Below are 60,948 nucleotides of genomic sequence, written 5' to 3'. Positions count from 1 at the left end.
GTAGCTTGTGAGGTGGGGAAACACTTTGTTGCTTTTATGAATTTTGTCTCGCTGCTTTTTGTTTTATGTTGCTCTGTCTGTATGCTACTTCTTGCTTGTCCTATGTTGCTATGTCTTGCTTGTTCTATGTTGCTATTGTCTATATTGTAATTGTTTTTAATAACCTGCCCAGGGACTGCGGTTGAAAATTAGCCTGCTGGCTAAAACCGGCACTTTTACTGAAACGTTGATTAATGTGCACTGTCCCTGTAAAAATAAAAATAAACTCAAACTCAATTAATCAGTAACCCGAAAGAACGACAGTTGCCGGCTAAATGGGCCCTCGCAGGCAGCTTCATGTCAGGGGCAAGCCTGGTTGGCCCCCAGCGAGTCTGGCCTCTCAAATGCAGGGCTCGGGGGTAGCATGAGTGGGGCCCAACATGGACCCATGGGCTAGCATAGAGAGTAGGAGAGGGAGTGGGCAGCTAATCTAGTCCAGCTGACCGCCCCCCCATGACTCCCCCTCTGTTCAGGGACATAAGTGCCTCAGCCACGCTGCAGCTGCTGGCCGCTGTGATAAGAGCACCACATAGACACGCGCACACACACACACACACACGGATGTAGTTCACACACATATTAGGCACACACATATGCAGCACACTTGCGCGCACACATGCACATACACACAAACAGAGAGGGGAGAGAACTTGATAAACACAAGTGCACTCACTGCTGGACGTACACACACAAACATGTGCTCACCCTGACCCATTTGCTGAACCCCCACTGAGAAAGTTTGATTATTTCACATACCCTAAATGTGATAGTCTTCCACTGACATGCACTCTACCACAAATGCAATCTCTCAAAATACTGCTGTAGAACATCAACATCACTGAAAGATGCCAGACCTGGCCTAGGTGAAATACTTCAAAGTATTGGAGATGCGCTTGATTTATCTTGGCGTTTGCACTTTGGGGACTATTCCATTGTTTCCATTGTATTGGGCAAACCAAATCAAGCTCAGCACAAATACCCAGGTCTGCTACAGTAGGCTGATGTTAAAAACATTTTTAGTCAAATGTCTTTGTATGTTCCAGACAGTGCAGTGTGGTGACATGTTTGTGGTAGCCTTGCCTCAGTCAGTGTTCAGGACTGGGCTATAGAGCAGTGATAAAGCTCCTGCTTGGGAAACACAGCAATGCCCTTCAGACAGAATATTATTAGCGCTGAGTTGGACTGATTTAAAGCCAAACTGTGCAAACAAGCTCCAGTATGTGGATTATAAAGCTTCAGCCAAATAAAGTTCAAACACAAAGCACAGCACAGCACAGCCTCGCTCTGCTCGCTGCATGTCCTCCTTAGACAACTAGGGAAAGTAGTGCTCAGAATTTACGATGAAAGGCGTACAAAACACATAACTCTCACTCGTCTCAATGAAGTACAATTAGTTGTTTGAGTGTATGATGGAAATAGGAGAAGCTGTGCAAAGCATTAAAAAAACTCACCCATCTCAATGGACAACAATAAAAACAGGGACATGCTTTTGTAATATGCTTTTTATGTACGTACAAGGTCAGTATAGTATTACCTTTCCCCAATTCCCAGATTGAGAGAAAATACACAGTTGATGTGAGCATTTGTCACGGGCTTCAGAGAAGGCATGCAATGGGGTTTATCTTTGTGTTTCATTGTTAGGGGTTGAAATCATGAAATGGCTACAAACAAGTCATTACATAGTAGAGTAGAGCACAGAGAAAATAAAATGTACATGTCTCATGGGCTATACTTTGTTGCAGTGCTTACAACAACGAGCTTGGCCAAATCAATCACACAAGGTCATTGAAAAAGCATGCAACTCCTTAGAATACCAACATTGAAGGAAATACAGACATATTAGATCAAGAGAATGGCAGAGGGGGGAAAAGTCTGGTAAAAATGATGGCTGTTCCTTTTTTCACATATCTGTTTATGATGTTGATCTCCAATTCACAATCGGATTTGTAGTTCAAAAAAAGAGGGTGGCTTGGAACATAAAAGATGGTCACCCCATCAGATTTTTTATTCTTCAAAATCATTTTCATCCTATCATCCTCCTCAACTCCTCAACTCCACCAGCTGCCACTGAGTTTCATCACTGTTAGAGTAAAACAAGTGTAGTTTGGCAATTTTCACTCATCCTGTAGTGTACATAGGTTGTATCTTCTTTGCAGGGGGTAATGTAATCACCTTGCAGTATGTCAATCATGTAATATCAGACCCATCTTAAAGGGAGGCCATCAAAGCAGTGTCCGGTAATAAATAATCGAGGGATTCCATGTGTGGCCATCCATAACTGACGTTATACCATGAAATGTCCATTAACTGTGCATTCCTTTAGATTTCATTTCAATTACCTGTGAAGTTTGGAACCCCCCCCCCGACTGTGACTTTGACTGCGATTTTTCAGCTATCCAATTAATTAAACTCTACTCGTACTGTTGAATTTCAGGTAACTTTTTTGATGTTTGTCAAGTGAGATGTGATATGTCCCAACTGACGGCTAAAAGCACCATCAAATAAATGACAAAAATCAGCATCAAAGTATAGATCAAAGTATAGTATGTGTATCCCAATTAAAATAAATCCAGTTCAATCATGACCCTTTTAATAGAAAATGTCAATTACAATATGAATTTTATAGTACTTTCGACGATGTCCAACCTAGTTTTTATGTTGGTTCTAATGTTCTATTAGTTCTATTCTTTTAGTAAGATCTCTTGATTAAAGGAGTACTCTTATTTCCTCCTCCCCTTTCATTTCCTTGAAATAGCATTTACATTTTTTAAACAAAGTAAGCCAAAAGTAAAAAGGACCAACTCAAATTAATGGGGAACATATACCTAACTTATTTTTAAACTTATTTTGTACATAATGGTGCTGCTGCCATCTCTTAAAACCGATATAACTTCTGGACATCAGGACAGCGATTACAGCGATTACTCACCTCTATCTGGACAAAGATTTTTTATTTATTAACGAATCCAACGCAAAGGATATACTGCTTTCTCTTGAACGGGCCAAAATCCCTGTCATTTGCGTGAAGATAAGACAGAGGAAAAGGGGGCGGAGGTCAGGTTACGTTCTGAGAGTTCGAGTGAGTAAACTTCCACTACCATCCGTTCTATTGGCGTGAAATCATTGGAAAACAAAATGATATATGATCAAGACTATCCTGCCAAAGGGACATTAAAACTGTAATATCTTATGTTTCACCGAGTTGTGGCCGAACAACAACGCGGATAATATAGAGCTGGGGGGATTTTCCATGCATCAGCAGGACAGAGAAGCTATGTCTGGTAAGACGAGGGGCGGGTGTGTGTCTATTTGTTAGTAACAGCTGTTGCGCAATGTCTAATATTTAAAAAACTCTTGAGATATTGCTTGTCTGAGGTGAGTACCTTATGATAAGCTGTTGACCACACTATCTACCAAGAGAGTGCTCATCTATATTATTCGTAGCCGTCTATTTACCACCACATACCAATGCTGGCACTAAGACCGCACTGAACCAGCTGTATAAGGCCATAAGCAAAGGAGAAAATGCTCATCCAGAAGCAACGCTCCTACTGGCCGGGGACTTTAATCCAGGCAAGCTTACATCTGTTTTTATCTCATTTCTGTCACATGTGCAACCAGAGGAGAGAAAAAAATTAACTCTAGACCACCTTTACACCACACACAGAGACAAAGCTCTCCCTCGCCCTCCATTTGGCAAATCTGACCATAATTATATCCTCCTGATTCCTGCTTACAAGCAAAAACTAAAGCTAGTACCAGTGACTCGCTCAATACGGAAGTGGTCAGATGACTCGAATACTATGCTACAGGACTGTTTTGCTAGCACAGACTGGAATATGTTCCGGGATTCATCCAATGGCATTGAGGAGTATACCACCTCAGTCACTGGCTTCATCAATAAGTGCATCAACTACGTCGTCCCCACAGTGACCGTACGTACATATCCCAACCAGATTCCATGGAATACAGGCAACATCCGTATCGAGCTAAAGGCTAGAGCTGCCACTTTCAAGGAGTGTGACTCTAACCCGGACGCTAATAAGAAATCCCGCTATGCCCTAAGACAGTGGTCACCAAACTACGGCCCGCGGGCCGGATACGGCCCGTCAGCACATTTGGCCCGGCCCTCTGAACAATACCAGAGACGCTATCGAATTTTTTTCCTATTTGGCCTCCAGAAAAAAAATCCTAGGCCCGGCCCTGTCAAAGAGAGAACGGAATAATGGCGAAAAGGTTAGGTAAGAGAAAAATTGATTCAGAATGCAGGGTATTTAACCTGCAGTGGACAAACAATTTTTTTTTTTGTTCAATGCAAAGAAAAGGCTGTTTGTCTCATCTGTCAAGAGACGGTGGCGGTATTCAAAGAATACAATCTTCGCCGACACTATGAATCCCGTCACAAAGACAAGTACGATAGCTTGCAAGGCCAAATACGAGCAGACAAACTCTCAAAGCTAAAAAGTGGACTACTATCTCAGCAGAATACATTTGTACGCCAAGCTCAGCTGAACCAGGCATCCGTTCGGGCCAGCTTTCGGGTTGCTAAACTGATAGCAAGAAGCGGTAAGCCTTTCACTGACGGAGAGTTTGTTAAGAAATGTATGGATGCTGTCGCGGAGGAGGTGTGTCCCGAGAAGAAAGATGCATTTAATGCCGTAAGTCTGTCGGCGAGTACAATCACCAGACGCGTTGAAGAAATCGGGAGTAATGTATATGCCCAGCTGCAGCAGAAGACGGAAGAATTTGACATTTTTTCATTAGCACTGGATGAGAGCACGGACGTGCAAGACACAGCGCAACTGCTCATTTTTAATCGTGGAGTTAGCGCAAACTTTGAGATATGCGAGGAGCTGGCAGCCCTCCAAAGTCTCAAAGGGACTACAACGGGAGAGGATATTTTTGACAAAGTGTGCCAAACCATGGAGAAGTTGGACCTGGACTGGTCAAAGCTAGCTAGCAGTTTTTGGCAGCACGTATATCTGTGAGAAAACCTTTTCTCGCATGAAACTGCTGAAAACCCCGATGAGATCAAGATTGACAGATGAACATTTGCATCAGTGCTTGAGACTGGCTGTAACTAGAATGGAACCTGATATTCAACTTCTCACCAGCCAGATGCAGGCCCACAGTTCACACTGATGAACATACATAGGTAAGCTCACTTTTCTGACTTGAATGAGTCATTCTGAGCATAAACAAATATAATCATAATAAAATCTACTGGGATAAAATCCATCTTTACAACCATACTGGTAGTGAAATGTATTGTGCTGTGTAGGTGCTGTATCACTTAGTTCAGTTTCTCAACCTGCTTCTTTTGTGGTTTTCACAGGGAAGTTGATGAGAGAGAGCTGCAAACAGCGGTGTCTACAAGCCTACTGGAACCTACAAAAGGATTATAAGGAAGGAACACAAGAACTTTAAGAGACTGCTCATATGTGTCAGAGAGATTCTGCTCTGACAACTGAGCTGAACTTTTATCTGTTAAGATTGTGCATGGCACGACAGAAAGTTAATGTTCCATGGCTTTTTTTTCTATGAAGAACCCAGAGAGAGTTATTTAGTTATTATTTATTTCCTGTTTTTTCTGTGAAGAACTCAGAGAGGGTTATTTAGTTATTATTTATTTCATTAATAGTGTTATTATTTGTTTCCTGACTTCTTTTCTGTAAAGAACCTGGAAAGGGTTATTTGGTTATGTGTGGCTTTCTGGAAAACAATAAATTTTTTAAGCTCCCCTACGATGGTCACACTTTTTCTGTTACAAACTGACACCGGCCCCCCATCAGAGAAGGGAAAAGTTATGTGGCCCTCACAGGAAAAAGTTTGGGGACCCCTGCCCTAAGACAAACCATCAAACAGGCAAAGTGTCAATATAGGATTAAGATTTAATGCTACTACACCGGCTTTGACGCTTGTCGGATGTGGCAGGGCTTGAAAATGATTATGGACAACAAATGGAAACCCATCCACGTGGCGTGAGCCTACCAGACGAGCTATATGTCTTTTATGCTCAAGCAACACTGAAGCATGCATGAGAGCACCAGCTATTCCGGTTGACTGTGTGAGAACTCTCTCGGTAGCCAATGTGAGCAAGACCTTTTAAACAGGTCAACATTCACAAAGACGCGGGACGGATAACCAGGACGAGTACTCAAAGCATGTGCAGACCAAAATGTTCAACCTTTCCCTTACCGAGTCTGTAATAGCTACATGTTTCAAACAGACAATGAAGCCGTGAAGTGCTTTGAAAGGCTGGTCATGGCTCACATCAACAGCATCATCCCAGATACCCTAGACCCACTCCTAATTCGCCCCAACAGATCCACAGATGACGCAATCTCAATCGCACTCCACACTGCCCTGATCGTGGACTACAGGAATAGGTGGGCCTAAATCAATCTCTCTACTATTATTCTGACATTTCACATTCTTAAAATAAAAGTGGTGATCCTAACTGACCTCATACAGGGAATTTTTACAAGGCTTAAAATGTCAGGAATTATGAAAAGCTGAGTTTAAGGTGCATGTAAACTTCTTCAACTGTATAACTTGGCGGAGTCAGAGGAAGGCCCCCAAAAATTGTCAAAGTCTCCAGTCACCAAAGTCATAGACTGCACAGCAAGCAGTACCAGAGCATCAAGTCTAAGACCAAAGGTCTGCACCTGTTGTATTCGGCGCATGTGACAAATAAAGTTGGATTTGATTGCACTTTTTCCAGAGGACGGCTATTACTTCTGTAGTCTTTAAATGTCAAGATCTATTTTCTTGCTCAGTAAAAACATTTTGAAACCTAGAATTATTAATGTTCCTTTTATACTCCCACTGAATTCTGATGTTGTGGGTTTTCTTTATTCCATATGCATCTTTTCTCTGGCTAATCAAAAGTATTGTCAGTGAGGATAGTGAAAGCAATACCGACGCATACCTGGGAGTGCAACCAAGTGTAGCGGTATTCAACACCCCACTTCCAATATTGCTATCAACCACATCCAGAATCATAGTCACACCATTGTTCTATTTTGTGGTGTGTTATGCATGCATGGCATGATACACCACAATGAAAGGTCAGCGTAATTATATTTGAGAGAGCGAGAGAGAGACTTTTTTCTGTTGTACAAATTCCATTTAATACAATTGTAGCCAGGTACCATTTGAGGTAAGCGATATGGACCGATTTCATGTTTTTCTCACAGAACTTTGTGTGTGAAAATTTAAAGCAGTCAGTCATGCGATGTGATGAGTTGAGTATAGTCGCACTCTGAGTGTTCATACTGATTGCTGCTATCCGTTCCACATCATCAAAGTAGGCCTACGAATACAAACAAGGGTTTTCCCCATAATACTGCCTTTTGAGTGATTTAACCAACCAGTGATTTAACCACCTTGGCAAAATCTCGCATTGACGTAAACATGGTATCCTTGACTTACAGTAGTAATACACACTGCCAACCCACTCCCTCATTGCCAACTCATTTTTCCAGAGAGGAACTAGCCACCATACTGTTATTTTTGGGAAACAGCTTGGATTCACCTGACTAACTTTAACCCACAGCTACTTCACTCTTTTAATTTTCTAATCATAGCCCTCTACCAGGCATCATTCCGTTCCATTATTGAAATGTACAAAATGCTTAGTTGTCATTCGTGTTCTTTGCATATTCTGTGCCCGATAAGACATCAACATTTCTACTTTAATTAATTGCGTCCAGACTAGACTTAACAAATACACACATTACTGTACTCAGTAAAAAGGGATAGAAATCTGCTATGAACATCATAATCAAATTGTATTTGTCACATGCGTCAATAAAACAGGTGTAGACCTTACTGTGAAATGCTTACAAGTCCTTAACCGACAACGCAGTTCAAGAAAGAGTTAAGAAAATATTTACTAAATAAACTAAAGTAAAAAATACTAAAAAGTAACACATAAAATAACATTAACGAGGCTATATACAGGAGGTACCTGTACCGAGACAATGTGCTTACAGGTATAAGGGCAGAAGGCAAGACCCAAATGCGAGAAATAAAATTTGATTTGATTTGAATACAGACACAAGAGGCAGATGGTAGAGCTCTGATGTTTATTATAACAAAGGGAGTAGGCAAAGACAGGTCGGGGACAGGCAAGAGTTCATAAACCAGGTCAGAGTCCAAACATTACCAGGTGATAGGCAGTTTCGAGGTCAGGCCAGGCAGGGGTCAGAAACCAGATCCGAGTCAAAAAACAGTACAAGGGGCTGGCAGAGTGGTCAGGCAGGCGGGTTCAGAGTCAGAACAGGCAGAGTGGTCAGGCAGGCAGATTCAGAGTCAGAACAGGCAGAGTGGTCAGGCAGGCGGGTTCAGAGTCAGAACAGGCAGAGTGGTCAGGCAGGCGGGTTCAGAGTCAGAACAGGCAGAGTGGTCAGGCAGGCGGGTTCAGAGTCAGAACAGGCAGAGTGGTCAGGCAGGCGGGTTCAGAGTCAGAACATGCAGAGTGGTCAGGCAGGCGGGTTCAGAGTCAGAACAGGCAAGAGTCGAAACCAGGGGGACTAGAAACAAACAGAGAAATATAGGAGCAAGGGAAACTGCTGGTTGAATTGGCAAACAAGACGAACTGGCACAGAGAGACAGGAAACACAGGGATATATACACCGGGGATAATAAGCGACACCTGGAGGGGGTGGAGACAATCAAAAGGACAGGTGAAACAGATCAGGGTGTGACAGGTTTGATTAGAGGTATATGTACATGTAGTTATGGGTAAAGTGACTATGCATAGATCATAGACAGCACGTAGCAGCAGTGATAAAACAAATGGAAGGGGGGGTCCGGCTGGCGCCATATGATTAATTGTTCAGCAGTCTTATGGCTTGGGAGTAGAAGCTGTTAAGGAGCCTTTTGGTCCTAGACTTGGTTCTCCGGTACCGCTTGCCGTGCGGTATCGGAGCGCACAGTCTATGACTTGGTTGACTGGAGTCTTTGACAATTTTTTGGGCCTTCCTTTGACACTGCCTATTATATAGGTCCTGGATGGCAGGAAGCTTGGCCCCAGTGATGTACTGGGACGTACGCTCTACCCTCTGTAGCTCCTTACAGCCGAACAGTTGCTATCATAGGTGGTGATGCAACCGGTCAGGATGAACTTTTTGAGGATCTAGGAACCAATACCAAATATTTTCGGTCTCTTAAAGGTGGAAAAGGTGTTGTCGTGCCTTCTTCCCCACAGTCTTGGTGTGTTTGGACCATGATAGTTTGTTGGTGATGTGGACACCAACGACTTGAAACTCTCGACCCGCTCCACTACAGCCAGGTCAATGTTAATGGTGGCCTCCTGTTCGGGTCACCTTTTCCTGTAGTCCACGTTCAGCTCCTTTTTCTTGCTTACATTGAGGGAGATGTTGTTGTCCTGGCACCACACTGCCAGGTCTTTGACCTTCTCCCTATAGGCTGTCTCATCGTTGTCGGTAATCAGGCCCATCACTGTTGTGTCGTCAGCAAACTTAATGATGGTGTTGGAGTCGTGTTTGGCCACACAGTCATGGGTGAACAGGGAGTATAAGAGGGAACTAAGCATGCACCCATGAGGGGCCTCAGTGTTGAGGATGAGCATGGCAGACATGTTGTTGCCTAAGCTTACCACCTGGGGACGGCCCGTCAAAAAGTCCCGGATCCAGTTGCAGAGGGAGGTGTTTAGTCCCAGGGTAATTAGCTTAGTGATGAGATTTGTGGGCACTATGGTGTTGAACGCTGAGCAGTAGTCAATGAACTGCATTCTCACATAGGTGTTCCTTTCGTCCAGGTGGGAATGGGCAGTGTGGAGTGCGATTGAGATCGTGTCGTCTGTGGATCTATTGGGGTGGTATGCAAATTGTTGTGGGTCTAGTGTTTCCAGGATGATGGTGTTGATGTGAGCAATTATCCACCTTTCAAAGTAATTCATGGCTACCGATATGAGTGCTACGGGGAGGGAAATCATTTAAGCAGGTTACCTTCGCTTCCTTTGGCACAGGGCCTATGGTGTTCTGCTTGAAACATGTTATATTACAGACTGGGTCAGGCAGAGGTTGAAAATGTCAGGGAAGACAGTACAGAAGGAGTACACGTCCTGGTAATCCATCCGGCCACGTGGCTTTGTGAACGTTGACCTGTTTAAAGGTCTTGCACACGTCGGCTGAACATATTCCAGTGTGTGCTAGCAAAATAGTCCTGTAGCGTAGTATCCGTGTCATCTGACCACTTCTGTATTGAGCGAGTCACTGGTACTTCCTGATTTCGTTTTTGCTTGTAAGCAGGAATCAAGAGCATAAAATTATAGTCAGATTTGCCAAATGGTTGGCGAGGGAGAGCTTTGTATGTGTCTCTGTGTGTGAAGTAAAGGTTGTCTAGATTTGAGGTAAAACATTATTTAAGTTTGCCTGCATTAAAGTCCCCGGCCACTAGGAGCGTCACTTCTGGATGAGCTTTTTCTTGTTTGCTTATAGCTCGTGGAGTGCAGTCTTAGTGCCAGCATCGGTGTGTGGTGGAAAAATACATGACTACGAATACTATAGATAAGAACTCTCTTGGTAGATAGTGTGGTCTACAGCTTATCATGAGGTACTCCACCTCAAGACTTCTTTAATATTAGACATTGCCCACCAGCTGTTATTGACAAATACACACACCCCCACCCCTCGTCTTACCAGAAGTAGCTTATCTGTCCTGCCAATGCACAGTAAACCCAGCCAACTCTATATTATCCATGTCGTCAGAAACCCATTGTCTTCCCCCATTGAACATCGCATCATTCATGACCATCTTACCATGAACAGGTCACATATACCCTTTCTACTGTATGAACTGTACTGTATTCTGCTATTGTCTCTGATATTTTCTTTTCACATTGTGCATTCCAGCATGGTTTCAGCAACTATGGTTGATGTGTATTTTTTTATTTTTTTATTTTACTAGGCAAGTCAGTTAAGAACAAATTCAAATTTTCAATGACATCCTAGGAACAGTGGGTTAACTGCCTGTTCAGGGGCAGAACGACAGATTTGTACCTTGTCAGCTCGGGGATTTGAAATTGCAACCTTCTGGTTACTAGTCCAACGCTCTAACCACTAGGCTACCCTGCCGCCCGAGGGCAGCGCAGTACATTTCGGCCTGTCTTGGCTAGGCTCGGTAGTGGGAAAAGGGTTCAACATTGCCCAAAATGTTGAGACACAAGCCCTTGTTCGTATATGGCATACTAATTCAGACACCCTTTGAGAAATGTCCATTTACACAATGAGGAAAAGAAGGCAGTCCTTCCACACAAACACAGAACGATGGTACTGTACACAGAGAACATGTTTGCTCATAACTTAATTTTAACAAAGTTCTTGGAGAAGAAAGTGTTTTATAATGAACACTTAGCTAAGCATTAGCGAGAACAAATGAACTGGCGATGACGGCATGACAAAGAGCCCAATCTTCACCGCGTGCATGATAATCATTAGGTCAGAGCTATCCCACATATTCTAAAGTTTCCACATCTCTTGCAGCCGACAGCACTTGGAATGATCAGAGTCAGTGTATTTGTCCAGAATGGATGAATAGTAGCTCCATTGTCCATCTCTACCATTCCAGTATTAATCAGAAACAATGTTCCTCCTTCAGTCAAGTCGAAGAGAGCGGTATTAAAGCCCTTATATCCGCAAGGGTCTTTTCCAATCAGTTTGTGCAGTTGAGTACAAAATAAAGACAGTTCACTAGAGTCCGTTTCTCGTGAGCTTTCCGTTTATATATAGATCTTAAGGAATAACCGTGCAGTTCCCGATGGCATTTTTAGAATTTAGTCCTGTGCTTGGATGTGCTTGGATAGCTGGATGGTAGGTTAGTCCACTAAAAAGTACTTTCATCTTGACTCAAAGCGATAACAATGTACAAGTATACAGATTGAAACCAATCTGTCTCAGTCTCTCCAAGTCGTACACCTAAGGGACTTGCAAGTGCAACTGAACCACTCACACAAAAAATAGGAAAAGGACTATGCTGTATATGTTTAGGAGATGGAGTAGCCTATATGCTAAAGACAAAAATGTATCCAGAATTTGTGAACAAATACTCCTGCTTTATGGGTGGTCCTTGGCAGTGCTTCCTCATTTAGTGACCATATAAGACCAGGGGTAGGACCAAAAGGCCAGTAAAGGAAGTTGGAGGCAGTAGGCCAAGTGCGGGGGCAGAGTTTGGGAGCCCATCTGACGGGAGGGTAGAATCTCTCCACAATCGGTCGTTTCCGCTGGCCTAAGGGTGAGAAAGAGAGATCAATGTGACAAAAAAACGTTGTAGCCCCACATGGTTAGCCTGAAACATAACATAACTAGGTAGGTATTATTCACTGCCGAGGGCCAAAACTAAGCTATGCATTATCATTCAGAAATTTCAAAACGATGTGTCAAAGGTGATCGGGTGGGAGTCCTCTAAATATGCAAATATAACCTCCCTGAACTTAACTGGCAAAGGTATCAACTCCTGGCAACCCTTTCTTTAGATGAAATGCTGTACAAACAACTGAAAAACTATAATATTCAATTTTCTCTGACCCCGATGAAACAATCAACACAACAATCACCACACCTGTGTTGGAATAATTGATTCCGGGATGTTCCGTGTGGTCTCCACAGTAGCAGGCAGAGGGTTGATGGCATGGCTCTCTCTGCCAGTGGCTGGGCTGAGGTGTCTCGATTCGCTGGACGTGGGCATCACGTCTGTCCCGCTCCCAAACGCCAGGAGGGCATTCCCTGTTTCACAAGATGAGAAAAGGCACAGTGTGAGAAGAGGAGACAATTAACCTGAGGCTCCCGAAATGGACCTGATACGTCTTAATGAATTTATAATCACGCCCACATTCAATTACTGCACAGGACTCTGCCTGAGCGGCTCGGACCAATTTGGATTTGCTCGGTGGAGAAAAAAAATACTCAGTATTCTCTTCATGTTTCCCCAACTGCACCTGCCTCTCCACATCCTCTCATTAGCTCACAGACTAGTGGCATCGGCCAAACAAGTCTGAGACCTCGCTCTGTGTCCTTTTTTGTCATGGAGAGGAGAGGCCACAGGACAGGTTGCTATCTGATGGCACTAGATTTACCCAGGAGGAAGATAGCCCCTGTCTGTTTAAACAGGTCAGATGAAAACACTGTAGCAAAGTCAATAATAAGGATGATTAATTATTAGAAAGGGCATGCGCAAGATTGGAATAGAAATGGGTAACAGTCATGGTGAGTGAGTCACCCACAATGATGCATGAAGCTCCTAAAATAAAGCCAAAAATGAACGTCTGGGTCATGTGCTTGAAGGCACTCTTCATCTTCTAGATGGATCATGAACATATCACACATTTGCTTAAACCATCAGAAGGTTAAACTAGCTTGTCTCCCAACATGAGATATTACACAATCATTACATGTAATAACATTACTATGCTATTATGGGTTAAGTCTGTAATCGACACAAATGGTCTCCATAAGGAACTCTATACAAGTTGCATATTATCAGCTAATATTTACATCAACTGTTGAAACGGGAATTTATGCATAAGCCAATAAGATGGGGTGAATTAATAAATATGTTATTACTTTAGGTTAGCCCTGTGATTCTCTTTCCTGAGTGAAAAGGAAATGCACTGAACACCCAGGTGGAATTACCAAGGATACGAGCATGAAGGGGATGATTAATATGAGAGAGAGAGAGTGAGAGGGGTGAAAGAGAGAGGAGCAAGAGAGTGAAAGGAAGAAAGAGAAAGAAAAAGCACGAGATTATACTCTGACTGGTCATTTTCCCACAGAGGGGATAACTATTTAACACAATCGTTCACTGCTATTGAGCCTACAGGTGACTAACTGCTGTGGGACATATCTGCCTCATTGTATCAAATTTTCCCCTCGTCAAATCACTTCTCCTTGTGAGCCCAATTTGCTGTAGTCCTTTGGCACAGGTATTCAATGCAAGTAGGCTAGGATGAACGAGGAGTAACATCCAATAAATAACATTTGGAAATAAGAGAAAAACTACATTTAATCCAACAGATTAGACAAATCAAATTATGCTTGGTTTCAATGGGAGCTCTGTGAAGGTTTTTTGTAGAATAATTGCAAAAGCATTGTTATGTAGACCAATTATTGTAATGGAAAACCAAAGTGTTGCTTTTGAGATGTTGGATAAATCATTCCTCAAAGGGAGACAGCATATGAGAGACATTACAAAAAAACTAAAGGGTAAAATCCCCAGAACTCATGGAGTAAATCGTCCCATATATTTTACCATTGGAATATACAGAACAATATTTTATAGAAATAAGGCATCTTGAGATACAATAAGATGTTGCTCTTGTTCTTCTCCCCTGTACACCTGGGTAGTGTAACATGCTCATTAGGGATACCATAGCAAAAGGTTTCAAAATGTTTCCAATAGTTCAGAAAGTATGTTGGGCCGTTTTCCTCCATCGCGTGCCTAGTGAACACAACCCTACACTAAGGCTATATCCCAAATGCCACCCTATTCCCTAAATAGTGCATTACTCTCCCTTATGGAACCTAGTCAAAACTAGGCCATTTGGGATGCAGGCTAAGTCACTGGAGACTGCTTTTTGTGATGACTTGATGGGAGCCACTCACTGAGACAGACGTTGTTGGTGAAGTATTCCAGGAAGTCGGAGCACTCTACTCTCTGGTTTCCGCTGGCAGAGCAGGAGCACCATGGGGCCACGCTAGATGTGGAGTTATCCATATAGTTGGGAGTTATCGAACTGCCTGCAGAAACAATATGTTCTCAGTTTAGTATCAAATATTCATTCCCTCGAAAGACCCGTTGTTATAGGACTGTTATGCAACGTAAAACATTTATGAACCTTGTTTGCAATTCACTGTTCAATCGCACAATGTGAGTGGGGATGTTATTCAAGAAATTAGCAAAAATGCAGCTATGAGTACAAGTGTGTTGAGGGTCATTCTTGCCAGCTGTCTGTTGCTCGTTTTTATGGAGTCAGACACTTTCATTTGCGCTTTCTTTGAAAATGGTTGGAAGTGTTTGTGTGCCATTTCTCTCCCAAGTTTTGAAATGGAATGGAGAGTTTAAGTGCTTAATAAATACAGACCAGGATTGAAAATGCCAATTGTTTGTTTGCTGAAGGGCACCACAGAATGCTCTTGAAATGTATTAGGTCACTTGTGCTCTTTTTTCGAGAGCATGAAAGAAAAATGGCCAATCTTTGAGCGAGTGCATAAATCAAAGTCTACATTTCATCAAAGACACTTCTCAAAGTGTAATAACAGCCTTTACACTTCAGAGTCTGCCTTCAGAGGTCCTTATGCAGTGGTGGGCCGTCAGGGCCAGCAAGGCCTTCTCTGCTGGCCTAAACATCATCAGAATATATTTTTTTTAAAATATATTTTCCCACAAATATGTATTAAATTATTCCCCAGAGTAAGAGTTACACTCTTCATTTCATAGCATTCCTCTTGGTTGCACTGCTTCCAGCCCCAGGTTGAGATTTGGAGGGCTGGTCTTTATGTTAGATCTTTTATCCAATCATATTCAGCCATCATGTGTTGCCAGGGGTCTAAAATCTGCCCTCAGGCCTTCAGAATCAACAGTGCGGGCGCTTGTAGCTTAAAGTGAATGGAAATTGAAATTTAGTGTCAACCAATCAGCTTTAGAGTTGGCTATTGTACGCCTGCTGGCTGGCTCCAGTGTTACACAGGAGCCAGCTAACAGGTGTAGTGCGTGCACGTCTTTTGATTGGATTACCAATATTGAGAGGCAGGTCCTAAATGGGCAGGTCTCAGAACTAGGAAACTGAAATTGATAAACAAATTAATTTGCGTACTACGAAGCTGTTTTTTCAACCCACAATGGAGGAAGGAGAAGATATCGATTTGGTCGAGGATATAATTATAACGCCATTCTCAAGACAAACTTTTCAAGAAAAGTTAGACATTGTCAGGAGAGGTAGACGCCGACGCTACAAAGCCTGTCACAGGCGGGAAAGGGGTTCGTTCGCCACTTTCAACTATGGGCGCTATCAATGACTCACAGGCTCCGAGAAGCACTGCAAACTGTACTGCTGGGAATGCCTATTATTTGCAAGTGATTTGGTGTTTGGAGCCACACTGGCTTTGCAAACCTGAGTTGTCTAACCAAGGCAGCAACGAGACACCAAAGTACGGCTGGGCACTTACAAGCAATGGTGCTTTTGAAAACTTTTGGGGACACCCGAGTGGATCTACAGCTCAACGAACAAGCGCGCAGGGTAACGAAGCTGCACAATGAAAAGGTATTGTACTCTTCCCCTGCAATTCTCGGAATAAAAATGTCAATTTCAAGGTGACGCAACGCCTGGTTATACTGCATTTCTGTCTAAATGTATAGTGTCTAGAGCCATGGCATCATAATGATGGTAATAAGAGGTGGATTAATTCAGGTGGGACTGTGTAGGACTTCACTGAAGGCCCAGGCCCCAGAACCACCGCACGCTACTGTCCTTATGTGTACGGCATATTAGGACATACATTTGATGTCGGAAGTTTACATGTACTTAAGTTGGAGTCATTAAAACTCGTTTTTCAACTACTCCACAAATTTCTTCTTAACAAACTGTAGTTTCGGCAAGTCGGTTAGGACTTCTACTTTGTGCAGGACAAGTAATTTTTCCAACAATTGTTTACAGACAGATTTCACTGTATCATAATTCCAGTGAGTCAGAAGTTGACATACACTAAGTTGACTGTGCCTTTAAACAGCTTGGAAAATTCCAGAAAATTATGTCATGGCTTTAGAAGCTTTTGTTAGGCTAATTGACATAATTTGAGTCAATTGGAGGTGTACCTGTGAATGTATTTCAAGGCCTACCTATAAACACCATGGGACCACGCAGCCGCCATACCGCTCAGGAAGGAGACGCGTTCTGTCACCTAGAGATGAACGTACTTTGGTGCGAAACGTGCAAATCAATCCCAGAACAACATCAAAGGACCTTGTAAAGATGCTGTCAGAAATAGGTACAAAATGATCTATATCCACAGTAAAACGAGTCCTACATCGACATAAGCTGAAAAGCCACTCAGCAAGGAAGAAGCCACTGCTCCAAAACCGCCATAAAAAAAGCCAGACTATGGTTTTCAACTGCACACGGGGACAAAGATCGTACTTTTTGGATAAATGTCCTCTGGTCTGATGAAGAAAAAATAGAACTGTTTGGCAGTAATGACCATCGTTATGTTTGGAGGAAAAAGGGGAGGCTTGCAAGCTGAAGAATGCCATCCCAACTGTGATGCACGGGTGTGGTAGCATCATGTTGTGGGGGTGCTTTGCTGCAGGAGGGACTGGTGCAATTCACAAAATACATGGCATCATGAGGCAGGAAAATTATGTGGATATATTGAAGCAACATCTCAAGACATCAGTCAGGAATTTAAAGCTTGGTCGCAAATGGGTCTTCTAAATGGACAATTTATTTATTTTATTTTATTTCACCTTTATTTAACCAGGTAGGCTAGTTGAGAACAAGTTCTCATTTGCAACTGCGACCTGGCCAAGATAAAGCATAGCAGTGTGAACAGACAACACAGAGTTACACATGGAGTAAACAATTAACAAGTCAATAACACAGAAAAAATAAATAAAAATAAATAAAAATAAAATAAAAAATTAAATTAAATTTAAAAAATGACCCCAAACATACTTCCATAGTTGTGGCAAAATGGTTTAAGGACAACAAAGTCAAGGTATTGGAGTGGCCATCACAAAGCCCTGACCTCAATCCTATAGACAATTTGTGGGCAGAACTGAAAAAGCGTGTGCGAGCAAGGAAGCCTACAAACCTGACTCAGTTACACCAGCTCTGTCAGGAGGAATGGGTCAAAATTCACCCAACTTATGGTGGGAAGCTTGTGGAAGGCTACCCAAAACATTTGACCCAAGTTAAACAATTTAAAGGCAATGCTACCAAATACTAATTGAGTGTATGTAAACTTCTGACCCACTGGCAATGTGATGAAAGAAATAAAAGCTGAAATAAATGTCACATTCTTATAATAAAAGTGGTGACCCTAACTGACCTAAGACAGAGAATTTTTACTATGATTAAATGTCAAGAGTTGTGAAAAACAAAGTTTAAATGTAATTGGCTAAGGTGTATGTAAACTTCCAAATTCAACTGTATATAGTATATACACTGAACAAACATTAGGAACACCTTCCCAATATAGAGCCCCCCCCTCCCCTTTTTTCCTCGGAACAGCCTCAATTCTTTGGGACATGGACTCTACAAGGATGATGGCCCATATTGACGCCAATGCTTCCCACAGTTGTGTCAAGTTGGCTGGATGTCCTTTGGGTGGTGGACCATTGTTGATATACGCGGGAAACTTGAGAAAAACCCTGCAGCGTTGCAGTTCTTGACACAAACCGGTGTGCCTGTCAAATACTGCAATACCCTGTACAAAGCCACTGCAAACTTTTGTCTTGCCCATTCACCCTCTGAATGGCACACAAGCCATGTCTAAATTGTCTCAAGAATCAATTGTCTAAAAATCCTTTCTTAAACCTGTCTCCTCCCCTTCATCTACACTGATTGAAGTGGCATTAAGTGATCATAGCTTTCACCTGGATTCACCTGGTCAGTCTTGTGGAAAGAGCACGTTCTTAATGTTTTGTATACTCAGGGTACATACTGCTTTAAACCTTCACAAATAGGATATACTCAAATCCTACTCATTTATTTTAGGCCTACACTATTAAAGAACCTAAATGTAGCATGTCCACCTCCAAATGGCAAATACTTTCCTTGTATGTACATACATCAGTATCTTTCAGTGATAGCTAACTTGTTACATGTAGCTCCTTTAAATAGTAACTTTAATTTCCCTCAAATCAAATATTTCCTGACAATCTTTGTTTTTTTATTCATTAATTTACCTTTTCCATCCTTCTCTCGTTGCCCCTCTAACTGCTTTCTCCTTTTTCAGTACACTAGGTTAGTTAAATACTTCCTTTTCTCTCTTGCTCCTGTTCTCCATTCATCGATTTATCCTCTCCTCCACTCATTTTGCTTTCTCCAATCCGTTCTCATTCTTAAGTTGCTCTCTCGGGCTCTGTACCCACCTATCAGGCCTGTGTAGGCAAGTAGACAGGCTCCATAGTTCCCCTGCTTGCAGCTGTTGGCAGACGACTCGGCTGGTTGGCAGTCGTACTGGAACTGAGCCAGACGGGACCTACACAGATCCAATACAACTAGCACGGTTTAGTAGCGAGCAAGGGCCGGACACAAATTACAATAGTAAAAAAGATTAATGTTTTATGAAATGGTTTTCACTGGTGGACGATAGGGTTATGCTATGAATTTGGTACCGCACTAGTAAACTCAGCAAACTTTCAAAGATCATTTGTAAAAATCCAAATAACTTTTCAATGATAAACAATTAATGAACATGCACCTGTGGAACGGTCGTTAAGACATTAACAGCTTACAGACGGTAGGCAATTAATGTCACAGTTATGAAAACTTAGGACACTAAAGAAGCCTTTCTACGGACTCTGAAAAAACACCAAAAGAAAGATGCCCAGGGTCCCTGCTCATCTGCCTGAACGTGCCTTAGGCATGCTGCAAGGAGGCATGACACCTGCACAGGATCAGTACATCTGAACATCACACCTGCGGGACAGGTACAGGATGCAACAACAACTGCCTGAGTTACACCAGGAATGCAATAGGCTGAGAGAAGCTGGATTGAGGGCTTGTAGGCCTGTTGTAAGGCAGGTCCTCACCAGACATCACAGGCAACAACGTCGCCTGGCAAAAAAGTGCTCTTCACTGATGAGTCGCGGTTTTGTCTCACCAGGGGTGATGAGCGGATTCGCGTTTATTGTCGAAGGAACGAGCATTACACTGAGGACTGTACTCTGGAGCGGGATTGATTTGGAGGTGAATGGTCCGTCATGGTCTGGGGCGGTGTGTCACAGCATCATCGGACTGAGCTTGTCGTCATTGCAGGTAATCTCAATGCTATGCGTTACAGGGAAGACATCCTCCTCCCTCATGTGGTATCCTTCCTGCAGGCACATCCTGACATGACCCTGCAGCATTACAATGCCACCAGCCATACTGCTCATTCTGTGTGTGATTTCCTGCAAGACAGGAATGTAAGTGTTCTGCCATGGCAGAAGTCCAGATCTCAATCCCATTGAGCACATCTGGGACCTGTTGGATCGGAGGGTGAGGGCTAGAGCCATTCCCCCCCAGAAATGTCTGGGAACTTGCAGGTGCCTTGGTGGAAGAGTGGGGTAACATCTCACAGCAAGAACTGGGAAATCTGGTGCAGTCCATGAGGAGGAGATGCACTGCAGTACTTAATGCAGCTGGTGGCCACACCAGATACTGACTGTTACTTTTGACACCCCCCCCCCTGTTCAGGGACACATTATTACATTTCTGTTAGTCACATGTCTGTGGAACTTGTTCAGTTTATTTCTCAGTTGTTGAATCTTATGTTCATACAAGTATTTACACATGTTAAGTTTGCTGAAAAGAAACAGTTGACAGTTAGATTCTTTTTTGCTAAGTTTACGTGTAAGGCTATGTGGCATACTGCAGTGAGGGGCATTTATTTATTTATTTCCACAATCCAGAATCATTAGTACAGCCACAGAGCAGGAAAGGGGGAAGGAGAAATAATGGTCATGACAAGAGATCGCAATAACTTTAATCCATCTTACATTTTATCTGTGTAAAATATTTAATGTGTTTATCCAGCAGACTCTCAGGGGTGTTCTAAATGATGTTGGTGGACAGCTTGGGGGTAGAATATTGAACCATTGTTGATTGCTTGTTCGGTTTGTCTGACCTGATACAGATGTGGTTCCCAAATTATCAGTCACGGCCCCACTGGTGGGTCACAGCTGGTACTGTCTGGGTCATGAGACTCCTGACTAAAGACTGGGTTGAAGCATTGGTTTGTTGAGTTGGTGGTTCACAATAAATATGAACAACAGTTTTTTGGTAAAAGCGATGTTATACATCTTACACTGAGTGTACAAGACTGTCAGATGAGTTGGCCGAGATCAACCTCTCTGGGAGCGAGTCACAATATATTGGCTAAAACAGAAAGTGGTAGTAGCTCATTGTGGCCTATGTCCCAAAAGAGAAAAGTAAGTAAATAGGTGCAGTACATTACACATTAACAGTATGTTGTGTTATTAGAGCTTCTAACTCACCTGCACACATAGTCAGCCTTGCACATACTCATCTGTATGAGGCAGCTGGGTTTGTCTGAGCCCTCATAGGAGCAGCCGGGAACAATGGTTTGCCTGCGTCGCTCGGCGCACGCCATGTCCGTGCAAGGGCAGAAAAGCAGCTCATGTGTGTAGGCTGGAGGGACGCGATCAAAGAACCGGCGTAGGGCCTTATTACACTTGGCCTTGTTGCAGAGGCCCGACTTGGCAAAGGGTTTGATGCAGGCAGATACGTACTCTGTGCGGAGCTTCTGGCACAGGTCGTCAACGTTACACGCCTTGGCTGCGTCCAGGCAACGGTTAACCGTCGCCACGTTGGCCTCAGAGTCTGTTGGCGCAAGGAATAGGAGGAACCAGGAATCAGTATCATAGAATAAGAGAATGACCAAGCAAAATATTTTTGGTAAATGCTGTATCACCCATAGGTGATATATTGTTGAAACAATACAGATAGATAATCAGGTTCCTCTCTTCTAAGGTTAGTGGTATTTTTTGTTTGAATGCATTGGATTCTTTCCTCCGAGGAGGCACACCATCATACTGTAGTCCTAACCTCTTATATAAGTTATGGGTAGATATATTTGATGGTTAGAGCATATTTAGAACATTCGATCCTAATTTGAATTTCCAAAGCATGAAACAATAATCTCATTATAAGTGAATCAACACATTCAGACATAGTCTTGAGGGAAATTGCCATTTAAAAGTAGTAAACGTCTTGAGAAACCTAAATAATTATTGACGGGTATTCATTGTTCCTCTGTACTTCTCTTCCTGCAAATGAAAATGTTAAAGCAGATGTAAATGAGATGCTTGGAAGCAAAACCACATTTTTTATAATGCTAATTGTATTAATTTTTAACTATGCCTCCAGGATACAATGTGGGTTATTCTACGCCTAAGGCTGCCCTCCAGGGGGACCTAAAAGATGGTGGTTTATTTTCAACATGAAACCTCTGGCTCATGGTCAAAAGTTTGCGGTAACATCAAAATAAACCGAGGTCCATGTACTTACCAGCCGTGATGGAAGCCAGACGAACGGAGTCGTAGTCTCTCTCCACGGCTTTGTAAGGGTATCTCTCTACCAGGTTGAGTCCTGAGGGGATACGGAATGACACATTATATGACACAGTAATGACACTATCCCTTTGGAGCGAATGAACAGGACTTGCACATTGTTCATTTCCTGTAGTTGTTTATTACGACTCCTGCAGGTTAATACAGCAAATACTCCCCCTCTCCAAGGACCTTCAGTAATTTGTTACACGGTGACGCCAGGTGTGGTGACTGATGACTGACTGTGTGCCAGGCATCATGACTAAGCTGCGTCAGCCAGATTGTGTTGTGGGTAGAGAGTTAAATCTGTAACCTGTGTTACATAAATGGACTTGGCCGCCATTCGATACAAATGACAGAGCTACGTTGCTCACCGTGTATGACAGACTGATGGAGACTCCAGTAGATGCTGAGGCAGTTCTTCTCCTTCTTCATGCCCCGTTTGCACTGGCAGCCATGCAGGGGGCTGGAAATCAGGGCTGAGACGGCATTGGCGCACTGGCTCCGGGCCCCGGGGCCCAGCTTCATGCTGCCGTCGCCCGCCACGCACTGACGCAGGGTCCGCAGACGTGGGCTGCAGGTCTCGTCGCTGGAGCACGAGTCCCCCGCCACCAGACAGTCTCTGCCTGAAGACAGGACCTCATGCAGGGCTACAGGAGAGAAGGGGATGGGGAGGGTGGTGGAGAGAAAAGAAGAGTAGAAGGCAGGGAGTGGAGAACAATTATGATTCCGTACACAGGTTATTTCAGGTCACGGTTTCAATTTTGGAAGCCTAATTTCTCATTATGCAGATCACCCAACCCATCACCTAAACCACTTGTATAATCCAATGAAATGAAAAGCATGAGGCTTGTGAAAACATCTGATGAAATGTTGAAAATATTTGACTACTGGCTATCTGTTGGTTTCTGTTGGTCTATTACACCATTCTCCGTTCTCTGTCCTAAAAGATGTTTGAGACTGAATTGTGTCACTGACCTACTCACTGTCCTACTATCCCATAATGTCAAAGTGGAATGATGTTTTTAGAATTTTTAACTAATTAATTAAAAACCAAAAGCTGAAATGTCTTGAGTCAATAAGTATTCAACCCCTTTGTTATGGCAAGCCTAGATAAGTTCAGGAGTAAAAAATGTACTTAACAAGTCACATAATAAGTGGCATGGACTCACTGTGTGGAGTAATTGCATTTAACATTATTTTTGAATGACTACCTCATCCCTGTACCCTACACATGCAATTATCCGTAAGGTTCCTCAGTTGAGCAGTGAGTTCAAAACACAGATTCAACCAGAAAGACCAGGGAGGTTTTTCAATGCCTCGGGCAACTATTGGTAGATGGGGACCAATGGTGACTTTAAAACAGTTAGAGTTTAATGGAGAAAACTGAGGATGGATCAACAGCATTGTAGTTACCTCACACAATACTAATCAAAGTGAAAAGGTGAAAAGGAGGAAGCCTGTACAAAACTAAAAAATATTCCAAAACTTGCACCTATTTGCAAAAAAAAAAAAAGAGGAAATAAATTAACTTTATGTCCTCAATACAAAGTGTTATGTTTGGGCCAAACACAACACATCACTGAGTACCACTCTTCATATTTTCAAGCATTGGGGTGGCTGCATCATATTATGGGCATGCTTGTCATCGTCAAGGACTAGGATTTTTGGGGGGATAAAAATAAAGGGAATCGAGTTAAGCACAGGCGAAATCCTAGAGGAAAATCTAGTGCAGTCTGCTTTTCAAAAGACTCTGGGAGACAAATTCACCTTTCAGCAGGACAATAACCTAAAACACAACGTCAAATATACACTGGAGTTGCTTACCAAGATGGCATTGAACGTTTGAGTCGCCTAGTTACAGTTTTGACTTCAATCATCTTGAAAATGGCTGTCTATCAATGATTAACAAGCAACATGACAGAGTCTGAAGAATAAATAAAAAGTACTAACAAGTACAATCCAGGTGTGCAAAGCTCTTAGAGACATACCCAGAAAGACTCTCAGCTGTAATCGCTGCCAAAGGTGATTCTACAAATGTATTGACTAGGGGATACTTATGTAAATAGAAGACATTCTATTTGATCCAGTCCTTGACTCTACGACAGGGTCGAGGAAAATTGGTAAATTATATTATTTCAGACTAATAAAATGTTCAGAGAAATAGAATTGGGGATGATCTTAGACCATTCCGCCAAACCTTCATATCAGCTCTTCAATTCAAACCACAGGTTTTCAAAGGTGTTCAAGTCCGGAGACTGAGATGGCTGTTGCAATATGTTGATTTTATGGTCACTTAACCATTTCTTTGTGGATTTTCATGTGTGCTTAGGGTTATTGTCTTGCTGGAAGATCCACTTGCGGACAAATGTCAGCCTCCTGGCAGAAGCAACCAGGTTTTTGGTTCAAATCAGGGCCGCCTGCAGGCATAAGCGGTCACTTAGATCCCCTGGCTGTAAGGGACTCAGTCCAGTGCAACTTTGTTGGTAGAGCATTTCACTTGCAATACCAGTGTTGTGGGTTTGGTTCCCACAGGGGACCAGTATGAAAATGTATGCACTTACTCTCCCCGCCCTGTGCACCTGGGCCCTGGACTTTGACGGGCCGCGCCTAGGTGGTGAGGGTAGGAAACAACATCTCCACCCCGCTGATCCTCAACACTGGGGCCCCACAAGGGTGCGTTCTGAACCCTCTCCTGTACTCCCTGTTCACCCATGACTGGTTGGCCATGCACACCTCCAACTCAATCATCAAGTTTGCAGACGACACTACAGTGGTAGGCTTGATTACCAACAACGACGAGACGGCCTATAGGGCGGAGGTAAGGACCCTCAGGGTGTGGTGTCAAGAAAATAACAGAGGGAGCCCCCCCCATCCACATCAACGGGACAGTAGTTGAGAAGGTGGAAAGTTTTAAGTTCCTTGGCGTACACATCACGGGCAAACTGAAATGGTCCACCCGCACAGACAGAGTGGTGAAGAAGGCACTACAGCGCCACTTCAACCTCATGAGTGGGTCACTTGAGTGGGTTGAGTCACTGATGTGATCTTCCGGTCTGGGTTGGCGCCCCCCCCGTGGATTGTGCCATGGCGGAGATCTTTGTGGGCTATACTCGGCCTTGTCTCAGGATGGTAAGTTGGTGGTTGAAGATATCCCTCTAGTGGTGTGGGGGCTGTGCTTTGGCAAAGTGGGTAGGGTTATATCCTTCCTGTTTGGCCCTGTCCGGGGGATGTCATCGGATGGGGCCACAGTGTCTCCTGACCCCTCCTGTCTCAGCCTCCAGTATTTATGCTGAAGTAGTAGTTTATGTGTCGGGGGGCTAGGGTCAGTTTGTTATATCTGGAGTACTTCTCCTGTCCTAACCGGTGTCCTGTGTGAATTTAAGTATGCTCTCTCTAATTCTCTCTCTCTTTCTTTCTCTCTCTCGGAGGACCTGAGCCCTAGGACCATGCCTCAGGACTACCTGACATGATGACTCCTTGCTGTCCCCAGTCCACCTGGCCGTGCTGCTGCTCCAGTTTCAACTGTTCTGCCTGTGATTATTATTATTTGACCATGCTGGTCATTTATGAACATTTTAACATCTTGCCCATGTTCTGTTATAATCTCCACCCGGCACAGCCAAAAGAGGACTGGCCACCCCACATAGCCTGGTTCCTCTCTAGGTTTCTTCCTAGGTTTTGGCCTTTCTAGGGAGTTTTTCCTAGCCACCGTGCTTCTACACCTGCATTGCTTGCTGTTTGGGGTTTTAGGCTGGGTTTCTGTACAGCACTTTGAGATATCAGCTGATGTACAAAGGGCTACATAAATACATTTGATTTGATTTGATGAGGCTGAAGAAATTTGCCTTGTCATCAAAAACACTCAAACTCTTTCAGATGCACAATTGAGATATCCCGTCGGGCTATATCACCTCCTGGCATGGCAACTGTTCCACCCACAACCGTAAGGCGCTCCAGAGGGTAGTGAGGTCTGCACAACACATCACCGGGGACAAACTACCTGCCCTCCAAGACACCTACACCACCCAAACATCAAGGACAACAATCACCCGAGCCACTGACTGTTCACCCCGCTATCATCCAGAGGGCGAGGTCAGCACAGGTGCATCAAAGCGAAGACCGAGAGACTGAAAAACAGCTTTTCTCTCAAGGCCATCAGACTGTTAAACAGCTATCACTAACATTGAGTGGCTGCTGCCAACATGCTGCCTCAAATCTATAGCCGCTTTAATTTAAATACAATTGGTCACTTTAAAAACTTTAAACAATGCCACTTTATAATGTTTACATCAAATCAAATCAAATCAAATGTATTTATATAGCCCTTCGTACATCAGCTGATATCTCAAAGTGCTGGTATCAAAAGCATACCCTACATTACTCATCTCATATGTATATACTGTACTCTATACCATCTACTGCATCTTGCCTATGCCGTTCAGCCACCGCTCATCCATATATTTTTATGTACATATTCTTATTCATTCCTTTACACTTGTGTGTATAAGGTAGTTGTTGTGAAATTGTTAGATTACTTGTTAGATATTACTGCATGGTCGGAACTAGAAGCACAAGCATTTCGATACACTCGCATTAACATCTGCTAACCATGTGTATGTGACCAATAACATTTGATTTGATGTTGCTCTGGATAAGAGCGTCTGCTAAATTATTAAAATGTAAACAACTCAACTTACTGTTAAGAGTTAGAGTAGTAGAATACAGAAGTTAACATTTGTTTGTGCATCAGCAGTTCTCTTGTTTTGTCAGTCGCTGACAGTCAATTAGCCATGTCAGCTGACAATTTTTAGATTGGTAAGTTAGTCTAGCCAGTTAACTAAACTTGTACTAATCATGGCCGAATAACGACCCAGGGGCCCTTACCTGCAGGGGGCACCCATTGATTTTGTTGGTCACTTTGACTCAGATATCATTACATACATCATGTAAAAATGTGTATAATTGCAGGAAATTAGCTTTAAAACAGAAAAACAAATTGTCCAAAATCCCAAAATAAATGCTTAATTGGCCACAAATCAACATTTTGCAATGGCCATCTCTGCATCAAATCTGTGGTTTGAATTGAAAAGGGCAGTCCATAAACGCAGACTAAGTAAATCAAGCATCTGGAAATATTCTGTATAAGATCCCTCCCAATGTGTTCTCCAATCTCATAAAACATTTTAGAAAAAGGTTCAGAGCCGTTGTCCTTGTCAGGTGAGGTATTGAAAGCTATTGAAAACAGGGGTGTTCATTTTGACCCTTACCTTTTTGAGAGAAACAAAAATTGCTTGTTGAACACAACTGTATTCTTTGAGCAATTGCATTAGTTTAAAATTATAACATTTCCCAGTTTTTTATAGCTCAGTCTGAATTATTTATGATTTTATCATTTTCAATCATTTTTCTCTAGGCTGTCAATAATTTTGGACCCACTGTATGTTTTGTGTGGAGCATTCAGAGGACATAAAGCCTGTAACAGCACTGTAGATATATATCTACCTCGGCTGTGTCCCAAGTCCTTTTAAGGCTCTCTATCTGTCTCAATACGGCGACATGACAGCTGGCAAAATGAGACTTCTATCTTCAAGTTTTTTTCTGAATCTGCTCTTTCTGTAGAAGGATTAAGCAGGGATAACCGCACTTGATACAACCCTGGCCGGTGGTGCACTCATCAAATGAAACGCAATGAGACAATACATGATTTATACCCGACTTCCACATACCCTTTCTTTTCCATGCTGCTTTGAAGCATATTAATGAGGGATTTTCAAATACAATTCATTAAGCTACTCTTCATATCAGAAGCTTCTAAAGCCATGACATAATTTTCTGGAATTTTCCTAGCTGTTTAAAGGCACAGTCGACTTAGTGTATGTAAACTTCTGACCCACTGGAATTGTGATACAACACTACTCCATAAGTGAAATAATCTGTCTGTAAATAATTGTTGGAAAAATAACTTGTGTCATGCACGAAGTAGATTTCCTAACCGACTTGCCAAAACTATAGTTTGTTAACCAGAAATTTGTGGAGTGTTTGAAAAAGTCATAATGACTCCAACCTAAGTGTATGTAAACTTCTGACTTCAACTGTATATGTATGTATGAAGAATTGAAGTCGGAAGTTGTTTACAGACAGATTATTTCACTTATGATTGACTGTATCACAATTCCAGTGGGTTTACATACACTAAGTTGACTGTACCTTCAAACAGCTTGGAAAATTCCAGAAAATGATGACACGGCTTTAGAAGCTTCTGATAGGCTAATTGACATCATTTGAGTCAATAGGAGGTGTACCTGTGGATGTATTTCAAGGCCAACCTTCATTCTCAGTGCCTCTTTGCTTGACATGATGGGAAATCAAAAGAAATCAGCCAAGACCTCAGAAAAACAATTGTAGACCTCCACAAGTCTGGTTCATCCTTGGGAGCAATTTCCAAATGCCTAAAGGTACCACGTTCATCTGTACAAACAATAGTACGCAAGTATAAACACCATGGAACCACGCAGCCGTCATACCACTCAGGAAGGAGACGCGTTCTGTCTCCTAGAGATGAACGTACTTTGGTGCGAAAAGTGCAAATCAATCCCAGAACAACAGTAAAGGACCTTGTGAAGATGCTGTCGGAAGCAGGTACAAAATGATCTATATCCACAGTAAAACGAGTCCTATATCTACATAAGCTGAAAGGCCGCTCAACAAGGAAGAAGCCACTACTCCAAAACCGCCATAAAAAAGCCAGACTATGGTTTGCAACTGCACATGCTGACAAAGATCGTACTTTTTGGATAAATGTCCTCTGGTCTGATGACACAAAAATAGAACTGTTTGGTCGTAATGACCATCGTTATGTTTGGAGGAAAAAGGTGGAGGGTTGCAAGCTGAAGAACACCATCCCAACCATGAAGCACAGGGGTGGCAACATCATGTTGTGGAGGTGTTTTGCTGCAGGAGGGACTGGTGCACTTCACAAAATAGATGGCATCATGAGGGGGGAAAATTATGTGGACATCAGTTAAATCTTGGTTGCAAATGGGTCTTCCAAATGGACAATCACCCCAAGCATACTTCCAAAGTTGTGGCAAATTGGCTTAACAACAAAGTCAAGGTATTGGAGTGGCCATCACAAAGCCCTGACCTCAATCCTGTAGAAAATGTGGGGGCGGAACTGAAAAAGTGTGTGAGAGCAAGGAGGCCTACAAACCGGACTCAGTTACACCAGCTCTGTCAGGAGGAATGGGACAAAATGTACCCATCTTATTGTGGGAAGCTTGTGGAAGGCTACCCAAAACATTTGACCCAAGTTAAACAATTTAAAGGCAACGCTACCAAATACACTCAATTAGTATGTAAACTTCTGACCCACTGGGAATGTGATGAAAGAAATAAAGGTTGAAATAAATAATTTGCTCTACTATTATTCTGACATTTCACAATCTTATAATAAAGTGGTTATCCTAACTGACCTAAAACAGGGATTTTTTACTTGGATTAAATGTCAGGAATTGTGAAAAACTGAGTTTAAATGTATTTGGCTAATGTGTTTGTAAACTTCCGACTTCAACTGTATACAGACAATACCAGTCAAAGTTTGTCACACCTACTCATTCAAGGGTTTTCTTTATTTTTACTATTTTATACATTGTAGAATAATAGTGAAGACATCAAAGCTATGAAATAACACATATGGAATCATGTAATAAGCAAGAACGTGTTCAACTGGTGTTCAATGACTGTGTACATAGAGCAGCAAAGGGGGGTGAAATGGAACCGAGGTCTGCAAAAACCGGTTGAATCAACATTGTTTCCATGTCATTTCAACAACAGAAAAATTAAATGTGGTGACGTTGAATCATGTGGAAAACTGATTGGATTTGAAAAAAAGTAATCAACAAATTTTAAGGACCCAACTTTTAACCCTCATTTTTCACCAAGGACGTTGTGGCATTTGTTGATTTCACATTTGAATTCGCGTTAGTTGACAACTCACTCAACAAAATATAAATCAAAACTAGATGTTGAAATTACATCTGTGCACTGTGGGTAACCTTGCCTGAGTCCTTAAGACTTAAATTAGCTCCCCAAGCCAATGTCTAGACATTCATTTAGTGGTTTTACAAAGTCTTGTGGTATACAGGATACCCAACTTCGAACCCAGTCGGTCACCAAAGCACCACATGCTTCACAACAAAGATGTTCTATGGATACCAAATAGATAGAGAGCAAATTGTAGTTTTAGTAGATGAGTCTGTCACTTTGTTAAATACATTATTGATCCAAATGAGGAATTTGTTTTGTATATACAATACAACTTTACCTCATGATCTCAAGGCATGTGAGCCAAGTTGTGTGGAACTAACTTCCTGAGACGAAAGGAGATCCCACAACAATAACTCCAGTCAACACCACCACCTACAATCGTCATGACAACAACAATGCTCCATTTGAACATGCTTCCTCCATTTCTACACTGTGGGAAATTGTGGAGCAAATTTACACTGCGAAAGTTCTATCAATTCCCCACCGACACACTGTTCGATGAGGGGCACCTAAAACGGTCAGGTATCGTCAACATCTTTCTATCATGTTATGTGTAAGTGTAACAACACTGTTCGTTACCTTATCCCCAATAGGAGTATTGACCCTGAGTCACACCATGGCACTTGTCCTCTATTCAACCAAAGTCAGCTAAGCTCATTGGATAGACTAATGTTAGCCCTTGTTGAACAAAAAAGTGGAATCTCAAAAGCGAGCCAACTGCTCGGAAGGACAGATGGTCAGTTACAAATTTGAGGCAAAAGTCCCAGCCCTTCTCTATCACAATCTGTGTCAGTTTGTGCTGCCTGGGCAGAAGTTGTAATAGACCCCATACTTCATGAATGCAAATGAGGTGCTTGATTTGACATTTCCAATAAGCCCCATCTCAATGTACCAGTGAGTTTAGCCAATTAACCATGTCAGTAATCAATGCCTTCAGAGCCTTAGTTAAGTCCTCAGTTTCCTTGCCACATAAATCATGGGTGAGATTAGCCGATCAGTTAGCCAGATGCACTTAATGGCCCACTTCAGCAGAGATCAAATGGAAAAGGAAACTTAATGAACTCTGGTGGAATGTTCACCTTGCCTAAACCTTGCCTCCCTCTTTCCAACATACCTACAAGGCAGTACGGCTGTGAGGAAATGTATCGGTGTACTTAATGCCTATCAGAAAGAGTTTTAGAACTCTGAATATACAATTACCGAGTTTGACATAAAAGCCATATTCGGGCGGGATTAGTTTGACTGGGGGAGGTCGGGTAATGTCATTCTTTGCACGAGCACAAAACACCACATTGTAATTTTAGTCGCATGCGAATTTGCCATTTCAGTTATTTTTTTTACATGGAGGGAGAGTACCAATTCCAGCAAGTAAAAAAAAAACTGTTTGTCGGGTAACTCCAAGGTCTTCTGATAATACTAGTCCTTTGCGTGTTGCCATCCATGTGTTTGACAGGTGCTGCTCGCAGTTTGAGCAAGAAAACAATAACTGCTTTATATAAATTGATGCTTGAAACAAAGTACTGTGCATACATTTCATATGACTGGCCTACATTTATCAGCTTTCACAGTGAATACTTTTGTTTTGCCTCCTTCACATAAAGTTCATCAGGCTGTTGATTGTGGCCTGTTGTCCCACTCCTCTTCAATGGCTGTGCAAAGTTGCTTGGAACTGGAACACACTGTCGTAAACGTAGAACCAGAGCGTCACAAACAGGCTCAATGGGTGACATGCTTAGTGAGTATGCAGGCCATGGAAGAACTGGGACATTTTCAGCTTCCAGGAATTGTGTACAGATCCTTGTGAAATGGGGCGGTGCATTATCATGCCGAAACATGAGGTTATGGTGGCAGATGAATGGCATGACAATGAGCCTCAGGATGCCATCATGCTATCTCTGTGCATTCATATTGCCATCAATAAAATGCAAATGTGTTTGTTGTTCGTAGCTTATGCCTGCCCATACCATAACCCCACCATTGGGTACTTTTTTCACAACGTTGACATCGCTGACCCACTCAACGCCATACACGCTGTCTGTCATCTGCCTGGTACAGTTGAAACCATCCGTGAAGTGCACACTTCTCCAGCGTGCCAGTGGCCATCGAAGGTGAGCATTTGCCCACTGAAGTCGGTGACGACGCCAAACTGCAGTCAGGTCAAGACCCTGGCGAGGACATTGCGCACGCAGATGAGCTTCCCTGAGACGGTTTCTGACAGTTTGTGTAGAAATTATTCAGTTGTGCAAACCAACAGTTTTATCAGCTGTCCGGGTGGCTGGTCAGACAATCCAGCAGGTTAAAAGCTGGATGTGGAGGTCCTGGGCTGGAGAGGTTACACGTGGTCTGCGGTTGTGAGGCCGGTTGGACATAGTGCCAAATTCTCTAAAACAACATTGGAAGTTGCTTTTGGTAGAGAAATTAACAATACATTATCTGGCAACGGCTCTGTTGGACATTGTCACACCCTGACCTTAGTTATCTTTGTTTTCTTTATTATTTGGTTAGGTCAGGGTGTGACAAGGGTGATATGTGTTTTTGCCCTGTCTCAGGTTTTTGTATGTTTATGGGTTTTTTCCAGTCTAGGTGTTTTTATGTCTAGGGTTGCCTAGATTGGTTCTCAATCAGAGGCAGCTGTTTATCGTTGTCTCTGATTGGGGACCATATTTAGGTAGCCATATGCCTTGGATAGTTTGTGGGTTATTGTCTATGTATAGTTGCCTGTGTCAGCACTCGTTGTGCATAGAGTCACATTCGTTTTCTATAGTTTGTTAAGTGTTCTTAATTTATTAAAAGAAGAAAGTATTCTCATCACGCTGCGCCTTGGTCTCCTCTATACGACGAACGTGACAGACATTCCTGCCGTCATCATGCCAATTGCATGCTCACTCAGAACTTGAGACATCTGTGGCATTGTGTTGTGGGACAAAACTACACATTTTATAGTGGCATTTTATTGTCCCCAGCACAAGGTGCACCTGTATAATGATCATGCTGTTTAATCAGATTCTTGATATGCCACAACTGTCAAGTGGCTGGATTATCTTGGCAAAAGATAAATGCTCACTAACAGGGATGTAAGCAAATTTGTGGCCAAAATTTGAGAGAAATACTGTATGTTTTTTGTGCATATGAAACATTTCGTGATCTTTTATTTCAGCTCAAGGGACTAACACCTTACATGTTGCGTTTACATTTTTGTTCAGTATACATAACCAACATCTATAGTAATACTAAAGTATCAGTGAGAAATCTTTCACAACCATCCAAACCCAAATAAACAATGCTGGATCCTTGTTTGTTACTATTTAATCTAGCCTACTGGTATGGGTCTGCATATCTGATAGGTCAGGAAAAGTATGAGTCAGCGTTGAACTTTTTTATTATTACTTTTTAACCTTTATTTATGCAGGAAGTACCGTTGAGGTCAGAAATACTTATTTTACAAGTCAGACCTGGAAAATGCAATACAATGGGAAGGGGTGGAAGGAAGTACTTTGAGAGACTTCTTCAATTGAAATGTAGATTTCCTCTAATTTTTGAATCCCTGCTGGTCTTATTAAAGTCCTTAATAATAAACTCAGCAAAAAAAGAAACGTCTCTTTTTCAGGACCCTGTCTTTCTGTCACGCCGTTTTATTTCTCTATTTGGTTAGGTCAGGGTGTGATGTGGCGTGGGCATTCTATGTTTTGTTTTTATCTGATTTTCTATGTTTTGGCCGGGTATGGTTCTCAATCAGGGACAGCTGTCTATTGTTGTCTCTGATTGGGAACCATACTTAGGTAGCCCTTTTCCCTCCTTTCTTTGTGGGAAGATAACTTTGTTTGTGGCACATAGCCTTAAGCTTTTGTCGGCGGCATCCTAATAAAAAGGACACTAAAGAGGCCTTTCTACTGACTCTGAATATCACCAAAAGAAAGATGCCCAGAGTCCCTGCTCATCTCATCTGTGTGAACGTGCCTTAGGCATGCTGCAAAGAGGCATGGGGACTAAGATGTGGCCAGGGCAATAAATTGCAATGACCGTACTGTGAGATGCCTAAGACAGCGCTACAGGGAGACAGGACGGACAGCTGATCGTCCTCGCAGTGTCAGACCACGTGTAACAACACCTGCACAGGATCGGTACATCCGAACATCACACCTGCGGGACAGGTACTGGATGGCAACAACAACTGCCCGAGCTACACCGGGAACGCACAATCCCTCCATCAGTGCTCAGACTGTCCGCAATAGGCTGAGAAAGGCTGGACTGGGGGCTTGTCGGCCTGTTGTAAGGCAGGTCCTCACCAGACATCACCGGCAACAACGTTGCCTATGGGCACAAACCCACAGACGCTGGACCAGACAGGACTGGCAAAAAGTGCTCTTCACTGATGAGTCGCGGTTTTGTCTCACCAGGGGTGATGGTCGGATTCGCGTTTATTGTCAAAGGAATGAGCATTACACCAAGGCCTGTACTCTGGAGTGGGATCGATTTGGAGGTGGTCCGTCATGGTCTGGGGTGGTGTGTCACAGCATCATCGGACTGAGCTTGTTGTCATTGCAGGCAATCTCAATGCTATGCATTACAGGGAAGACATCCTCCTCCCTCATGTGGTACCCTTCATGCATGCTCATCCTGACATGACCCTCCAGCATGACAATGTCACCAGCCAAACTGTTCGTTCTGTGCGTGATTTCCTGCAAGACAGGAATGTCAGTGTTCTGCCATTGCCAGCGAAGAGCCCGGATCTCAATCCCGTTGAACATGTCTGGGACCTGTTGGATTGGAGGGTGAGGGCTAGGGCCATTCCCCTCAGAAATGTCCAGGAACTTGCAGGTGCCTTGGTGGAAGAGTGGGGTAACATCTCACAGCAAGAACTGGCAAATCTGGTGCAGTCCATGAGGAGGACATGCACAGCAGTACTTAATGCAGCTGGTGGCCACACCAGATACTGACTGATACTTTTCATTTTGACCCCCCCTTTGTTCAGGGACACATTATTCCTTTTCTGTTAGTCACATGTCTGTTTAACTTGTTCAGTTTGTCTCAATTGTTGAATCTGGTTATGTTCATACAAACAATTACACATGTTAAGTTTGCTGAAAATAAATGCAGTTGACAGTGAGAGGATGTTTCTTTTTTTTCTGAGTTTAGTAGTACTTAGCCACTGGAAAGACAAATTAAAGGATTGAGTGAGTAATGAATCATCCAAATGTTCTTGAGCTTTCCCAGAATGCTTTGAGCATAAGGCATCTAATCATGGGTACCATTATAGTATCCACATGCACCACTTGAGATTCCTCAGACATTTATGTAGCTATGTGCCTACAGCCTTATTTTGAGAACTAGAAGCATATGTGAGGGGTATACCTTATATTATTTTGTGAATCGATTTGGTGATGCTAACTCACAATGGTGCTGCGTGCTTGATTGAATCATTAACTTGGTTTCCCTTTTAATTCCCAATGAACGTAATCTGCAGATATTGTTAAAAAATAAAAACTAGATTTATATTTCCTTCATCATAATATGACATTAACCCTGTGTGCCCAAAAAGCCTTTAGGCGTTACTTTGTCGTGTTTTTATCCTTGATTCTTAATGTATGTAATGTCTCTGGCTGGAGCAGCATACTACTGTTAATTATCTAATAAAAGTAATAAAATCAGCACACTGTACAGTAAAGAGGGGCTGCAGAGAATGACTTACTGCATTGAGCTTTCTTGAAGCCCCTCTCTACTGTGAAGTAATATGATACTGTTTGGCCACAAAGGATTAACATCAGGGGGTGTGGGGTTGTTTCTTGTAAATTAAATCTTGTGAATTGGTGCACAGGATAAGACAATATTTGCATTTCTGGCACACAAAAAAACATGAATTACAGACATCAAAGGCAAATAGATGGCTTTTGAAGAACTGAGAATGAAAAACACTGAAGTCCTCATAAAATGGAGGCAATGTCAGCACTACTCAATCTCCATATTCAACATCAAACATATTCTGGTATGCTGGAGAGGTAGCCAAAAGGAAAGACAGATTAACCTGCATTGCTTTTACAGAGAATAAACGTTTCTCACGCTGATTTTCATGGGGAAATGTGTCCTCATGCGATATTATAGAGTAGATTTGAGAAATGCTTTTTGTCAACTGCAACATTAGACTCTTGAAAAAAGAATGCACTCGTAAACTATAGCCATTCAATAGCGCTGTGACTTTCAGCATAGCTACTATGCCTATACAATGGCAATCCAGGAATGAAGGATGACTGTGCGATGGGCATGGACAGTCACATGAATCAAAGCAATTGAGCACCTGAAAGGAAATGGTACTATAGTTTAGGGTCTCTCATACTCGGTCCTGGGGACCCCACTGGGTGCACGTTTTGGTTTTTGCCCTAGGACTACACAGCTGATTCAAATAACCAACTCATCATCAAGCTTTAATTATTTGAATCAGCTGTGTGGTGCTAGGGCAAAACCCAAACGTGCACCCAAGGGGGTCCCAGGACCGAGTGCTGTAGTGTATGCAATCTAGAAGTTTGAGATCATGGGCCCATTTGAAAGATGGCAGCTTGAGACATCGTAACAACACACACACGTACCCACATGCACGCGCCAACTTGCAACAACAACAAAAAAACACACACATCCCCAACCCCATATTTGATGAAGAGTGAGTGCTGCTATAGGCCATCAAGTGCAAACTGTCAGTTTCTGGAGAATATGCGTGTGATGTTAGACAAAGTCTCTGATGCCAAAAGATAAATGTATTTTCTTGGTGACCTGAACATTGACTGGTTATCATCTAGTTGTCCTCTCAAGAAGATGCTTCTTACTGTGACTAATGCCTGTACCATGACACATGTTATCACTCAACCAACTGAAAGTGTAAACCAATAGTGTTGGGTCTGTGATATCATCTTGTATTTATCATATCTTCACCAATGCTGCAGAGCTTTGCACCAAGGCAATATCAGTTCTCGTTGGCTATAGAGACCATAACATTGTGGTAATAACAAGGAAAGCCAAAGTACCAAAGGCAGGGCCTAAAGTTATTTATAAGAGATCATACAAAATGTTTTCTCAGAACGCTTTTGTTGAAGATGTAAAAAATGAATGTTGGCCTGATGTGTATAAGGACGAAAATCAAGATGCAGCACTTGGAGTATTTGTAAAATTATTCTTGCCAACTGTTGACAAACATGCATTGTATGGTTCAAAGAAATTATGCAAAAAAGTTGGCAAAAAAGTCAAGCTGCTCAGCTGATTGGTTGATATTCTGTCAATTGATTAATGTATATTACCAAAAACAAGAAATGACATAAAAAAAACGATTGGAAAAGACTTTGAAGCCCCTTAAATGATATTATGGGCAGAAAACCCAATTCATCTCCATCGTTCATTGAAGTTGATGGGTAATTTGTAACAAAACCTTTTGATATAGGGAATCATTTCAATTACTATTTCACCAGGTAAAGTGGATAAACTGAGAAGTGAAATTACAACATTTAACAGTGAAAAATCATAATTGTGTATTGAAGATCTAATAATGAAAGAGAAGGATTGCCGTTTTAAATTTGGTCAACTTTGTGTGGAAGAGGTGGAAAGATTGTTCTTGCCCACCAATAATGATAAGCCACCAGGTATAGAACCTAGATGGGAAACTATTGAGAATGGTAGCAGACTGTATTGCCATACCTTTTTTGCCATGTCTGTAACCAAAGGATAAAGGAGTGTGTGTCCACAGGTGTGGAAGGAAGCTAAAGAAATTCTAAAAATAGTAAAGCACCCTTTGCTGGCTCAAACAGATGCCCAATCAGTTTTGTATTTTTATTTGCATTTTCTAGGGTTCTCCAGTAGCTGTTGCCATGGAAGCAGCTACTCTTCCTGGGGTTCAAACACATGAAGGCACTTACATTCCCTATAAAACAAAAGATAAAACAGTACATCATAATACATTATTACACCACTACATATCTACAATAGAAAATGTAACAACATACCACAATATTACAATGTACAGTGTGTAGAGTGTGTGTGCTAGCGCTTGTGTGCATATGCATGTGTCTGTACTTTTGTGTGTGTCTGTACCTTTGTGTGTGTCTCTTCACAGTCCCCACTGTTCCATAAGGTGTACTTTTATCTGTAAAAATCTGATTCTACTGCTGGCATCAATTACCTGATGTGGAATAGAGTTCCATGTAGTCATGGCTCTATGTAGTACTGTGCGCCTCCCAAAGTCTGTTCTGGACTTGGGAATGTGATGAGACCTCTGGTGGCATGTCTTGTGGGGTATGCATGGGTGTCCGAGCTGTGTGCTAGTAGTTTAAACTGGCAGCTCAGTGCATTCAGCTTGTCAACACTTCTTACAAAAGTAGTAATGTAATGATGAAGTCAATCTCTGTTCCACTTTGAGACATGAGAGATTGACATGCATATTATTAATGTTAGCTCCCTGTGTACTTTTAAGGGCCAGCGATGCTGCCCTGTTCTGAGTCAATTGTAATTTTCCTAAGTCACTCTTTGTGGCACCTGACCACGCGAAATGCTTTATTAAGGATAGACTTCTCCCAATCTTAGTTACTGTTGTATCAATATGTTTTGACCATGACAGTTTTCAATCCAGGGTTACTCCAAGCAGTTTAGTCAACTTCCTCAATTTCCACATTATTTATGAAAAAAAATGTGTTGCGGTTTAGTGAATGATTTGTCCCAAATACAATGCTTTTAGTTTTTGAAATATTTAGGACCAACTTATTCCTTGCCACCCATTCTGAACTAGCTGTAGCTTTGTTAAGTGTTGAAGTAATTTCAGTCGCTGTAATAGCTGACGTGTATAGTGTTAAGTCATCCGCATACACAGACACACTGGCTTTACTCAAAGCCAGGGGCCTAGAAAGCTGCCCTAGGGAATTCCTGATTCTACCTGGATTATGTTGGAGAGGCATCCATTATTAAAGAATCAAATCCAATTTTATTGGTCACATACACATGGTTAGCAGATGTTAATGTGAGTGTAGCGAGATGCTTGTGCTTCTAGTTCCGACCATGCAGTAATATCTAACAAGTAATCTAACAATTTCACAACAACTACCTTATACACACAAGTGTAAAGCAATGAATAAGAATATGTACATAAAAATATATGAATGAGCGATGGCCGAGCGGCATAGGAAAAATGCAGTAAATGGTATAGAGTACAGTATATACATATGAGATGAGTAATGTAGGGTATGTAAACATTATATAAAGTGGAAGTCCAGGACCCAGTTGCACAGGGTGGGGTTGAGACCCAGGGTCTCGAGCTTAATGACGTGTTTGGAGGGTACTGTGGTGTTAAATGCTGAGCTGTAGTTGATGAACAGCATTCTTACATTGGTATTCCTCTTGTCCAGATGGGTTAGGGCAGTGTGATATCGATTGCATCGTCTGTGGACCTATTGGGGCGGTAAGGAAATTGGAGTGGGTCTAGTATGTCAGGTAGGGTGGAGGTGATATGGTCCTTGACTATTCTCTCAAAGCACTTCGCTTTCTTGGGAACAGGAACAATGGTGGCCCTCTTGAAGCATGTGGGAACAGCAGACTGGGATAAGGATTGATTGAATATGTCCAATAAACACACCAGCCAGCTGGTCTGCGCATGCTCTGAGGACGCGGCTGAGGCTGCAGTCTTTATCGGCAGCCTTGCGAGGGTTAACACGTTTAAATGTTTTACTCACGTTGGCTGCAGTGAAGGAGAGCCTGCATGTTTTGGTAGCGGGCCGTGTCAGTGGCACTGTCTTGTCCTCAAAGCGAGCAAAGAAGTTGTTTAGTTTGTCTGGGAGCAAGACATCGTGGTCCGCGACAGGGGGTGGTTTTCCTTTTGCAGTCCGTGATTGACTGTAGACCCTGCCATATTCCTCTTGTGTCTGAGCCGTTGAATTGCGACTCTACTTTGTCTCTATACTGACACTTAGCTTGTTTGAATATCTACACTGTTTGTATTCAGTCATGTTTCCGGTCATCTTGCCCTGATTAAAAGCAGTGGTTCGCGCTTTCAGTTTTGTGCGAATGCTGCCATCAATCCACGGTTTCTGGTTGGGGAATGTTTTAATAGACACTGTAGGTACAACATCATCGATGCACTTGCTAATAAACTCGCTCACCGTATCAGCGTATTCATCAATGTTATTGTCCAACGCTATGCAGAACATATCCCAGTCCACGTGATCGAAGCAATCTTGAAGAGTGGAATCCGATTGGTCGGACCAGCGTTGAACAAACCTGACCACGGCGCCTCCTGATTTAGTTTCTGTCTATAGGCTGGGAGCAAGACAATGGAGTCATGGTCAGATTTTCCGAAAGGGGGGCAGGGGAGGGCTTTATATGCGTCGCGGAAGTTAGAATAACAATGATCCAGGGTTTTGCCAGCCCGGGTCACGCATTTGATATGCTGATCAAATTTAGGGAGCCTTGTTTACAGATTAACCTTGTTAAAATCCCCAGCTACAATAAATGCAGCCTCAGGATATGTGGTTTCCAGTTTACATAGAGTCAAATTAAGTTCTTTCAGGACCGTCAATGTGTCTGCTTGGGGGGGATATACACGACTGTGATTATGATCGAAGAGAATTCTCTTGGTAGATAATGCGGTCTGCATTTGATTGTAAGGAATTCTAGGTCAGATGAACAAAAGGACTTGAGTTCCTGTATGTTGTTATAATCACACCACGTCTCGTTAATCATAAGGCATATACACCCCCGCCCTTCTTCTTACCAGAGAGCTGTATGTTTCTGTCGGCGCGATGCGTGAAGAAGGCAGGTGCCTGTACCGAGTCTGATGACGTATCCCGAGTGAGCCATGTTTCCAAACACTTAGATCCCCGGAACGCAGCCCACTTTCCAACTCGCTCACCAGATCCCAATCACCGGAATTCTAATCACCTGTTCACACACCTGCATGTCATCATCCCACACCATTTATTTCAGTTCCTTGCAACCCATCACTGTGAGGTATTGTTTGTTTTGAGAGACACCTTTTCGGAGCGCTGTTTTTTCCCGTCCTTCTCTCCTCCAGCATCCTTCTCTCCTGCCTGCCTCACTCACGACGCCTTTTGCCTGTACTGTTGCCATTTTTGGACCTACCATGTATGACCTTCTGCCTGCCCCTGGACCCAGCTACATGCCTCCTCCTATGGTCCCTTTCATGTCAAGGATTTATCATGCAGTGTAACCTGTACATAGACCATCACCCCGCTGACTTCACCTCTGACAAAGACAGGGTGGACTTCGTAATTTCCCTACTCTGGGGACCTGTTATGTGAGCTGTGACAGGACCGTCGCCCCACCACTGAGTATGCCCTTGAGTTCCGCACGATTGGCTGCAGGCAGTGGATGGAGTGAACCAGCTCTCCTTACAGTCTACCGGAAGGGTCTTAATCGTGAGTTACAGACCGAACTGGCCTGCAGAGGAGATTTAACGGACTTAAACCAATACATCCAGATGTCTATATCCATTGGCAACCTACTGGTGGACCGCACCCCTACACAGTCGCCCATTGCTTGCAAGTCTTCCACGCCCTTCTCTTGTCCACCACGGTCCAATAGCCCCGAACCCATGAAACCCGGCTGCGCTCCTCACGCCGGCCGAGAGACAATGGAGGTTACGTGAAAACCTGTGCCTCTATTGTGGAGAGAGTAACCACCTACTCACTAGCTGTCCGATTCATGTAGGGTAAGCACCTCTACGTTTTTGAATATTACCAAACGGCAGTTTGATATCCCGGCTCTTCTTTCTGCTAATGGGGTCACTCAGTTTGCGGAGGAACTAGAGGACTCGGGGGCCGATGGAAATGTCATTGACGAACAATTGGCACAGCAGTTAAGAGTCAAACTAATCCCGTTAATCCTCCCCTAAGAATTAATGCGCTGGACAGACAACCTCTCGGAACTGGTCTTGTGACATGCATGACCGAAAGTATCACCCTTCAGACTGGCCTCCTTCACTCTGAGGTCATTCAGTTATTGGTGTTGTCTTCACCTAAAGAGCACCTCATCCTTGGTCATAACCCTGCCATCTCCTGGCGACAAGGGGAAATGCTATCATGGTCTCCCGCCTGTTTTAAGAACTGCTTCAGGCTACCCCGTTGAGCCACCTCTGTAGAAGGATCAGAGTCTGCCATTCCAACCCACATCCCTCCTGTATATGCCCCGTTTCTGAGTGTCTTCATCAAGAAAAAGGTGTCCATTCTGCCCCCTCATTGCCCAGAGGACTGCATGATCGACCTACTCCCAGTGGCATCGCCCCCTAAGGGTCAGATCTACCCCTTGTCCATCCCAGAGAATGAGGCTATGGACACCTATATAGAAAAGGCTCTCGATATGGGATTCATTCGTCCATCCACGTCTCCGGCTGCATCCAGTTAATTTTTTTTGTGAAGAAAAAGGATGGTAAGTCTCCTCGCCATCATAGATTACCTACCCCTCAATGACCTTACCATCAAGAATCGCTTCCCTCTTCCTCTGATTCTGGCCGCAATAGAACAAGTTGGACAGGCTACCATCTACTCCAAACTGGAGCTACGTAGTGCTGACAACCTGGTCTGTATCTGAAGTGGGGATGAGTGGAAGACGGCATTCATAAAATGGAGACAATGTCACCTCTCCTTATTCAACATCAAACATATTCTGCTATGCTGGAGAGGTACCCAAAAGGGAAGACAGATTAAAACTTCTTAAGGCTAGGGGGCACTATTTTCATGTCCGGATGAAAAGTGTGCCGAAAGTAAACTACTCAGAACCAGGATAGAAAAAACACTAACGTTTCTACAACTGTTAAAATTATGTCTGCGAGTATAACAGAACTTATTTGGCAGGCGAAACCCCGACAAACCATCCAGGATTTTTTTTGTTTGAGGTCACTCTCTTTTCAATGGGTTTCTATGTGGATCTAGATTTTTAAGGCACTTGCTTGCAGTTCCTATCGCTTCCACTAGATGTCAACAGTCTTTAGAAATTGGTTGATGTTTTTCCTTTGAGAAATTAAGAAGTAGGGCTGTTCAAAATGAGGGTCGAGTCTAGTGTACTGTTGTGGTTGGGGTGCGCGACCTGAAATCTCGCTCCAATGTGTTTTCGTCCGGTATTGAACACAGTTTATTCCGTCTTAAATTTGATCGATTATTACATTTAAAAATACCTAAAGTTGGATAAGGAAAGTTGTTTGAAATGTTTGGATCAAGTTTACAGGTAACTTATTAGATACTTTGTAGTCATGTTGCGCGAGTTGGAACCGGTGTATTTTCAGAATCAAACGCACCAAATAAATGGAAATTTTGGGGATATAACGACAGAATTAATTGAGCAAAAGGACAATTTTTGATGTTTAATGGACATATTAGAGTGCCAACAGAAGAAGATTTTCAAAGGTAAGGCATGAATTAAATAGTTATTTCTGACTTTTGTGTCACGCCTGGCGGGTTCAAATATGATTTTCATGTGTTGGTATGCTGGGCGCTGTCCTCAGATAATCGCATGGTTTGCTTTCAGTGTAAAGCCTTTTTGAAATCTGACACTGCGGCTGGATTAACAAGAAGTTCATCTTTAAACCCATGTATAACACTTGTATGATTTATGAATTATTATTATTTCTGTTTTTTGAATTTGGCGCCGCTATTTCACTCGGTGTTGTCAAATCAATCCCGTTAACCGGTTTGGCGCATGAAGAGATCACTAAGAAGTTAACCTGCATTGTTTTTACAGAGAAACTTTTCTCATGCTGATTTTCAGGGGGAAATGTGTCCTCATGCGATATTACAGAGCAGATTTGCGAAAAGCTCTTTGTCAACAGTAACATTAATCTCTTGAAAAAATAATGCACTCGTAAACTATAGCCGTTCAAAAGCGCTGTGACGTTCAGCATAACTACTATGCCTTTGATCTCGTACAATGGCAATCCAGGAATGAAGGATGACTGTGCGATGGGCATGGACAGTCACATGATTCAAAGCAATTGAGCACCTGAAAGGAAATGGTATTATAGTTAAGGGTCTCTCATACTCGGTCCTGGGGACCCCACTGGGTGAATGTTTTGGTTTTTGCCCTAGGACTACACAGCTGATTCAAATAACCAACTCATCATCAAGCTCTGATTATTTGAATCAGCTGTGTAGTGCTAGGGCAAAACCCAAAACGTGCACCCAAGGGGGTCTCAGGACCGAGTGCTGTAGTGTATGCAATCTAGAAGTTTGAGATCATGAGCCCATTTGAAAGATGGCAGCTTGAACACAACACACCCACGTATGCATGCGACCACACACACATGCACACCAAAAACACACACACATCCCCAACCCCATATCTGATGAAGAGTGAGAGGCAGCAAGATTTAGACATTGAAAGATCTTGATTCCCCTAATTGGCATCTTACACTCCACCTTGATAAAATCATCATGACAAGTCTCTGATAACAATCTCTTTTCCCTATCTCCAGTCGATGCCTTTGCTGAGAGTTGCTTTCATTTGAAAGGTGAGGGTTTTGTCCATGGGAAGCCGAACTGAAACAAACACACACTGCTTTCGTATCTCCAAACATCACTTCGAGTCTGCAGATGGGCATGAGTGTGCTGTGCAACATTACCATGGGGTATTCAAATCCGTCCATAATAAACAATATTGTAAGTGCACAAAACAGTACATCCATGTAATGATTTGGTAGTAAACCAAGTAGCAGTGAACGTTAATTTTGTAGTCTGTGCATGTTCGTACAGTATGCTTTTTCCCCACGGCTTTCTGGCATTGACAAACATGGTCCTAGTTATTAATCATGGCCCGTCACTGGAGGCAGGAGCATTACGTTGCCATAATCTCAAACTCCCATTACAGGGACTCAATAAATACACAGACTAGGCTCCTCTGGGAATATGAGAAAACATCTGTGCCTCGCAATCTTCCTGTTGATTTCCTACATAGCACTGTTTCCACGATAAGTTTCAACATATTCCAAATTCCAAGCCCCAGTGCACATTTACAAATGCCTATAAATTGCAGTGTAATGCAGCTGCTTCTTTGAAATCATGGTAAGTGAACATAAACAAAAGATTATATCAAGAGACACCCTCTATCAGTTATTATTCAGCCTGAACTGGGCGCTTCAAACAGGCATCCATATCAGCTTGATCCAAAGGCTAGATTTGGAATGATTTGACGCTGTAGCCATCGGCTGCATGCAAGGCTTGTTGGAGTGTTTGTGGAGTCTGCCATGTGGGCACACATGTAAATGTAATGTGTGCAGCCGATGGCTACAGCGTCAAATCATTCCAAATCTAGCCTTTGGATCAAGCTGATATGGATGCCTGTTTGAAGCGCCCAGTTCAGGCTGAATAATAACTGATAGAGGGTGTCTCTTGATATAATCTTTTGTTTATGTTCACTTACCATGATTTCAAAGAAGCAGCTGTAATGTAAACATGTAACAGCCTGTGTGCCCGAGTCTTAAACCCCGGTTCCCCTTCAGGTGTTTTCCAAACTGCCAGGAGCTTATATATCACAGCATGGTTGCATGCTGCTAGCGGTCAGGGTGCACTTTGCTCATTGCCAAACAGAGTCAAACACACAGCACAGGACAACATACATAAGGACAACAACAAACCTTCGTTCTGAGGTAACAGGCTAATAACTCTCGAAACCCATGGCATGTTTGATTTTATTGAACTGTAAGGAAGACGCCGGTCTCCACAGAACAGGCACTCTGGACCCTGTATATACAATTAGTGACAGACAATTTGCCACCTCAAAGGGTGATAACAATCTACATTCACAGTCAATTTGCTAAGGATAAAAGGTAGGGGGTTGGACTGTGAGAGCAATCATTTATCTCCCCCATCTAAAGGCACACGTAAAGCAATGAAAGGACAATGCAGGAGATCACAATGGCTCGATGGTTTATGTACTGCACTAGAGAATGGTACAAAAGGGCAAAACGTGGCCTGGCAGATGTCGTCAATGCAAAAGAGGTGTCTGAATTATCAATGCTAACGCTATCTACAGAGGCAGAACGGTGTCCTGTGGAGAACAGAGGAAGATGCATGAAACAGTTCAGTAAGATACATATTATTTGAGGGACAAAATGGAAGAAAAGAAAACATTAAATAAATGTCAAATAATTATAAAGCGGATGGTGTTTCTGAGGGGATATTTGAGGATGGATTATTGTGTGAAGCTAGCATGCTATCTTAGGGCATGGCCCTTGATTAATTATTCATTCATGCCATGTTGATTTGTTGAAAGAAACGTACTCCAATCACATCTAGAACAACAATAATTGCCACCTGGAAGCCCTTGACATTGCAACTCCCTTTAAAGGAATAAACAGCTGCTGGCATTTAACGAGGAGGAGACACAACTAGTCGTTAATGAAAATGTGTAATCGTGGAAGCATTCATTTATGTATGCAAAATAGAGCATATTTTCTTCAGACTCTGCCTTGGAGATTTTGATGGTATCAAGTGGTGACCAATTCTAATGATGTGTATGATGGCTTGTCGAGTCTCAATGTCACGCCACAATGGCGCTTTATCTCAAGAATGGAACGGTGACATTATAACAGCATAGTCTATTGGTTTGTAATGGTCGCAATTAACTTATTAGCATAACGTCCTACGCTTGGTGAGAGTGAGAGCGTGACTCACCGGATTTCTTCCTTTGAATGTAATTAATGCCCACCAGCACATAGCAGAGGGTCACATGGTGTCCAAAACACCAGTTGTTCGGACTGCCAAGATGAAGGGTTTCGGAATGTGACATTCACACTTTCCCTGAATCATCAACAGAGCATTTGCACATATTAACATAAAGTAAGAGGGGGGCAATTAACAACCACATTTATAATGAGACCGATATGTTTCCTCACAAAAATATACCACAAGTGATCTTAGTCTATATCATTAATCAATCCATTAGGAGTAGCCAAATAACTACTCACTTCAGACATCAATGGGATCTCATGCACAGTGCAGAGCAAGTAACACTTTTCTAATCACATCCAAGAAGAAACATGATCTTTATCTCACAGGCTGTGACACACAAAGACAGACACACACAAACACACTAAGAAAAACGTCTTATTATGGGTTCCACAAAGTCTTGTAGACCGCACAAATAGAGTGATACTGAATAAATTACTTGTAGGAAAAAGCTCAATCCTGAGTTCTCCAATATGATTGGTGATGGAGAGGTAACCTAGTGCGCTCGGTCGGTGATGTAGCAGACAGAACCACCAGTTGTGGCTGTCTCTCCAGAGCCATCGCAGTGGGAGGGAGGAGCCAGACATTAACTATTCGATCAGTGTGAATAATGAGCACCCTTGCTGATGAGACTCTTAACTACGGCGGCGCCACAGCTCAATGTGGTCCCCTTGCCGCCGAGCATGCTGGGTAAAGTGCCCGCTGTTACACCAGGCTTCGCTTTGGCTCCCCCTCCTGTCCAGCTCAGGCGTTCGGCGTCGCCGGCCTTCTAGCTGCTGCCGAACCTGCTGCTGGCAAACGCCATTCACTCATCAACCCCAGACTTGTCTCGTCATCATTACACACACCTGGTTTCAATCAACACTCTATCATTGTATATTTACTCCCTCTGCCATTTGTCTTTGTCGGTCATTGTAAATGTTGCTTGTTTTCCTGAGAGGAATCTCTCCTACTGTTTCCTGAATACCTTATTATTTTGCACTTTGGGTTTCGTCCCCCTTTTATATATATATAGTGCTTTAATAAACTCAGTAGTTCTAAACTTACGACTGCCTCCTGCCTTTAAAATTTGTGTCGTTACAGCTCGCGGGCTGCCGCAAAATTTTATGGCATATTATTTAAGTGTCAGCCATTGTTGCCAATAATGATAGTAAGTGCTAGTTTGCCCTCCAGAGGACATCTTTGAGATTGAAATAACATGGAGCTGTAAGCCTAAGAGAGGGAGCCTTGAATAGAACAGACTATATGGGATAGAGTTTTAGAAATATAGCTTAATTAATTTGATGAATATTATGTTTTTTTCAATTCCAAGAAAAACTCAAATGCATTTCTTACTATAGCCGATGTACTGTAGGCCTTAGGTTCTCTGTTAGGAAAATATGGCACTGTACAACGTGTTTCTATTCCAAGAAAATGAAAATGCATTTGTTACTGTAGCTGTTTTAGTGTAACTTACTTTTTGGCATAAAGACCTACTTAAACAGTACAATCAATCACTCATTAATTTGTTCATGTCATCACACAGTATACAAGTCATCCATGTCTTTAAATACAGTCAAGCATTTTAATTGTAAAACTAAATAACAAAGGGAGCCTTGATTAATTTTACAATCACTGCTAAAGTGACTTAATTAAGGGTTTCAGTTCAGACAATATGTTGCTGTACAACGTGATCGGTCGGCAGTAGGCCTAGGCTACTAAGTGACTGCGAGTGAAGAGCAAAATAATCCTTACATTTCCAGATAAAAAATCGGATTGATTTATAAAGACCAGACTCCATGCTCTGACATTCAGTGATATTTATTCCCTTAGTAATTCATTATGAATCCATCCAGATGTGGTTAGAATTGGTTGGCTATGCAAAAGATATGGGAGAAGTGACATTAATAATGTACATTTAAAGTCCCTAATCTCAGCAAGAGTCTATTGTCCTGCTGATAGCCCATAAAGGGTGGATGTCTTCTAGCCCATCAAGGACACATTGTTTGCCGAGTCCACAAACAGGAGGTGGAGTTCCAGAGCTCACAGGTGTGTCTTGCATGGATTGGGACTCCATCTTGTTCCTCTGTAACGGCTTTCTTTAGAGGCGGACCAAAATGCAGCGTGGTGGTTATTCATGTTCTTTAATTTATAAAGAAACTACACATGAGATAACTAACAACAACAACAACAACAACAACAACAACAACAACAACAACAACAACAACAACAACCGTGAGAAAACCTAAAACAGTCCCATCTGGTGCAAAACACAGAGACAGGAACAATCACCCACAAACACACAGTGAAACCCAGACAACCTAAATATGGTTCCCAATCAGAGACAATGACTAACACCTCCCTCTGATTGAGAACCATATCAGGCCAGACATAGAAATAGACAAACAAGACATCCAACATAGAATGCCCACTCAGATCACACCCTGACCAACCAAAACATAGAAACATACAAAGCAAACTATGGTCAGGGTGTGACATCCTCGCCCTCTTCAACGAGCCATTCTCCGCCTGACTTTCCACCAATGCTGCCACACTCACCGCCAACAACGCAAGACTCTCCGCCAATACCACCTGGATCTGGACCAATGCATCAGGTGATTAATTTTACAATCATGGCTAAAGTGATTTAATTAAGGGTTTCAGTTACGAAAATATGACACTGTACTGGTCGAGAGTAGGCCTAAGGTACTAAGTGACTGCAAGTGAAGAGAAAAATAATCCTAACATTTCCAAATAAAACTCTTTGATTTATCAAGATCAATCCCCATGCTCTGTCATTCTGTGATATTTATTCCCTATTGTCCTGCTGATAGTTGAAATAAACATCTGCATTTTGAAAGAGTCTTTTTTATCATTATTTTATTAACAAAAGCATAAATACTGTACAGTATATGCTTGATCTGGCATTTTGCGGTTGCATGAGGTTTGGAGTTAGAAATGTAAAACTTATACGTTGCAAGATGAGGGGATTTTTTTCACACCTACTGTAGCCACGCTATTAGACTATCTTTAGGTGAAGGTTGTAGAGTCTATTGTCCTGCTAATAGCCCATCCTAGAAACCTTGTTTGCAGAATTCACAGGTGCTACGCATGTGAAAAACAAAATGCCTCCAGCTGTCCATCACTACTGTAAATAAAAACACAGAATATCTAAGGGGCTTTTATATAATTACAACGCATGGTTAATGATAATAATAATAATAATCGTTGGATAACAGATTGGCTATCGGAACTCAAGGGACGGCTTCTATCAATATAATCATCAATTCAGAAGGTTAAACCCATAGGTTTTAGGCCTGCAGTAGGTTATAATAAACTGAAATTTGCGTGTCAATTCATAAACCATGTGCCATGGAATCGTTACATCAAAAATCACTTCCTATTTATTTTGCAATCTATATGGCACAGCTGTCAATTTTTTGGTCCTTAAATGAAACTGGTATATTTTAATTTATAACTATATTTTTAATTTCTTTAACCAATTTTGGTCTTTAATGCAGGGCTTTACTTTTTCCCCCTTCCACTTGATAAAGGTTGGAATTGCAAAAGTTTAAAAAAAATCAATGAGTATATTTGAGTTTAACCACAATATTTGTTGTATTATTTGCATTATTTCTATTATTTGTCTTTTCTGGTGGGTTAAACTGAAATTGCAAACAACTTTCTTGTTTAATAAAAAATAAAAAAATCAACGTTTTCAAATAACTGAAAGTGAGCGCTTATAATCTGAATAAAGGGAAAAAGGCCATTCTTGAACATGGGGTGAGACTTGTAAGTAAAGCCAGTTTGTTATTTAGAATTATTTATTTCTATTTTAAGAGGAGAGAAACCAAAAGCCCACAAAGGCAGTGTCCCACCTGGCCAACATCTGGTGAAATTGCAGAGTAAGAAATTCAAACTACAGAATTATAAATATTTAACTTTCATAAAATCACAAGGGTAATACATCAAAATAAAGCTTAACGTTTTGTTAATCCATCCGCTGTGTCAGATTAAAAAAAGGCTTTATGGCGAAAGCACACCCTGCAATTCTCTGAGGACAGCGCCCCACATACAAAAGCATGAAAACATATTTCAACCAGGCAGGTGCGCCACGAAAGTCAGAAATAGCGATATAATAAATGCCTTACCTTTGATGATCTTCTTCTGTTGGCACTCCAAAAGGTCCCAGATACATCACAAATGGTCCTTTTGTTCGATAATGTCTTCTTTATATCCATAAAAACTCAGTTTAGCTGGCGCGCTTCAATCAATAATCCACCCAGTTTCCCTCCATCAAAATGCATACAAAATAAATCCCAAACGTTACTAATAAACTTTCCCAAACAAGTAAAAAAATGTTTATAATCAAACCTTAGGTACCCTAATACGTAAATAAACGATACAATTTAAGACAGAGAGTCGTTATTGTCTTTACCGGAGAAAAATACCAAAGAACGAGCTCTCTTCCACGCGCTTGGAAACACTACAGCCAAAATGGGAGCCACCTAGAAAAACTACAATTTCTGGATAGTTTTTCCAAAAACCAGCATGAAACTCTTTCTAAATACTGTTGACATCTAGTGGAAGCCCTAGGAACTGCAATCTGGGAGGATTTCACCTTGTAATAAAAGTGACAGCCATTGAAAACAGTGGTAGGCTGAAATGGTTTTTGGGGGGGATGGTTTGTCCTCGGGGTTTCGCCTGCCATGTTATTCTCACAGACATAATTTTAACAGTTTTAGAAACTTTAGAGTGTTTCCTATCCAAATGATATGCATATCCTAGCTTCTGGGCCTGAGTAACAGACAGTTTACTTTGGGCATGCTTTTCATCCAGATGTGAAAAAACTGCCCCCTACCCAAGAGAGTTTATACTTGACCCCCAAAAAACCTCTGGGTCAGATGGTTTAGACACTTTCTTCTATACGATTGCTGCCCCTATCATCGCCAAGCCTATCTCTGACCTTTTCAACCTGTCTCTCTTCTCTGAGGAGGTTCCCATTGCTTGGAAGGCAGCCACGGTTTGTCCTTTATTTAAAGGGGGAGATCAAGCTAAAAAGCTAAAGTAATCCTTCTCACCCCCCCCCCCCTTAAAAGATTTAGATGCACTATTGTAAAGTGGCTGTTCCACTGGATGTCTTAAGGTGAACGCACCAATTTGTAAGTCGCTCTGGATAAGAGCGTCTGCTAAATTACTTAAATGTAAATGTAAATGTAAGCTGATCCTAACAGTAATAGGCTTATTTCTATTTTTCCCTGTTTATCAAAAGTGTTGGAAAGAACGGTATACTTTTTTGATGTCTATAGTATTCTCTCTGGTATGCAATATGGTTATGGATGTGTCACTGAAACCTTAAAGGTCCTCAATGATGTCACCATTGCTCTTGATTCTTTCCCCCCCTTTATTTAACTAGGCAAGTCAGTTAAGAACAAACTCTTATTTTCAATGACAGCCTAGGAACAGTGGGTTAACTGCCTGTTCAGGGGCAGAACAAAAGATTTGTACCTTGTCAGCTCTGGGATTTGAACATGCAACCTTCTGGTTATTAGTCCAACGCTCTAACCACTAGGCTACCCTGCCGCCCCAAGCAATGTTGTGTTGCTAATTTTATTGACTTGGTCAAAGCTTTTGATACGGTAGACCATTCCATTCTTGTGGGCCTGCTAAGGAGTATAAATGTCTCTGAGGGGTCTTTGGCCTGGTTTGCTAACTACCTCTCTCAAAGAGTACAGTGCTATCCACTGCTTGTCACCAAGGGTGTACCCCAAGGCTCGATCAGAGGCCGCACGCTCCCCAATTTACATCAACAACATAGCTCAGGCAGTAGGAAGCTCTCTCATCCATTTATATGCAGATGATACAGTCTTATCCTCAGCTGGCCCCTTCCCGGATTTTGTCTTAAACGCTCTACAACAAAAGCTTTCTTGGTGTCCAACAACCTTTCTCTGCCCTTAACCTTGTAATGAACACCTCCAAAACAAAGGTCATGTGGTTTGGTAAGAAGAAGGCCCCTCTCCCCACAGGTGTGATTACTACCTCTGAGGGTTTAAAGCTTGACGTAGTCACTTCATACAAGTACTTGGGAGTATGGCTAGACGGTACACTGTTCTTCTCTGAACACATATCAAAGCTGCAGGCTAAAGTTAAATCTTGACTTGGTTTCCTCTATCGTAATCGCTCCTCTTTTACCCCAGCTGAAAAACTAACCATGATTCAGATGACCATCCTACCCATGTTAGATTACAGACATGTAATTTATAGATCAGCAGGTAAGGGTGCTCTCAACCGGCTAGATGTTCTTTACCATTGGGCCATCAGATTTGCCACCCATGCTCCCTATAGGACACATCACTGCACTCTATACTCCTCTGTAAACTGGTCATCTCTATATAGCCATGGCAAGACCCACTGGTTGATGCTTATTTATAAAACCCTCTTAGGCATCACTCCCCCTATCTGAGATATCTACTGCAGCCCTCATCCACATACAACACCCATTCTGCCAGTCACATTCTGTTAATGAAGGTCCCCAAAGCACACATCCTTGGGTCGCTCGTCTTTTCAGTTCGCTGCAGCTAGCGACTGGTACGAGCTGCAACAAACACTCAAACTGGACAGTTTTATCTCAATCTCTTCATTTGAAGACTCAATCATGGACACTCTTACTGACAGTTATGGCTGCTTTGCGTGATGTATTCTTTTCTCTACCTTCTTGCCCTTTGTGCTGTTGTCTGTGCCCAATAATGTTTGTACTGTGTTTTGTGCTGCTACCATATTGTGCTGCTGCCATGTGTTGCAACCATGTTGTTGTCAGGTTGTGTTGTTACCATGCTGTGTTGTCATGTGTTGCTGCCATGCTATGTTGTTGTCTTAGGTCTCTCTTTATGTAGTGTTGTCTCTCTTGTCGTGATGTGTGTTTTGTCCTATATTTTTATTTAATTTCCCCACAGGAGGCCTTTTGCCTTTTGGTAGGCCGTCATTGTAAATAAGAATTTGTTGTTAACGGACTTGACTAGTTCAATAAAGGTTAAATAAAATAACAAATAAATAAATAAACAACAGCTAGTGCGCAATCTCTACTGATAAGGAAGTCTCAAGTTTTGCTTGCCTGAGTTTGAATACCTCATGATCAATATTCCCTCTAAAACGGCACGCATGCTCCCCATAGCTCCCACAGGACTGCCACAGCAGAAGAAATATCAGCCCACAGAGAGAAGATTGAACTTCACTCAACTTTCTAGAGTTTTCCCTGTTAACACTATCAGCTTTTCTCTTTAACGTGGCAACTCTGATTGATTCAATGCAATATTAGCCACTTTCAATGCAACATACCGAAACAAAACAAACTATGCAAGAGATGTTGTTGTAGGATGAATGCATCGGAGTAGAAGTCTATTGCACATGACACAAGCTGTACTCTACACAGACCGGTGCGGCATAACCAATCAAAGCTGCAGTAGTCCTATATGCAAATAGACCATTGCCATATATGGATCTGTGCCATCTACTTTGAACTTGGGTTCTGATGAGAACTCTAAAATGCATTCGGGTGTGCAGTCTAGCAGTGTCAATTATGCATGTGCTTTGAATTTATGGCGACTTGTGTAACGTAGATACGCTAGGCTAAAGGCTTCCATGTGACAACCTGTTTGGCAAAAAAATGTAATTGCACATTATCCAATCTGCTGCTGGAATGTTGTGTATTTTGTGGAATTGCATTACTGCGACATTGGGGGTCACGTGACCTTTTTCTGGGTAAGTCATGGGAAAGTCACAGGATCCCGGTTACCGGTGTTAATCGCTACTTTCAACAGGTTAACATTCACAAGGAAGCAGGGCCAGATGGATTACCAGGACGTGTACTCAGAGCATGCGCTGACCAGCTGGCAAGTGTCTTCACTGACACAAGCAGACCACCATAGTCCCTGTGCCCAAGAACAATAAGGTAACCTGTCTAAATGACTATTGCCCCATAGCACTCACATCTGTAGCCATGAAATGCTTTAAATGGCTGATCATGGCTCAAATCAAACCATCATCCCAGACGCCCTAGATCCAGTCCAATACGCATACCGCCCCAACAGATCCAGATCTATTGCACTTCCCATTGCCCTCTCCCACCTGGACAAGAGGAACACCTACGTGAGAATGCTGTTCATTGACTACAGCTCAACATTCTACACCATAGTGCCCTCCAAGCTCATCACTAAGCTTAGGAGCCTGGGACCCTGTAACTGGATCCTGGACTTTCTGACGGGCCGGCACGCTGATCTTTAACATGGGGGTCCCTCAGCAGTGCGTGCTTAGGCCACTCCCGTACTCCTTCTTCACTCACGAATGCATGGCTGAGCACGACTCCAACACCATCATTAAGTTTGCCGACGACACAACGGTGGTAGCCCTGATCACCAACGACGATGAAACAGCCTATAGGGAGGATGTCAGAGACCTGGCAGGGTGGTGCCAGGACAACAACCTCTCTCTCAACGTCAGCAAGACAAAGGAGCTGATCGTGGACTACAGAAAACAGATGGCCGAGCACACCCTTCACATCGTCAGGGATGTAGTGGAGTGGGACGAGAGCTTCAATTTCCTCAGTATCCACATCAACAAGAATCTATCATGGTGCACACACACCAACACAGTCATGAAGAGGGCACAATAACATCCCGTTTCCCTCAGGAGACTGAAAATATTTGTCAGGGCCCCTCAAATCCAAGGCGCTACAGAGGGTAGTGCGTACGGCCCAATACATCATTGGGGCCCGAGCTCCCTGCACTCAGGACCTCTATACAACGAGGTGTCAGAGGACGGCCATAAACATTATCAAAGACTCCAGCCACCCTAGTCATGGACTGTTCTCTCTGCTACCGCACGGCAAGCCATAACGATGCACCAAGTCTGGAAACAACAGGTCCCTAAACGGCTTCTAACTCAAAGCCATAAGACTGCTAAATAGCTAGTCCGGGTAGCAAATTTGTGCAATATACGACTGATTGTTGTCCTATGGACAGAGTCTCCCACCTCAGCTGTAGATCTCTGCAGTTCATCCAGAGTGATCATGGGCCTCTTGGCTGCATCTCTGATCAGTCTTCTCCTTGTATGAGCTGAAAGTTTAGAGGGACGGCCAGGTCTTGGTAGATTTGCAGTGGTCTGATACTCCTTCCATTTCAATATTATTGCTTGCACAGTGCTCCTTGGGATGTTTAAAGCTTGGGAAATCTTTTTGTATCCAAATCCGGCTTTAAACTTCTTCACAACAGTATCTCGGACCTGCCTGGTGTGTTCCTTGTTCTTCATGATGCCCTCTGCGCTTTTAACGGACCTCTGAGACTATCACAGTGCAGGTGCATTTATACGGAGACTTGATTACACACAGGTGGATTGTATTTATCATTATTAGTCATTTAGGTCAACATTGGATCATTCAGAGATCCTCACTGAACTTCTGGAGAGAGTTTGCTGCACTGAAAGTAAAGGGGCTAAATAATTTTGCACGCCCAATTTTTCAGTTTTTGATTTGTTAAAAAAGTTTGAAATATCCAATAAATGTCGTTCCACTTCATGATTGTGTCCCACTTGTTGTTGATTCTTCACAAATAAATACAGTTTTATATCTTTATGTTTGAAGCCTGAAATGTGGCAAAAGGTCGCAAAGTTCAAGGGGAGCGAATACTTTCGCAAGGCACTGTATTTAACAATCTGCATTGACACTTTTTGACTCATCACATACGCTGCTGCCACTGTTTATTATATGTCACTTTATTCCTTCTTATGTACACATCTACCTCAATTACCTCATACCGACTCGGTACTGGTACCCCGTGTATATTGTAAATTGTAAATGAGAACTTGTTCTCAACTTGCCTACCTGGTTAAATAAAGGTAAAATAAATAAATAAATAAAAAATATAGCCAAGTTATTGTTACTCATTGTGTATTTATTATTGCTTTTATTATTATTATTATTATTACGTGTTATTACTTTTCTATTATTTCTCTGGTTTCTTTTTCTCTGCATTGGAAAGATCCAGTAAGTAAGCATTTCACTCTTAGTCTACACATGTTGTTTATGAAGCACGTGACAAATAAAATGTGATTTGGTTCCGCCTCCAGGGCAAGACAATAAACATCAACCTGCATCACAGGGGCCCTTTGGTGATTTGCAGTGGTTGAATTACAAGGCCCCCACCGGGTCTCTTGTGATTCAATGCATTAGAGCTCCCAACGGAAAGGCCAAGCACTGATCGCAGGGGCCCTTTACAACTTTAACCTCAAGATCAAAAGGAAAGTACTTCGCTGATTCAATACAAGCTGGAATCAAAGAAGTTGGATACCGACTTTGTTGAGTCAGAGTAGCTTTTGTACAAGACATTTTAAACTCTTCTTTACAGTCAGGCCAAGAGGGGGTCAATCAATCGGGCTTTGATGAAACAGATTCTTTAATGTGGTGCAGTATCATAAGGTCCAGTTAAGGAATGAATGACAACTGATTTTTAAGATTTAAGAAGGAAAACATGATTCTCATTCTGGAGGGATAATTGTTCTTGTAACGCAGAGAGTGAAACAGAAAATCATGTTGAGACTTGTAAACCGACTCAGAGAGAAAATGGAGTCCACAAAGTGTCCCCTTCTCCTCATTAGCATAAAATACAAATCATTCATAATATGGAAATGTAACAGAAGCCACCTGGTCCCCACTGGTTTTAGACAGGTGGGGAGTTACTGTTAATCTGTGTAACGAAGATAATTATTACATTATTTTCAAGTCATTTTTTGGGATGAAAAGCAAACTACTAGTGTCAGGATCATTTCCTGCGCATCAACATTTACCATTCATGATATGGAAATGATGGTAACACTTTACTGTAGGTGTCCTTATGTATGCATTAATAGAGCCTCCCAGGTGGCGCAGTGGTCTAGGGCACTGCATCGCAGTGCTAGCTATGCCACCAGAGACTCTGGGTTCGCGCCCAAGCTCTGTCGCAACCGGCTGCGACCGGGAGGTCTGTGGGGCGACGCACAATTATCCTAGTGTCGCCCGGGTTAGGGAGGGTTTGGCCGGTAGGGATATCCTTGTCTCATCGCACACCAGCGACTCCTGTGGCAGGCTGGGTGCAGTGCACGCTAACCAAGGTCTCCAGGTGCACAGTGTTTCCTCTGACACATTGGTGCGGCTGGCTTCCGGGTTGTATGCGCGCTGTGTTAAGAAACAGTGCGGCTTGGTTGGGTTGTGTTTCAGAGGATGCATGGCTTTTGACCTTCGTCTCTCCTGAGCCCGTAGCGATGAGACAAGATAGTAATTACTAACAATTGGATACCACGAAATTGGGGAGAAAAGGTGGTACATTTAAAAAATATATATAATAATGATAATTTAAAAAATAAAGCCTTTATAACAGCATTTGTCATACGCTGTGATAAGTAGGTTTAAATAGTTATGAGCACAAGATGTTATAAAACTAGTTATAATGGGTGTCTGTAATGGCTCTCGTTGGTAGAAGGAAGAGTGGACCAAAGCGCAGCGTGGAAAGTGTTCATGATTTTTATTTTCAAAAAACACTCAAACAAAATAACCAAAGTGAAAACGAATGCGCACAGTTCTGTCAGGTACAGACACTAAACAGAAAACAAGATCCCACAAAACCCAAAAGGAAAATGAGAACTTATATATGATTCCCAATCAGAGACAACGATAGACAGCTGCCTCTGATTGGAAACCACACTCGGCCAAAAACAAAGAAATAGAAAACATAGACTTTCCCACCCGAGTAACACCCTGACCTAACCAAACATAGAGAATAATAAGGATCTCTAAGGTCAGGGTATGACAGTGTCATAGATGACTGTTCATTCTGTTGTTGTATACTTTAATGTCAACTGCTAATAGTTGACTAGAACCCCAAAATTTGATCATTTTACTCCAGTGCTAGCGTAGCTTCCCGTTAAGGCTAGGGCTGATTTCAAGGTTTTACTGCTAACCTACAAAGCATTACATGGAGTTGCTCCTACCTATCTCTCCGATTTGGTCCTGCCATACATACCTACACGTACTCTACAGTCACAAGACGCAGGCCTCCTTATTGTTCCTAGAATTTCTAAGCAAACAGCTAGAGGCAAGGCTTTCTCCTATAGTGCTCCATCTTTATGGAATGATCTGCCGATCCATGTGAGAGACGCAGACTCGGTCTCAACCTCTAAGTCTTTACTGAAGACTCATCTCTTTAGTAGGTCCTATGATTGAGTGTATTCTGGCCCAGAGGTGCGAAGGTGAACGTCAAGGCACTGGAGTGATGAACCACCCTTGCTGTCTCCTCCTGGCCGTCTCCCCTCTCTCCACTGGTATTCTCTGCCTCTGACCCTATTAAGATGGCTGAGTCACTGGCTTGCTCATGCTCTCCCATCTTCCTGTCCTCAGGCTTGTGCGGTGGGGGAGATCTTCGTGGGCTATACTTGGCCTTGTCTCAGGGTAGTATGTTTATAGTCTGTTGATATTCCTTTGGTGGTGTGGCGGCTGTCCTTTGGCAAAGTGGATGGGATTATATCCTGCCTGGTTGGCCCTGTCCGGGGGTGTCCTCCGACTCCCCCCTGTCTCAGTCTCCAGTATCTACGCTGCAATAGTCTATATGCCGGAGGGTCAGTCTGTCATATGTCCACTGTTCCCCGGGCGCCGAAGATGTGGATGTCATTTAAGGCAGCCCCCCGCACCTCTCTGATTCAGAGGGGTTGGGTTAAATGCAGAAGACATATTTCAGTTGAAGGCATTCAGTTGTACAACTGACTAGGTATCCCCCTTTCCCTTTGGGTGGCAGGTAGCCTGGTGGTTAGAGCGTTGGGCCAGTAACTGAAAGGTTGTTGGATTGAATCCCCGAACTGACAAGGTAAAAATCTGTTCCTACCCCTGAGCAAGGCAGTTAACCCAATATTCCCCAGGTGCTGAAGATTTGGATGTTGTTAAAGGCAGTGAGGGGTTGGGTTAAATGTGGAAGACACATTTCAGTTGAATACATTCACTTGGACAACTGACCCCTTTCCCTAATTCTTCTGTCTTACTGTATCTGGTGTTCTGTGTGATCTTAGGTATGCTCCCTCTAATTCTCCCATCACCTCACAACAATAAATACAATAAAAATCAATTCAAACGAGGTCTTCTATTCAAATTAAATCTATAAAATTGTTTTCTGTACTGCAGCCGACAGGTTAGTTGGTTTAATTTCAATGGCCTCGATATTACCATTTTTATGATAATCACATAGATTGTTTAATGTTTTCCCACATGGGTCCTTTGGCCATGAATACAAGACTTGTCAAGGCTAAAGCTCATATGTATTTGAGGCCTCTGCAGCCTTTCAAGGATTCTGGGTATTCAAACTTGAATGTATATGAGAGTTCAAAGTTGTCTGTATGTAAAATACTCCTTAATATGGTCCTTCTTAATTCAGTACTTTTTAATGATGCACAGGATGTGTTGTCAATTGAAATTCATACAGATAATCCTATTCCTATGTGAAACCTTATGAAATCTTTAACTCTTCTTGATTTACTGTAGACTTCATCTGTGGGCATGTGGATAAATCATTTAAAAAAAGAATGTAGCCTCCAGTACATTATGACATGCACAATACACTACAGTTGTATTAGAACTTAGAATCCTTTACTATAAGACAGCAAGATGGGCAGTGAAATTATCAAATGGGTAGTTTGGCTTCTGGATGCTGATTGTCTGAAAGCCATGGTATACAGTTGAATTCGGAAGTTTACATACACCTTAGCCAAATACATTTCAACTCAGTTTTTCACAATTTCTGGCATTTAATCAGAGTACAAATTCCCCGTCTTAGGTTAGTTAGGATCACCACTTTATTTTAAGAATATGACATGTCAG

General features: G+C 42.5%; 1 protein-coding gene across 1 annotated transcript; it reads right to left on the bottom strand.

Annotated features, from left to right (window-relative positions):
• Nucleotides 1-10,830: 10,830 nt before the first annotated feature.
• On the bottom strand, nucleotides 10,831-41,961 carry LOC115109838 (GDNF family receptor alpha-4-like). The gene is made up of 8 exons (XM_065011050.1): nucleotides 41,871-41,961; nucleotides 22,710-22,985; nucleotides 22,295-22,375; nucleotides 21,262-21,607; nucleotides 19,153-19,262; nucleotides 14,667-14,801; nucleotides 12,628-12,791; nucleotides 10,831-12,294 (listed from the first exon to the last, which is right to left on the bottom strand). Exons 1-8 carry the CDS (start codon nucleotides 41,959-41,961, stop codon nucleotides 12,154-12,156), a joined length of 1,344 nt encoding a protein of 447 aa, XP_064867122.1. The 3' UTR covers nucleotides 10,831-12,153.
• Between the last annotated feature and the right edge of the window lie 18,987 nt (nucleotides 41,962-60,948).

Source organism: Oncorhynchus nerka, linkage group LG26 (assembly GCF_034236695.1).
Source record: "Oncorhynchus nerka isolate Pitt River linkage group LG26, Oner_Uvic_2.0, whole genome shotgun sequence".
In the NCBI taxonomy this organism is placed as follows: Eukaryota; Metazoa; Chordata; class Actinopteri; order Salmoniformes; family Salmonidae; genus Oncorhynchus; species Oncorhynchus nerka.
This window is presented reverse-complemented; position numbering and strand designations above follow the sequence as displayed.

What these genes read in the sequence shown, in the direction of transcription:
- LOC115109838 (XM_065011050.1), bottom strand. Translation starts at nt 41,961, where the DNA reads ATGGGTTCGGGGCTATTGGACCGTGGTGGACAAGAGAAGGGCGTGGAA. An exon ending in AAGGCTGACTATGTGTGCAG is followed by an intron (nt 19,263 to 21,261) that starts GTGAGTTAGAAG and finishes GGATCTGTGTAG; the next exon opens with GTCCCGTCTGGCTCAGTTCC. An exon ending in TGCCTACACAGGCCTGATAG is followed by an intron (nt 14,802 to 19,152) that starts GTGGGTACAGAG and finishes TTGTTTCTGCAG; the next exon opens with GCAGTTCGATAACTCCCAAC.